Source organism: Sciurus vulgaris (genome assembly GCF_902686455.1).
Source record: "Sciurus vulgaris genome assembly, chromosome: 9".
Lineage (NCBI taxonomy): Eukaryota > Metazoa > Chordata > Mammalia > Rodentia > Sciuridae > Sciurus > Sciurus vulgaris.
Window position 1 is genome coordinate 85,459,772 of NC_136469.1, and position 72,089 is coordinate 85,531,860.

A 72,089-nucleotide genomic window follows, 5' to 3' on the forward strand; every position below is an offset into this window, starting at 1 on the left:
GGGGGGGGGGGGGAAGACATGTTGACTGACATACCTAAAGTATATTATTGAAAAGCACAAAGAAAAAGCAGAAATTCTGTAGGGCATAGAACCCAGGAAGGCTGTACATGTGAAGAGAGGGAAACATCCTGCCTTTACCACCATTCCCCCTAGTCAAGATCAGCTTGGAAACAGGAAGGGCTTCTTGAGGATGAAATGTAAGAGACCCCAGCACCCCTCATCACCTGCAGTCTTTGCTACTGGAGACTCCTTTAGTCTTCCAGGCTCTGAGTCCAGCTGAGGGAACTCCCCAAAGTCCACAAGTGAGCTACTCTCAGAAAAAGGGCCCAGTCTATGCTGCTACTGCCGTGCACCATCTTAGAACCAGAGCCAGTACTAGAGCATGTCCTGCTCTAGGTATGAGCAGTCATGGTATCCCTTCAATTCTGAAGCTCAACAGCCACAGCACCATGCCCTCCATTCCCAAGCAGAGCTATGGTTACACTCTCCTCAGTAAGGCCAAGCTGCCACAGAGTCACTCCATCCCACCAAACCCAGTATAGCTGCACCCTTTCCTTGAGGCCAAGCCCAAGTGATGACTCACCTCCAGGGACTCACAGCCTTGAACTACTGTAGCAGTAAAGCTCCCAGAACCACGAGTGTCCTGCCCCCTGGGAAACCCAGGCCTTCTGTACACCAAGTATTGTGTCCCTCTAGTGCCACTGTACACCAAGTATTGTGTCCCTCTAGTGCCACAACTGAAGCAACATTCTGCCTCTAGGGATCCAGAGACTTTGCTATATTTTCAGTGCGTCAAATGACAAGCAATCAGAGCCTTGACTGAGCTACTCCATTCCATCCTCTAGGCCACATAGCTACAGCACTCTGGATTAGACCTGTGCACTCTGAGCTACTGGGCCACTCCACATTTCTTGGAAGTGGAGTCAGAGCTGTGATGTTCCCTGCCTCCCAAGGCCCAAGTTACAGCAGCATTCTGCCACTCTTGGGTGCCTGCTGCTCTTCAATAAATGGTTTCATGCATACTGGTATTCTGCTGTATCTCACCATCCCAGGGCCCAGAGTCACCACTGCATGGTACCTCATTCCCCAGAGCCAACCTATTGGTGTGTCCTATTGGTTCCAGGTTCTGAATTGTATTGTGCCCTGTTCCCTGATGGCCTGAGACCCCAGAGCACTCCATCTTCCCTGGACCTGTGATAGAACTGTCCCCTGTCACCCAGGGTCAAGACCACAGTTACATTCTACTCCTTTGAGCCTATGGCCCTGAGGCCCTGGCTTAGTTGGAGAACTGCTTCCACTCATTCCTTGTAGACAAACCTGCAATATTATAAGACTTTGAGCTCCACAGTTACTCTGAACACTTCTGCCCTGGAATGTAATGAGGCTGTCTCTGATCCATGTCAGACCCAACACCAAAAGACATCCCTTTAACTAAGGTTCCCTATTAGGAGGAAGACAATAGTGACATTCCTAAAGCCCTTTCCCTAATAACCTATGCAACCACCAACACTGCCACAAACTCTTGCAACCCAGACCATGGGGACATCTGTGGTCATCACTGTCATTGATAACAGCTGAAACTGTATGGATACTATACAACTCTGCTCACGTGGAACCAGAGTCATTGTACATCTTCAGGAGAAAGTCATCCCTACAAAAGTACCTCTGTACAGTTTGGAAGAGGACATTGCATTACCATGAGAAAAAGAAAAATAAAGATGATAAACAGGTCATTTCAAAGAATGTTTATAATAATACACACAATTTACCAGAGCACCTGTGTTTATTTTTATCCTTCTATAATATTTATCACCTTGATAATTCTAAACTATGTGAGAAGTGTGAACATTGAAATTTCTCTTATTGGAAAGAGTAAGAACAATAAATAAAAGATTAATCATATCTATATAAATTCTTCCTTTATTCTTTATTTTCTAAAAACTTGAGAATATTTTCTCTTGTTCTCTTTTTTTCTCTTGTTCTACAGATATAGAAATAGACCCACCTCCCACATATGTATGCCTGATCTTTAAGTATGTAAGAATTTGTGGATGAACAAATAAATATGTGAATTCATGAATGAAAGCATGAACGTGTTTTTAGACCAATGTTTGGATTATAAATTACAGGGAAGTAAAAAAAAAAAAAAAAAAAAAAAAAAAACCAGGAAATTCCCTAAAACAAAACAAAACAGAACAAAATTATTAAAAATACAACATCTTTACTGACTCTCAATCCCCAAACTACTAAACATAGCCCCAGTATCAAGTGTCCTTCTCTGTCAAAACCACTTAGCTCCTTCCCAGTCAACTACAGGTAGTGGCATCTGTATTGGGCCATCCCTGGCATATAGTAGGACCTCATCCACTTGCTTTTGAAATGGAGATTGAAATCTACCATTTTCTATTAAAACAGAGACCAAAATGCAGAGGCAAAGTAAGAAAAATACAGAAATGCAATATTATGGCTCAGTAGCAAAAATATAATTTTATAAAGATTTCATCTATTGTGTTTTAAGCAGAAACACTAAAAGAGCCTTTATTTCATGTTATTCCCTTGCTTCCAGGGGTACCAAACACAATGCTGCAATATTTGAGCATTTACCCAGGTTCACAATCACCAAACAGCTTACATGGCATAGGTAGCCAGAATGTTTGCCACAGCCCCATCACACTGCCAACAGAAAGTCACAGGGATGGAGCAGAAAGCAGAACCATATGAGGGGAAGAAAGTTCCAATTTTTGTACATCTCAGGGGTTTAACCAGAAATCAGCCTGACTGAAAGTAAGTGCCTGCAACTATCTTTCCTTCAGGAATAAAGCATTGCTTTCCAGACCCAGCAATGGAAACACCTTTTTGGTTTGTAATTTTTGACTCATGCAACTTTCCATGAAATGGAAAGTTCAGTCAAACATAGCATCCTATCGGTGATATGTGCCAAAGATTTAAATGGGATTGCTTCAATGTTTCAGCCTTTGGCTTTCAATTTTCAAGTAAGTTGCAGCTGTATTATTAAAATGATTTGATTTGCAAGTAAATAAGCATATGTTAAAAAAAAAAAAGAGTTTATCCACTTGCATGAATACAGAGAGCAGTTAAGCTAGTTAAAAACATGAAAACTGGGGACTTCCTCCAGAAAAGGAAGGTAAGACCTTCTTCACATGGGCACTGGTCTTTATTTTTAACTTCATAGCTCACAAATGTTTGTATTAATTACCACTTTGTATTGTGATTATTTGAATCTCTGCTTCTCCTGCTAGACTTCTCTCCCAAGAGAGAACAATGGTCTAAAAACACGTTCATGCTTTCATTCATTTATTCACATATTTATTTGTTCATCCACAAATTCTTAAATACTTAAAGATCAGGCATACATTTGTGGGAGGTGGGTCTATTTCTATATCTGTAGAACAAGAGAAAAAAAGAGAACAAGAGAAAATATTCTCAAGTTTTTAGAAAATAAAGAATAAAGGAAGAATTTATATAGATATGATTAATCTTTTATTTATTGTTCTTACTCTTTCCAATAAGAGAAATTTCAATGTTCACACTTCTCACATAGATCAGAATTATCAAGATGATAAATATTATAGAAGTATAAAAATAAACACAGGAGCATTATGGTAAATTATGCATTTTTCCATCCCCAGCATTCAGAATTGTGCCCAGAACCTTTAGGAGATTATTGACTTTTCTCCCAAAATTAAGTGAATGAGGGTTGCATCTGCAAATGTATTTCCATTCTCCACATTTTAGTTCTTTATGGATCAGAGGCTTAGTGTCAACCCATGAGATGTAGTTATACATGAGTTCCTGGTACAACAGGTTATAATTGCATGCAAGTATGGGTGGAGGAATAAGAGTGTTTTGTTTTCATTTGATTTTCAGATACCTTTGCAAAATAAAGAAATTATCTCCATTCATTTGAATATTTCTTTCAGTTGCTTTTTAGAGAGTCAGGGAGTTCACATGTCTGTGAAACTCTGCATACAAGGGGATGGAGCTTCCCACATGCTTGCGAAAAATATAGGTGTCTCCAACTAGGGTTAACTTAGAATCTTGCATGTTCAAACTAGAAAGGAATCTAGTCTTCACTCTTTAGGTGCTAAGTGACTCCAAATCAGAGAAAGGTAAACTTATAAATCAGAAATGAGGATGTGTTTACCACATCATTGGGAAAACCTTGCTCAGGTTCCATGTTTTTTAGGCATTCCCTACATTTTCATTTTTGAGTTTTGGTAGATCTTGGGAAGACCTTTAGTTTTTTCTCTTTGCCTGACAACTGAGACTGGAGCATACTCTGCTGTTTATCTCAATCTAGATTTTTATCCATAACACTTTGTCTCTTACTTGTGTTGGTCCACGATTGATTTCAAAGGAGACTTTGGATGAAAAAGAGGTGTAACCTGTTGGGAAAAGAGAGGATAATTGGATGTCTTCTGCTGAAGAAGTTCCTGAAATTTTTCCTAAAAAATAGGAATCACAATGTTTTTATACAAACTCTGGCTTTAAGCTGTTAGATTGTAGAATATTATTTTCTACTCTTAATGAGGAAATAAATTTCCCCAAATCAGGAAATGAACATTCCATTAATTTTAAATAATTTTTTCTCTCTTTGAATTCCCAGTAAGCATACAATGTAAAAAAAAACCAGGATGGGGCTAATCCTTGTATGTCTATAAATTAGTCAATGACTTTTAACATACATTGAATTCAATTATTAATTTGGGGGAAATATGGGAACAGAAAACACAATTCCTTTTTGTTTTCTTGTAGGTGGACAGTGTGGAGTTATCCTAATTCTGTGTTCTCATGTCAGTGATGTTATGCAGATGTTTTTGGTATAAAAGGGAAGTGTATTTTTTTTAATCCAAATAGCTATTCTAGTATTTAACAATCTATGCCACAGAAAGAATCCATTTATTTTTGTCTATAGCTGTATCCTATAGATTACTTACATTACTTTGGGATAATTCTAAGACCTCCACTTCAGTTGAACATGCTTATTTACTTTCAGTTTCTTTGTACATACATGTATGCTCCAGTAGCTCTAACCCAATCTCTAACAGCATAAATAATTTGGTGAACTTGTATTGTGTGCAGAAAAGTACATCATTTTATTTGACCAGATGTCTAGAAATTTCACTTTTTTTTTTTTTTACTATTCTATAATTGTTGCAATGGATGGTTTCTAGGTATGTTGTTCTGAACCATAATTTGGGTATTTCTTATTTACTTGTTAAGTCTCTACACTATTAAGAATGAGATTGCCACATTCCTATGAGACAGGAGATTATACTGTTTGGCAAAGGATCACTTCTATGGTAAACAATACCTTGTTCCCAGCAGGGTGCGTCTCCTTTCTTGGGCGATACCAGACTTCCACAAACCAGTCAAATGCACCCTTGCCTCCTGGGGTTAGGTCTGTCAACACAGTCCCTACTATCTGAGGAAGATTTTAGGAAATGCTGCTCTTTCTCGACCCCACTCTTCAGCTGCCACTTTACAAAATAGAAATTTGCATGTTGGAGGAGTGATGAATGACAATTAAAACCTTAAAATGGGCTAGCTTTCCTTGGCAAAGAGTGCCTGGGAGAATTTGATCTCTCTTTGGAGAGAGGTGATGCTCCTGTCTGAGGCAGTTCTTAGCACTATGGCCTCTACCTGTGCATGTTGATACTGACTGGCTAGTAAAATCACCCCATACCACTAAGGACTTGTATCTGCCTCAGGATGAGGCATGTGTACCCTAGAAAAGTAGGAATGGGGAACACAAGGGGTCACACTAGAGTAACAGCACCTGGAGGAAAGGTAATGTGCAATAGCAGCAATGAGCTCTCCCTTCTCTGGATAAAAATAGTGTAAGAGATTCTTTTCTCCAAGTCCTCTTGCTCTTCATGATTCTTTTCAGTTCCAAGACTTTCTAGATACCTTCTCTGTATAAGTGAAAGTTATGTACTATGACAAACTGGTAACATTTTAAAAGATTGATAATCCCTAGTGTTAACAAGGGGCATATTTTTGTTAGAATTCAAAATGGTACAACCTTGAGGCTTGGGATCAATTCAGCATTATGTGTCAAAATGTAAAATATGTACATCTTAGATATTGTCCTAGGCATGCCCTCAAGCAGCTGGTTTGAAGCAGTTTGAAGTTTTCTGGAACTGATAGTGTGTTTTGACTCATTTCTAGGTATCTAGCAAACTGGCCCACTATCATGAGTGTGTAAAACAGTAGCTAGCATCTAGGGAGCACTATGTGTGCCAGGTTTAAGCATGTTGCTGATATACTTTATCCTTATGACAACATTAGATACTGCTATTATCAACTTCAATTTGCAGATTATAAGACTGAGGTAAGAAGAGTATTTAAAAAAGCAACCTTGCTTAAAGTCACACAGAATAGGCAATGGATGGCCACAGTTTGAACTCAAATTATCTGTCTTCCAAGGAATTGCCACTTACCTATTTTCTCTTCCTATTATAAATACACTGAGAAAAGCTCTTTTTGGCATATGTGTAGTAGGGAGAGAAAATGAAACATTTAAATAGTAAGCTGTCACTTGGAATTTTAAGTAGCCATTAAAATGAAATATACAGATCTGAATGAACTAACTATAAAGATGATACCCATTATGTGTTTTGTTAATTGAAAACACAAACTTTATACTATGTATAATATAATATCCAAATAATGCATTAAAAACACCAATAAAAGCCCAAATCTGTATTTGAATAACAATAAGAATAAACCTGCATGATATAGGCCAATTAGCTACCATGTTAATGATGATTTATTCTGAGGTATATAATTGGAGATTAGAAGGTAAGAAATGTTGCTTTTAATTGGGAGTTTTCTACAGTATTTTATTTTTATTTCCATGAGTATTTACTTTTTTGGAATAAAGACAAAAGATGAAAACATATTCAGACAGGAATAATAGGCAGCATTGTCCACGTTCAGACCTTACTAACACCATATTTGAATCAGTAGGATGTGAGATTTCTGTTTCTCAAACACCTTTTTGGAGTCCATTCCCCAAAATTATCTTCATCTATAATTGCTCACAAGTATTTCCAAGACTGTTGATCTCACAACTCTGCAACTTTATACCCACTCCTCCATATAACTCCATTGTTCTGAATAACTTTAAAGCGCTATAAGAATAGTGATTACCCACACCAGCTGTGACCAGAGCCAGGCAGTTCACATGACCTGAGATAGGTTGCATGTGGATCATTCTGAAGCAAAGCATCCCCAGTACTAGCAGGCCTATGAGTGTCTAGAGGTCATCACAACGGATCTTTCTCAAAATTTCAGCTTTTAGCTAGGTGGTTCACCTAGTTTTGAACCTTGGTCATGATTTTCAACAGCAGTATGCTAGAGCCATCTGGCACAGGCGGTCTTGCCAGAGCTGGCTGTGTTCCTCTCTTCCCAACTCTGAGTCTAATGAACACACATTGGTAAGGATTTATACCAGATAAATCAGTAAATGTTAAAAGTTAAGGGTTCTCTGTTCAGTTGCAAAACACTTACTTGTTCACTAGTGCCTGCAAGACATTCTAGTTCATTAACAGGGAAACGTTGACAGTTGTTTGAAGGCTCCTAGATCACTCTGCCTCCCTAGAGAAATTCAACAAGTCCTTACTCTTCTCTTACAAAGGACTGGTCACAAAAAATAGATGTAACAGGCATTGCTTGTCCAGGGAGACAGGGATTGTTCTGCAGAAAGTTTAGAGCAATACCACGAGAGGAACCTTTGTTCTAATTCTTACTTTCATTCCCCAAATTGTGCCTTAAGAGTCCCCACCCCTAGAATAACAGAAGGAAGGAAAATGCTCATCATCATGATCTGTATGGTAAATGTGGGAGAAGAAATTGTTAAGGAAAAACGCCAGTAAGCTCATCTCTGTATACCTGAGCCCTGGGCACCCTTGAGGCCACTAGACCGCCAAGGCAGAAGTCCCACTCAGAGCATTTCTTCCCCAGTTTGCTGGTCTTCTTTGTTCAACCTTAGCTACAGAGCCCTAATTGACCTCTCCCGGGAGGAAGTCTGTTTATTTCTAGTAGAATAAATAGTGAGGCGGCACCAACAGCAACAACAAACTCTGTCTTTCCTCCTTACTGTCTTTAAAATGAAGTAAACAACTTAAACCAGCAGTGACAGCCGCTATGCCAGCAGCATTTCTCGCCAAACCTGTCTGGGAGCCGGGCCTCAGGGGCTCCAGCCTCAGCACACCTCTCCACCTGGCACGCGGCTCTCACTGCCAACAGCGTGCCATTTCTCACCGACTCCATCCCAGCAGTCTGAGAAACCATTATACTCTACCTGTTCCCACATCACCCAGGCATATAAAGTCAGGATCATAAAGCTTTGGAGTAAAAAGCACCTCTAAATATCTTACCAGATACATTCTTTTACAGACAAATGAACTAACACAAAGATATTAAGTGACTTATCCGAGATCACATAGTAAGGGTACCAGAGTCAATATCAGGATTCAGAACTTGAACTCTTCATCACCTTTTGAAGCTCAACTGGAAAGACTTCACTCTTCATTCCTTGTGCCCTAAATGGGTGTCATCCCTGCTTCTTCTAAATCTCACTATACTTTGCACTTTTTAAAAAAATCACTCTTTACCTTTCATTAAAATCAATAGTCTGATTCTCTATTTCCTTCCTACTGTAATATGTATTACTTAAGCTGGAATCAGGTCCTTTTTTTTCTGTTTCCTCAGTAGAAAATGGCTTAGTGCCTTAGATCAGTAGATGCTTGATCAATATTTACTGAATGCAACCAAAGTTCCCTAAGTTTTTTACTCTAGTGATTCACAAATGCATGCACATAAGAAGCAACTAGAAAGATTTTTGTTTGTTTTTAATATAGATACCTGGAATTCTGATTTAATAGTTATGGAGAAGGTGGTAGAAACCACCTGTATTTTCAACTAACCAGTGATTCTGAAACATGAATCTATTCATGTTCTATTTTCCAGTTTCTCTTGTGACAAAGTGTAGTTATGAGATATTTGACAAGGTAACAGTTGTCACTGAGTTCAGAGAGTACGGCAAAGAATACTGGTCCATACTGGACTGGACCCTTAGTTCATTAACAAAGTCTCGACTTCATTAACAAAAATTTCTCCTTCAAAAGCACTCAAACTAACTGTGGGGAAAGGAATCTAATTCTTCTGTTGAGTGCTATCCCCACCAAAACCACCTCCATCCCAAAGCTGAGATTAAGTTATCTAGGAGCGGAGAAGGAGGGACAAACGGGCTGTCAGCTGAACAGTGGAAAAGTCATACCTCCAAAGAGTAAACAGGCATTTTAAAAAGAAATGAAGAGCTTAACCAGAGACTACACAGACAATCTGCAACATGATATGCTCAATTAGTTAATGTTTGTAAAGTGCTTTGATCTTATAAAGCAGTGAGATAATCCCAGGCCTTGTTTACAGAGTACTTTTCTTCCCAAGGGCTCCTAGTGCTATCCAGGCAATGAGCCCGCTCCTATGCTTGCCAGTTCGGAGAGGCGCTAGGATTAACTGGGGAGTAGTGGTGACTGCCTTGGAGACACACTGGAGGAGGGGGTAGGGGTTATCACATAGTGGTCCAGGGTCGGGGGAGATCACAGACCCTGTCTAGTTCCAGGAGGCACAGCTGGCCCTCTGCTCACCGTGTACCATGCCACCATGGCATTTAGCATGCTGTGGTGTAGGTAAACATTTGTTTACGTCTGCCCCTGCATTAGACAGTGAGGTGAGCTACTTGGGCAGAGAAGCCGAATCTTTCAGTTTTGCATGATCTGGCCGTTCGCCAACTCGCCAATACTAACTCAGACAGCTTTCCCCCTCCCGCACCAACCTCCAGCCAAACTGATCTTTCTGTTTCTCAAGCATATCAAGCTCGTTCTGTCTTTTAGGTCTGTGGACTGAAGGAGCCACCAGGGCTGCCTTCTTTTCAATGTTCAAATTGCAGCTCAGCTGTCACCTCCTCAGGTGACTGGGACCTCTCTTACCTAAATATGTGGCTCCCTAGTCCCTCTCAACCACATTACAGTCTGCCCTCCATATTCCTGGGTTTCATATATGACGATTTGACCAAATGAGGATCGGAAATATGCAAAATAATAATAATTGCATCTGTACTGAACATGTACTGACTTCTTTTCTTGTCATTTTCCCCTAAACAACCATTTACATAGCATTTACATTGCATTGGGTATTTTAAGTAATCTAGAGATGATTTAAAGAGGATGTACGGAGGTAATATGCAAATACTGTGCTTTATTTTAATAAAGGATTTGAGCATCTGCAGCATGTTCTGGAACCAATCCCCTACAGAGCTGAATAACAACTCTCTTTTATTTGATAGCCGTTTTGGTTTTTTTTTACAGCATTTTTTCCAACATGATCATAATGTTTATTTCATATTACTGACTTATTTTTGACTTTATTATTTTGAGTGTATTGGGGAATTTCATGTTTTTTCTTTCTTATTTCTATTTATTTTTTCCTAGTCTGTATGCTTCTTGAGAATAAACACTTTATCTACCTATTCATCAATATAGCCTAGTCCCTAGAAGATTTTAAATGATTAATATAAGATTTTTGATGGAAATGTTGATTGTTTCAGTATCTTGTGCAGAATTTAACACATTTGCTAAATGAATGAATTGAACAAATGCAAGACTTACACCATGTGCTGATGCTTCAGGTTAAATTCCTTAGTCCACTAAATTGTTGTTTGATCTTTTTGTTCACAAAGTGTAGCAGGGTTAGATTAATAAGCTTTGACACTGGCATACCTATATTTATGTACCACTTTATAATTTACAAAAACTTTTGCATACATTATCTAATCAAATCTTTTGGAATAATTATGCATATACATAGGTATTAAAAATTTAAATGCCCTCGTAGAGGCTGATAAATAATACAGAGAAATGAATTGTACCCACGGGGACTCTGCCGAGTTGAAAAAATTAGAATTAACTAAATGGGGCTGGGGCTGATGGCTACTACAGTAAATGAGGACTAATGTCACAAAATCTTTCTGTTTATAACAATTAACCAGAAATTTCTATTTTTAAATAAAATTTCTTAGTTTTTAAATGTTGGCAAGTGATCCTATAACCAACTCCTCAAACAAAATAATTCTGCAGATCAAATTTAGTCAGTCGCCCATGACCTTGCAACCTCTGGAACAAACCAACAATTTTAGATTCTTTGCTTTCAGCTCATGACACCAAGGAGCTCTCAACCTGTTGATTTTTCTTTTGCATTTTTTTTCTTGCATCTTTTTCTTTGAAATGTCCGTTGCTTCTACCTGGTTCATGCTTTTAAGTTTTTGCATTTCTTTGATTTTAATATCGCCTGGACTGAGTGTCTCCAGACAACTTCTTCTGAGTATGTCCTGCTTGGTGTTGGTAGGGCTATCCCACTTTCATCAAATCACCTGTTTAATTATTTATCCTAACATCCTCTGAATTTTCCGTTTACCAGTTGTAAGATCATGGCAAGTTATTTCAAATAATTTCTTCTTCTGTAAAAAATGAATAAAACTGACAGTACCGAATTCATGTCTTGGGTGAAGACTTAAGGAGTTCATTAATGAGCCTAGAGAAATGGACACAATTTCTAGTAAGAAGCAGGGAATCACCAAACGGTTGTTTCTTATTAATAATAATAATGGTTATCCAATGAAGCCAAAGCGCCTTAGCTTACATCCTGAATGCTGGCTAGATACTATGTTTTTATGCTAATTTTTCAGCACCTTGGCCCTACATTTGGCATTTCTTTCCTCCTTTACTAAATCCCACCTGGGATTCAGATCTCCCCACCAAAGCAACAACTATTTATTACTGGAAATTTGATGAGAACAATGTTACTGATGATAGTGATCTTACCAGCTCTTGGTTTTCTTTCCCACCTCTGAAATTTTTCAATTTGTTTTTTGTCCTACATTCCTGTCATTGGAAGTGATTCCTGTCCTATCTGTAACTCTTGTCTTTCATTGGTTTTGAAATTGTAACTTTGCTACTGAGGTGTGAGAGACCTTTGAGTCCCAGCCCAATGTAGCATACCCCTCCTTTCCTTTTTGTGTTAATCCATCCCTGTGTTTGCCAAACGATGACTGGGAAGAAAAACAAACAACCCAGTTCTTACCTTTCTTTATCTCTTCACTCTTCAGTAGCAGGTAGAGTGTTGGCAGAAGGTGTGTGTATCAAGACTGAAATAAGTTGAGTCAGTGTCTTTCAGTGTCTTCACTACTCTGGGAAGAAAGACATGCACATACATATAGGAACTGCAAAGGAAGAATTGTGTAATTTCATTGATTCTGCATGCAAGCTAATTGCTATTTGCATTTGAATCCAGAATTGTACAATATAAAGATTAATGATAAAATAGTTTAAAAGCACACAAGTCTTAGTTTTGTGTATTTTCCACTTAAAAGGACCCTTAAAGGCCAAAACAAAGACTACCTAAGGAATAAAAATGTTTTATATAGTAGTTCTTTTTTTTATGAGAACTTATTTTGCTCTTTGAACAAGTAGCACCTCATTTTCACTTTACCTTGGGCATTACAAATTAAGTAGCTACTCCTGAGAAGAATTAATGATTATGAAACTTTATATGGAACTTAGTATTTTGGTTAAGTATGCATTTTGTATTTTGTCCTGAAATTAGCTTATATGACTATACAAGGATTAGGGGTGAATTTTTAGAGCAAACTTTGTTACATGTTGTTGTTTCCAACTCGAAAAGGATTCGCAATATGGTTCTTGTTTAGTTTTGTTCTGTTTAGGAAAAAAAAGATTTTAATTGCTCCTTTTTATTTTCCTTGCTGTTATGTTATGTTCATAAGTTTATCACATTTATCCCAAGAGTGCTGCAGCAAACCCTTTACCATTCTACCAACAGAGTTCATCAAGCCAGAACAATATGCTTTGCTCAGATTAAATAATAACTGCTGCAGTCAAATGGCTCTTGGTCTAGAGAGACCTTATTTGTATAAATATATACAAATGTGCCTAAATATAGAAATCATAACTCTCAGAACCTCAGGACCCGATTTCCCCCCCGCAACATCCTCTTTTTGCAGTCCCATGGACCTTATTTGGTTGATGGACAGTACACCTCCTACCTACCTGTGCCAGGGTCTGCTTATTGTGCCCATGCACAGCAACATCGGCCCTTTAATGCCTTATATTCTGACTTCAAGACTGAACTTGATGCACTCTCCTAAAGCCACACCTTCCCTTGGCAAAGCCAAGGACTCAGGGCCATAAGCAAAGATTCTAGCTGAGTTCGATTAGATGAGGACAAGGCACATTGCCCTGTTTTAACAACTTGTCAACAACTGAAGGGGAATTGTAGAACATTTTAGTTGGCAAGGTAAAGAGAGCAACCTAATTTGTCAAAGTGCCAGATTTTATGGACTCGATATTGGGTCCATAAAACTGTAAAGATCACACGATCTTTTCTCCCTCCATCTCCCCACCCGCACGCTTCACCTCCCATTCTCCAGCTTTGAGAATGCATTTGCTCTTGCAGCAGCTCATCAATTTCATATCATCACTATAATTACAGGTAAATGTGAAATTCATTTGCTCAGGTGAATGCTCAAGGCTCCAGTGGGAATGTGTCTGCAGAAAAAACTTCTTCAATTCCTTTCATGATTCATTTCCTGACAGTGTGGGAACACTCCAACAGGCTGGGAAATACCATATGACAGCATTTCCTGGGGAGGCATGAGGGTCCACAGAGCATTTTAGGATCTGTTACTAAAATTACAATTCTGGTAAGACACCTCAAAATGTTGCTGGATAGATGGGCTAAAGAAAATTTCTCAAATTGATCTCATATTAGTATTTCAGCATAGTTGTCTTGGTAACTATAGTTTAAAAGAGGAACTTCTAGGTATGCTGAAGTGCTGAGTAAGGAGCAGTGTTTTGATTCCAGGACCCAGATTATCCTAAACATATGGAGGTAACTGAGGATGGGAAACATAGTTTTGATGTAAAAATTTAATGTTCTCCCTGCTATGTAGAAGATGTTATGCATTGGTGGCAAGTGGAGATGAGAGAGAAAGTTAGAGGGTAGGTCTTAGAAATGATACTGGAGTATTCGCCCAGTATTGTATCTATTTCCACGTTAGGTTTCCAGACAGACAATGAGTATGTAAGAATGGATAGTCATTTAATAAACATCAGATAATAATGACATAGGATATTTAAACAGGAAAATGATAATGATCGGTGATTTGTTCCAGAATATAAATCAGGCAGTTCTAGGGAAGATTAATGAGGGAGAGGAGTAATGAACTATTGTGATGCAGGAAATTCACTAGGAGGCGTTGCAACGGGTTAAGCAAGAGATAATTAGGGCTCACCGATAGCAACAGGAATTAAAAAAATAGGAAGCCAACCAAAGAAGAAATTTTATTCAAGTAGATTCAACTTGATTTGATATTCAATAAAGAACGGAGAAGAGAGAGGGAGACATTTATAATAAGAACAGAGATATGAAAAACAGTAGTTTTAGGAATAAAGTTGATGTGTTTTGTTTGGGAAATACTAATTGAGATACCTCACTAATTGAGGTGGGAAAAGAAATTTTCACAAAAGAACATTTGTTTAACGTGTTGACCTGCAAGAGGAGCTTGTGGCCTGGATCTCGGGTAAGCTGGGTAAACTAGGAGGAAGGGCCACCTTGAAGAAAAACCATGTGGAGAAATAGAGAGGGCCCTGGATTAAAAAACATAAATACTGAAAAAAGGTACAATTATGAAAAAAAAAATTAAAGGAACATACACACATCTCAAATGCAAGGAATAATTTCCTTAGAATAGCATTAAAATGAGAACAAGGAAATGAGAAGGGAAAGCTAGATGATGGTCAGTCCTAGGTCAGAAATAATCTGGCTTAGTTTCCAAGTGTAAATGTGAGAAGCCAAGGTGGTATAGGGAGAAGAAAATTTAGACTGCTCAGAAGTGTCCTTTGGGTTGGAAGAACATAAACTCAGAAAATATTCAGTCTTGACTTCCTCTGTTTAACTCCAGCATGGACTCAGTCTTGCCCAAGCTTTAGGACAAAAAGAGCTTGATCCTTTTGTCAGGAAGTGAGGAACAGATGTGTTAGTCCTGTCTTTCATAAAGCCTAGAGATTAATCTGGTTTTCTCTTTGCCACTGATCAGCAACTGGGCTTTTTTCTGTATGTTGTTTTGTGGCTCATCCACTAAAATGGTCCTTTGTCCAGATAACCTGATTTCCCAGCTCTCCATGGGAAGTGGGTGGAACCTTAACCTCTGCTTCTGATGTCTCTACTATCATGTCAAATCAACACCTCTCTGCATAACTGGCCAGAATTTCATCTAATGCTGAGAACAATAAGTGTCCCAAAGTTTCTCAGTCCTACTCATCCTCTTCTGTGGAGACATGGATAGGAATATTGAGACCAGACCTAAAGACAGAAGGCAAGCTTCTCTCAGAACCTACTTCCTACAGTCAATGCTTACCTTGTCCCTTGTAACAACTTTATTTTATGTGATTCTCTTCTCCCTGACTGAATTTCAACTCACTTCAGTCAGCAGGCTCTGATCATGAAGATTTAACATAGCTATGAGTTGAACAACTTGATCTGAGAAACAAAGGTGTTCATCTGTGGCTCAGAGAGGACTCAGTCCCTGCTTTATAAAGGACCTAAGATTCTGAAAGGAAGTACTGAACCTAAGTCTAGCAAGTAGAGTACACTAAGAAAAGTGACCTAAAATACTGACAATTCCTGTGGTGGAAAAAGTCAAAAGTAATACCTGGAAAACACTGTTCAATTCTTTGAACTACTTAGGCCACATGACATTGTGTTGCACATGACTAGCCTGTGCCCTGGGACCCATCAGTGGTGGTAATTTGCAGGTGGCATATCTTCAGAGAGATAGCTTGGGCAACAGGAAGTGGGATCAGACTACTAAGCCATTCCAACATTCTTCCAAGGAGAAATTCTTCCAGTTACTCCATAAATTGCTCAGAAGATGCCAAGCCAATGTTGATAGGGACAAACAATGATGAGAACTTGGTGGTGGAGTCAAGAATGGCCATTTCAACATGTGGACGCAAAGCCTCATTACAAACTGGTAAATACCAAGGAGCTACACCTCTTAGAAAATTAACAGAGAGAGGCAATGTTGTGTGTTTCAACCAAGTCACCAGTCAGAATGGTTTTTTAAACTATTGCTTAGTGCTCTGTATAAATTTTAAGGACATTTTCATGAATTCTCTATCACCACCATGATAGAATCTGGCTTTTTTTCTTTTTTTTTCAGTGCTGAGAATTAAACTCAGGACCCAGTGCTTCACCACTGAGTCACATCCCCAACCTAGAACCTGGTAATTCATTTCCCTTCTCATGGGTGACAATATGTAGTAACTAAAGACACATGTGCTAGAATTAGACTGCCAGGAGCAATGCCCAATGTTGCTATTATTTTTATGGCAGGCATCTTTCTTACATAAGTTCTCCACCACCAAATCCTCTCCATTTTTTTAAGAGAGTAATCAAACCTACTTATGAGATTATAACAAAGATGAACTAGGAAAATACCACTAAGGCACTTAACAAAGCACTTGGAAGATGGTTCATTCTCCACCTGCGTAGCTGATTTTATCATTGTAATCTGTGGGGGAAACAAGAACATTGTCATATCTTATTTAAACTGAATTCTTTAAGAATTGACTCAATTAAGTTCCATAACTATCTATAGGTTATTATTTATATCGATATGCTAAAGACCCACCCACTCAGTACCACCTCAGGTTATAATGGTTTTTTGTGCTGTTTCCCAGAATTTTTAACAAGTTTCAACCAATGTATTGATATGCCTAAACCAGCATGGCAAGATATAGTAGTAAGGTGTATGTTTTGTATACGATAATGCTAAATATTTTTACACGATATATCTTTTTTCTACTTTATGTTCTTTTCAATTTAACTCAAGGCGTAGATTCAAATTTTAGTGCTGAATAATTTTGGTGAAATTTCTAATCCTGTCTGGGCCTCATTTTTTCTCATCTTACTATGTATTTACTTTGTAGAACCAATTTAAGGATTAAATAATCTAATTAGTATAAAAGCTGAGAACGCTATCTGACTAATAGAAGAAACTCAAAAAATATTTACTATTACTGTGCTATTAATTTGGGCTTTAAACTTTCTTGCTAGCAAGCAGTTCAGGTGTAGCTGCCAAAATAAGAATCATTGTTGTCTCTTTGTTGGCAGCTTCCCTCAATCCATTCTCACCACACCCTGTGTCATACATGGAAGAGTAGGAAGCCAATTTTGTTTTATGCCTATGTCTCTAAGTGAACTCCTAAGTGTTAGAATTACACTTTTTGTGTCAATATATATGTCTTTATAGATCACACAAGAATTGGCTGGATTTGGTGAGGGAGTTAGGGACCAGACAGGGCTTGGATTCAAAACCAGTGAGCTCCTTCTCAAGTAACAGCCCAGGTTGTCTTTGTAGACCCCATTATGTTGTTATATAACAGACAAATTCCTACAAACAGAGAGAAAATCCTGCCTTTTAAAATATTTGCATCTATGCATTGGGCCCACCATGTACAGTTATATAATCCTGGACATTAAGGAGGAACACTTGGTACAATTTTTTCTGTGAAAGTCTGAATTATGCAAAAGAGTATGAATAGCAAAAATAAACAATAGACTTGTTATGGAAGACTATGATAGCAGGCATATGCCAATAAATATGTTTTATAATTTCAAAATATGTAAGTAATTGTCATCTTTTCACCAACATGTGGTAGTATACCATTTAGGAAACCTATCAATTCTGAACTTCTAAGTAATATATCTACCTACACCTTGCCAAGTCACCTATCAACCTATATGAATAGATATGTTGATGCATACAACAGTTTTGTATATCTCATGCTGCTGTATGGACTCTGATGTTGCTTCTGACCATTGTCTTATGTAAGATAGCAGTTCCTTCCTGGGAGCTTCCACAGCCCCTGCTCCTACATCTCTTAGCAGAACTTCTCAAGGAAAATGTGAACTGGAGTTCCTCTAGGGATCTTGTTGAAATGCTGGTTCAGTTTCAGGACTGGGGTGGGGCTGTACATTCTATGTTCCTAACAAGCTGTCAGGTGTCACAACCACAGGCTGAGTAACAAGCACTGTATTTAAATCAGAGTTTGTGTTTGGCTGGAGTTGGTCAGATTTTCTCTTAACCCATCCCTCCCTCCTAGTCTCTCCCTTTCCTCCCACTTTTCCTGCTCCTACTGTACGTCCTTCTCTTCATAACTCCTCCCAAGCCCTTCCTCATTGCTAGTTCCATCACTTTGGTCAGATCATCTAGTCTGCTTCATTTTTAGTACCTCCTAAGACTTGGGTGTGCCCTGATGCCACAGGCAATGTCCGTATTTAAATGAGAAATTTTACCCAGAGACTGCAGTTCTACCCTGAAGAGCTTCTGTTGCACGTACAAAGGTAATCAATCTGCCAGGCCCTCTTAGCCCATTTCCTTGAAATGCTTCCTGGATCCTCTTACCTCCCTCCTGCAGCTATTCTTCCCTATGGAAGTGTGTTGATTAGCAAGGATTTCCCAAGAGATCAATTCCATGAATTCTCAAAAGGGGGTCATGACCCCTGGGGCATTATTCTCATGAAAGAGTTATTTATTTATTTGTTTACTTATTCATTTATTTATTTTACAGCTGAGAAGCAGCTTTCAATAAGGATGGTTTTGATTCATTTTTCTGTTAATTGGTACAAGTATTTCTTCCTCTTTCTTTAAAAGAAGTTGAAGTTAAACCCTTCATAAGAAGGGTTACAAACTCAGAAAGAGAAAATATATCTCAAAATCCATGATTCTGCTTCTTCTTTCAAATTATTTTGATGGTACTTATTAATTTTGTCCTTTCTCTTCCCAAATGAAAACAATATATTGGTCAATTACAATAAATATCTGACTGAGATTAAAAACTGGTCAGATTGGCAACCTAATAATGAACAACTTTGACTTAATTATATGAAGTTATTGGTACTTTATTTTTCTATTTCATTCATTTTATGAGATAATCAAATCATAAAAATATATAATGCTATTAGTGATTTTTCATTGTTTTTAAGGTTTGTAAGAGTGTATTCAAATGACGACTTTCTTAGAAGCCAAATGCAACACACAAATGGAAGTTGAGACTCTGTGATTAAAATAACAGGAGAGGATTTTGAAATAAAATTGTAGGAGATCATCATTAGACTGAGTTCCTACACTAGGCCCCAACAAGCCCATTCGAAAAATGAAAATGGAGTCAGTGAGACTGTAGTCCATATCACCAAGCCAGAACTAAGCTGTTACCTGACCTTCCAAGAAATCAGGGAGAAGAGATAACAGCCACATTTCCCAACAGGTCAGTTTCAATTGGCATGATAATGAAGTTCCCTCTTCTTTAAAAAAAAAAAACAATGTAACCTGTAACCTGTTGTTAACCAATCAGTTAGTGTTCAGTCTCTGTCCTCTTCTTTTAAGTAAGCAACTTGGAAACAGCCAGCCACTTTTTGTTTTGCCCGTTTGCTTGTTTGCTTGTTTCTGCTCTCTTTAGATCTTCTCTGTCTTCAAAAACAACCCCTTTTCTTCAGTTTATCAAAACACTTATTCTATTTTATGGAATGAACTATTGCCTGATGTCAGAATCACAGATAAAGCCAATTAAGATCTTTAAACTACATTTGTTATAGTTTTGTCTTTTGCCAGAACATAGAACTTTATTTAATTACTTACACCTCAACCTAGAAGATAACTTGGGTGTACCTCCCACTTTTATATGTGAAAATTCCCTCAATAAAATGTTTAAGAAATGCACAAATAAAATCTGTCATACTAACAAAGGGAACAATAACCTCCAAACTAAATTCTTGGTTGACAAGAAGCTCTGCCACGTAATGACTTGAAATGTGTGTCAATAGTTGCGTAAATATGCAAGGGAGAATGTTTTTAAAAACTAGTTTAAGGATGTCAGTTTATAATATATAAAAATAGAGGTTGAAAATTAAATGCATATAAATTCAGAACTCCTTTATAACATAGGAAATTAGACTCTTCATTGCTTTTGTATAACTTTACTCTCTATTACAGTAGATATATAGCAGGTAGTCAGTATGCATTTGTTAAATTGAGTTGTATGATACTATTTTTATGGCTTTTTCCTAGGAGTGGTATACAACTTATTATACAACTTATGTATACAATCTTTGAAGTATATAAATAAAATGCCTTGAGAGGACTGTCATCCAAAATAAAGAGAACCAGACCCCACTTCCTTTTCCGCCCCATCAGCATTTGTTGCTCTTTTGTATTCTTAACACTTGCCAATAAAGATTGTATACTCAGAAAATTAAAAAAGAAAAATCCAAGTGCTGGGTGTGTAGCCAAAGAAGATGAAACCAGAAGGTCAAAGAAGTATTATCACCCTCATGTCCACGCAGCATTATTCACGATATTCAAAATATGGCATCAATCTAAGAGTCTATCGATGCATTAATGAATAAAAGTGATATAATATATATATGTGTGTGTGTATGTGTATATATATATATATACATATATATATGAATGTATACTATCAAGTCTTCAAAAATAAGGACAGCCCGTAATTTGTGACAATCGATAAAACCACAAGACATTTTGATAAGTGAAATAAGCCAGGCACAGAGACAAATACCACATGATCTCACTTATATGTCTCACTTATAATCTAAAAAAGAAGCAAGGAGTATAATGTTGGCTCTCAGAGGCTGGGATACTGGGAAGTTTGCTTCCAAAGGATCCAAAATTTTAGTTAAATATGAAGAATAAATCCCAGAGATCTGGTGTACAAAATAGTGATTATTGTTGATAACAATTGATTGTATTATTGCAAATCACTGAGAAAGTAGATTTAAGTGTTCTTGCCATCAAAAAATAAGCATTTCAGATAATGTTTGTCATATCTCAATTTAGCTGTTCTGCAATATGTATTTCAGAATATCTAGATGTATATGATACATGTATACAATTTTGTCAATTAAAAAATTAATCAAGAAAAAATAAATTGATAAAGCATAATATTGCTTCTGTTTTTCATTGGAACCTGTTAAAATAATGCTGTTTGGGATGTTTAGTAAATTCTGATTGGCTCCTGGACAAGGGTGGCATTGGGTTGCTGGATATCTAAATTTCATTCTTACTTTTAGCACTATTTTTCTTTTTGGCATGCAGCTAAGTTACTTCTGATCAATTTGAAGCTTTGTGACTTGTTTTTAAAGCTTTGTTTAAGAGTTTAGGGTAATATCCATTCCAGTGATAAAACACAGTTCTTCCGAAGTCTCTACTGAATGTTCCATGTGTTTAGTGAGGTTTCTCCACCATGAATGATATGAATTTGAACATCTTCCTGTCCTGTTGGAGCTCTGGGAATTGTCCTACTCACAGGTATCCAGTTCTTTGCATGGCCTCATAGAATTTCACTCTAATTATGCATAGCTTAAAATTCAATCAAAGGCTTGTAGAGACATTCTTACAGATTTCTGAATTTTTTTTTTTTTTGTATACCTTGCAAAATACTTGTTGTACTCTGCCCCATAAATTGCAGTCATCTCCACTGCCCTGTTCAGATCTGTCTCCTCAACTTAATGAGAGCTCTATGTTCTGTTTAGATTTCTCCCCTTTGTGCTGGGATACAGACCATCTTTCCAGCAGAAATCCAGGAGGCTAGTAAGACCAACTTCATTTGTTTTCCTTCTGTCAAGGATCATAATCCTGTACTGTCAAAGTATTTCTTTTTCTTTTTTATTTCTTTCCAATTTTCTAGTTATCAGCAGCAGGTAGGCAGGTTCAATATCATTTACTAAATCACAGCTATCAGCAAGATTTCCACCAAAAGTCAGGAAAAAAAATAATTAAGTTTTGTGGGGGCAGAGTCTGCTCTTCCAGAACACAAAACATGTGAGATCCAATTAACAATGTTTTGCTGTTATTTTTCCATGATAGTAAAGCTTATTCTAAAGTTATTCCATAAAATCTAATAGTCTTTTAAAGCATGGAATATAAAGGGAAATATTCTGATTTGTGAAGACTTAATTGCCACCTATTTTATTGGCTTCCTACCTTGTTAATGTTTCTTTTTCCCAGATCTTTTTTAAAGTGACAGCGTATCATTCATCTTGAATGCCTACTTTATTCTTTGTATTTAGTTCTTGTTGGTTTGAGTTGTTTGGAAGAATGTAACCCATAGGAAAGCATGAAGATTTGTCATTGTTGAGTATTTTCAAAGAAACATAACACAGTTATAGGGACAATTAAAATAAGTTCAGATATTGATATCATCCCTATATGTTCACATACATTCATTGAATTAAAATATATCTCAATGAAAGTGTGTTTGAAAATAATGGATACATTTGATAGAAAAATGTATTAACTTATTAGTTATAAAGTAGTTTTCTAGCAAAATATTAAATATTATAAGAATTATCTGGGGAAGGAATCCATCCATTCTCACTAATAACCATGTATCTCAAGGAGTTACGGCATTTTATGATACAGAAAAAATCAAAATGTTTTCTCACTCAAAATAACATTTCTGATGCTAGATATGTGCAAGGGTTTCCCTCACAATCCAAACAACTGTCCCGTGGATATAGGCTGGATGTCTTATAATTCAGTTCTGACACTGTCGACCTGGAGATTGTATCACATCACAAAGTTTTAAGACCCATTTCCTGACAAGATCCAAGTATGACGTATGCTTCCAACTCCCTGGCTAGACAATAGGGTTCCCCAAACCCCCTCTTTGACTTCAATTAATATCCTGGATTGACTCATGAAACCAGGAAAACACTTCACTTATAATCACTGATTTATTATAAAGAACACAGGTAAACAGCCAGATGAGAGAGATGCATTGTGGAAGGATGGGAGGATGGCCTGTGCCTTCTCCAGGAACATCAGTCTCCAGGCTTGTCCACGTGGTGGGCAATCTGGGAGCTCTTGGAACCCAGTCATTTGGGTTTGTGGAGACTTTATTACACAGGCATGATTGATATCTCCGGGGCATTGTTGATCAACCCAACTTTCAGTCCCTCTTTCTAGCCCCCAGAGAATGGGGTGGGGCTGAAATCCTCTTATGATGTCTTTCTGGTGGTCAGTCCCCATCCTTAAACTGCCTAGGGCCTTCCATTCACCAGCTATCTGTATTCTATTTAGAATATTTAAAAAACACTCTTATCACTCTAGGAAACTCCAAAGGTTTTTAGGAGCTGTGTGCCCAGAACCAGTGGCAAAATCCAAATGTATATTTCTTATATCATACACATCCAATAACACTACTGTTAGCAAAGCATTTTCAGATGTGATTTGATTCTTATCAGAATCCTGTGGATCAGTGAGATAGGTGTTATTATCAGTCTCAATTTTCAAGTGAGAGAACTGAAATTTAGGAAAGTTGCATATCATGTCAAAGACTATTCAAGCCTCACATCTAAGATCTCTCATAGCAAATCCAATGCTCATTTCATTATATTTCACCATCAGTCTAACAGCAGCAAACTTGTAAGATATTTCACATTCTCAAGAAGTCATCCCTCTATATGGTCTAAGAAACCCTTATTCGCTCATATGTTAAAAACAAATGTATTGGATATGTATTAGAAGAGCCATTGGTGCCACTTAGCTAAAATAATTCTAACTTGGGTGACTTTCAGGAATTATATGTGGCAAGGAGTAGAGGAACTTCCGGGAAAGATTAGCTACATTTTCAAAAATTTTTACAAAGCTTCTGAGTGGGAGTAATCACACTCAACTGTAACCACTTTGGTTTTCGAAGACAGTCGTTTACAGCCATCTATTCTAAGCCTCTCATGTTCATATGAGACTGAGGTTAAGTGATAAAGGACAGCTCAGGAAAGGCAGAGACTGTTTACCAGGCAGAAGTCCCTGGACTACTAACTCTGACTTAGCATTCTTTGGTCTTTCCAGCATTCCTTTCTGCAAAGTTCATAGTATTTTCAAGATAACATTATCTTTTCTCCCTGGAAAGGCCTAATCCCTTATAAACAAGGGGAAATGGCATGCAGAGGGGAGAATACAAAATCACACAAAAAGATCTGGGCCTGATCAGGAAAGAACATAGACTCCTTCAAGCCCCTCCTCACCACACAGGACCTTTTAGTAAGTACACAAGGCAGGGGTGAGCTGAGAGTCAACCAGTCACCTCGGTATTGTGCCTGTGGGTGGTAGTTCATATCTTAGCGAAAGCATACTTCTGACGTCCTTAGGGAACCCGAGTGACTGTACAAGTCAGCTGAGACTGAATTGAATGTTTTGCTCTCTGTGCTTATAATTTATCTCCAATTGAATCTTGGCCAGTTAAGATTTTTCCTGCTTACTTTTAATGTCAATCTACCTGGGCATATCTCTAGCCTTTGTCCCTAGCACTGAGGTAGCTGACTGGCATGAAAAGCCTTCAAGGAGTGAGTCACATGCTTGAAATGATGCTTGGGGGAAGCCCAATAGGCAGGTTGCCAAGTTACCTCCTAAGTGACAGATGACCTTCTTCTAAGAAAAGCATCTGAAAATTAATGGGTCACTGATTTTGGTCCATGCTTAGAATCCCAGAATACCTTAAATTAGTTAATTAATTTTGTAGACATTTAATAGAAAATCGCTGGTGGTATTAAAGATGTGTTTACATGGATGGCTTGGTAAAATCATTAGAGCCAGTGTCCTGGAACAAGGACCTCAGCAATACCTCCTCCTCCTTGATAGGTAAGGATCTCAGAGATACACAATGCCTTGTTCTATAGCATGACAATTAATATGTTTACAAAGAAGTGAGTATATACATTCTCACTAACTAGGATGTGAATGTACATGCTATATACATGTGTGTGCATGAATGCTAAACTCACATAATAGAAAATATATTTTAAGAACTATCACAGCTGAATATGCAACTTGATTGTTCTTAAGTTCACTCTATATGTATGCCCACTTCTTCCCTAACAATGAAGCATAGTTTCCATGTAATCCTCAGCCTGACAAATGAGAATCCTGCAAGGAAAAGGAAACTGTTCAGGAATTTTCCTTACCTGGAAAGAAAACGTTCCATATAAATTGGGAAGGAGAAGCAGTAATGGAGAAAGAACTCATGGATTTTTACAGACTCTCACAGGGCATTTGTTTTAGTCCTTACCAAGTTCTAAGTAGTCCATCCTGATCATTGTGTTGTTTGTCCATTCTTATAATTTTTCACAAGTTACTTTGCACACTTTCAAAAGCATAAAGGAATGGTTTCTTCATGCCTCCAGAGTTCAACACCATTATTGCCAATATTTTTGCATTTATAATTTCTTCTACTTTATTCTATATTTGGTACTCTAATCTGTTGAACTCATTTATTTTTTTCCAATTGCTATCCCCTACCCTTAGATATTTACCTCAACTTTCTTCCATGGGAGGAGAAATTTGCTATTTGTGTGGTTCATCAAGCCTTCCAGTGTTCAGCAGAGGATTAAGGCTATGATTAAAGGATATTTAAATTTATTTACAAACTCCTAAAATTGAAGCCACGTCTTTGAGAACAGTAAACAGTTTTTAAGTTCAATAGATTTAAAAAGAATTAAGGCATGTAAGATTTGCTACAATATTTTAATTCAGGAATTCTTAATCCTGGGTCATGGACCCCTGGGTGGCTAATGAATGGACTTCAAGGAGTCCATGGACCAACTATAGTTACAAATAACAAAAAAAGTACGAATGATCATGATTTTCAAGAAATTTGTAATTCTAAGGTGTCCCGCAGTATAAAATTCAGCAAATCAGAATGAGTAGGAAGTCAGGGGTTCCAATTATTCTATCCTCCTCTCTTCAAGCCCTAATCAACAACTAAGAATAAGGGGGAAAATTACAAATTGAGTTCAAAGATTAATTGGTAGGAATGGTAAACCAGGAATGAACAACAGTGGTGGGATCTGAGCTTTCTCAGGGCTTTATGCTTTTTGCCTTCCAAAGTGAAGAAAGACAGGACTATAGATGGACCTATCTGATGGACCCTCTTAATTACAGGCAGATCAACGGCAGCTCAGCCAGTTGGCTCACAGTTATCAAGAAGAATGTAGAGAATGGAGGTATGACCAGTCCAGGGAGTCTCATCTTTCCTAGTCGGTGCCTCCAATTTCTAGTAATGATGGTCCACTGGATTTTCACCTATTATCAATACCCCAAGTACATAAGTCATCATCTTATTTCAGGAAGAATTAAGTAAGAGGGGTATCTTCCTTAGATTACTATAACAAAGTTCCATGGACTTGATGACTTAAATAGCAGTCATTTATTTTTCACAGTTCTGGAAGATGAAAGTCAAGATCAAGGTACAACAGATTTGTTTCTTGCTGAGATCTCTTTTTCTGGCTTGCAAAGAGACATCATCTCCTTGTATCTTCACCTGGAAGAGAGAGGAAGCTCTGGTGATGATTCTTCCCATAAAGGCAATAATCCCATTGTGAGAACCATACTCTCATCTCATCAATACCTAATTACCCCTAAAGTCCTCACCTGCTAATACTATCACATCAGGGGACAGGGCTTCAACATATGAATTGTAGAAGGACACACACATTCAGTCCACAACAAGGGGTAAGATAGAAATTGGAAATACTCCAATACAAAGGGAGAGTCACCTTGAGTCTGTTCAGATGTGGTATGAAATGTTGAAGCATTCCTTGCTAACAGAAAGCATGATGTATACTGTACATCGCTTACAACCTGCCTTTCATTGAGCCCTATGGGAGTAAATTCAGTAAGCTCAGAAGCATAACCTTTGCACTAACCAGAGGGGAAAGCTGTTAGTTTCTGTTCTTTATCCCTTTCAATCTCATGCCTAAGATAGCATGGTGTGTTGCTTCAAAAGGACGGATTGGAGCCTGATTCCTGCATTCCATTCCCAAATCCACCACTTGTGACCTTCAACAAGTTGTTAAAACCCTGTACCTTAGTACTTTTGTCTGTGACACAGTTGATATTTAATAGTTGTTGTAATACATGGATTTATACACAGAAGTTGCTTAAAGCTCATTTGCCAGATGATAGGTAAGCCCTTGAATCTAGTTACTATTCGCTAAGGCAAACTTTGTTCTCTATTCATATAATTTACGGTAACTGCCATAAATTTTATTTAGAAAGTCTCATCCATACCTTGTTCCCTTTCCCTGCTTTCAAAATTATCTACAAAATGTCCAGGAATTGGCTAAACATTAAGTTATATTAACATTAAGTTACATTATAGAATGATATTTAGATATGGGACTATATTTATAAATTTTTATAACATATATGTCTATAAAGTATTTGGATACTTACTGAAATGCTAAAACCATTATTTTTAATTGGTGGAATTGGGCATGATTTTTATTTATTTCATATTCAATTTAAGCAATGAATATTGCTATGGTTTGGTTAAGTGGGTTCCCAAAGGCCTGTGTATTAAGGACTTGGTTCCTAGCCTGTGGCACTATTGGGAGGTGATGGAACCTTTAAGAGATGGAGCTTAGTGAGAGATCTTAGGCCATTGAGGACATGTCTTCAAATGGGATAATGGGAATCTGGTTCCTTCCTTTCTCTGTCTTTGCTTTCTCACTGCCATGAGGTAAGCAGTTTGCTCTGTCATGCACTACCTGCCATATTGTATTGCCTTATTACAGGCTCCAAAGCAGTAGGGCCAACTAAAAATGGACTGAAATCTCCAAAACTGAATCAAAATCAAACTTTTTTCTTGATAAGTTGATTATATCAGGTATTTTTATGGTAATATAAAACTTATTAATATAAACACGTGCCTCTAGAAAAATAATTGAAGTTACTTTTAAGAAAATAATTCAAGCTCAGGTCCTTCAAGGAAACATTTGAAACCTGATTCCATTCACTCCAACTATAAGCATGCCACCACAGTGACCTTAATGTTTTTATTATCCTAGGTCTTAGCAATAATGCATGCTACATTTTAGTTGGTGATACAGTCTGTTTTTTGCATAAAATGGAAGAGACCATAAAGATCTTTTAGCCTGACTTCTCCATACCACTCAGATGCTTTTCTGCCACCCATTCCTTTCTGTCACAGATTCAGACATATTTTGGGTTAGATGATTTCACTGACTCAGAATCTAGAAACTCAGGGCAGTGAAATCTGTTACACAGGTCTCAGGTAATGTTCATTTACATTAAACCAAAATCAACCCATAAAGGATTGGGACAATAAAAGTTCTTTTCCTTTGGAATAACAGTAATTATACTTTAACTAGAGTTATTTTCCCAAGGCCTCTGCCCAAGCTAAGCATTTCCTATTCTTCCAACAGCTCCGTGTTTCTCCCACTGCCACTGCCACTGTCACCATCCTGGTTCAAGCTGCCTTCTCCTCCACCTTGTCCTTTCAGTGTCTACACAGTAACATAATATGTCAATCAGGTCAAGAGACTTTTCACGTGCAAGCCAATTCATTGTTCCCATTGCCCTCACAAGGAATCTAAACATTTGCAGTATACTGTGGGAGATGTGGCCTTCCCTTCTCTCCCTTGAAACCATTGTATGAAGGGGTTAACACAACTTCCCACATCACTGTCAACCAGCCACTGCTATTCTCATCTTGGCTTCTTATCCCTCAAGTGTCAACTAAATGACACCTCCTCAGTGAAGCCTTCTACCTGGTTTATATCTGGAGGTGAGGGACAGAGGGTGGAATTAACCATCCTCTCTGTGGCATGTTACCAACATCGCTGGGAGACTTCCTATTATTTTCTTTAGTTATCTCCCATTACCTTCTCCACCACTTTTCTGCTCCTATCTCCTTTCCTTCACCATTAGCTAACTTTGACATGTTCTACATGAATTGTATTTTGACTTTGTAAATGTGATTTTAGTAAATACAAGGCTTACAGTAATTGTATGGGTTTTTTTTCTTACCTATTTGATTAAGCACCATCTTTTAAAATTTTAACATTAAAAATAAAATCTACCCTTAATACTATGGATATGCCTCCTTTGTTTCTAATGGGTATATAGTATTTCCCAGTGCACATCCACACATTTGACACTTTCATTACCTGGTGGTGAACATGCAGATTGCATCTAATTCTCCTCTGTCATAGAAGTACCACAATGAGTAACCTCATGAACGTCTGTTTTGGAGCCTATATGTCTCAGGGATATATTCACTATGGGTAAGAGAGTATTTTCACTTTTAATTTGAGTAAGTACTATCAGAATGGCATCTCTGGGCTAATCTCCAACCAGTAATATGCATCCCTATGTTCTACCTATGTTTGGCATTATCCAGGTTCTATTTATTTATTTATTTTTTTATGAATCTGATGGACATAAAGTGATATCCTATTGTTGTTTTGATTTGTGTTTCTGTTCTTTAGAGAAGATTTGAACATCTCCATGTGCAGGGCCATACTATATGGATGTGTGCTGTCTACTCACAAAGATGTCCAGTCAAAACTCTGAGTGGGGACCTCCAGTCCATGTTTTGAAGACTCTGGCATGGAACTCTAGCTATTTAGAGGAAGGGCTGTTTATTTCTAATTTTCACCAAAGCGAATCACATTCTTATTAGTTTTCAAATTCTGAGAACTCCTGACTCATATCCTTTTCTCCCTTAAATTGAAGTTTTTTAATTTTTTTGTTCATCTTTAAGTCATTCATTGAGTATTATAATCCCATTTTGATTTTAGACATTGTACATTTCTTCTCTCATTCTGTCAACTATCCAATTCTCCTATTACGTTCTTTTAACAGAATTTGCTAATTTTGACATAAATAAATATTTTTGTTTTTTTAATTATGGAGTTTTGCATGAATACTTGTACATTCCTAATTCACAAATGCATTTTTACAATATTTTGCATTAACTTTGTAGTTTCACATTTCACATTTAATCCTTGTGGTAGTGTCCTTTGACCATGGTATTTGATATTTATTTGATTTTATTTTTCTTCACATTCTACATTTTATCTACAACATTTGCTAAGCACTCAGTCTTTTCCTTATTAATTTATAGTGCTATCTTTATCTTGTAACAACATACTGTTTCTGAGCTGTCTGCTTAATTTGGTTTATTTGCCCATCACTGCTTTATTTCACTTTGTGTATAGCTGGGTAATAGGGTATATTTATTTTTTTATTTGACTAAGTTCCACTCCACATAGAGCAATAGCTAAAAGTTCCAATAAATCAAGCATCCAATTTTGATTTTTTTAAAATTAAAATGACAGCTTTTCCCCACGATGTACCCCACAATATTTAGAGTATGGTTTTTCAAGTTCCTGAAAACATCCAATTGGAATTTTTATTAATATTTTGTTAAATTTAAAGATTATTTGAGACAATTAACTTATTTATAGTATAAAATCTAAAAGAGAGATAGTATGGAATCTAAAAGGTTGTCCTTTAATAGGTATCTGAAATGTTTTTCAATGAAATCTTATGTATTCATTGTTAACACATATGTATTACAGTTTGTTAACAATTGTGAATGTTATTTTCTTATTTTAATATTGAGCTAAGTTGTCTGTATAGGGAAAACTATTAATTTTTGGAATGTTGTATTTTATCTGACAATTCCACAAAATTCTCTAATAAATTCTTTTATTGGTATATCGATTCCATTGGCTCTTCTAGGTAGATCACTGTATTGTCTGCAGACAAGGGCACATTCATTTCTTTCCCACAAAATGTTGCAACTCTTATTTTTGTTTCTTTCCTAAAAGCTTAGATCAGAATTTTTGTACTATATTAAACTATAGTAGTGACAGTGGTAACTTGCTTCAATCTTAAAGGGAAAACATCTACAGCTTTGTCACTGAGTTTAAAGTCTTCTATAGTTATATAGTTTTTATCAAGTTCATTCATAGTTTAAAAATTATTTTAAAATGTAAATATATTTTATACATAGAAATCCTTTTTCTGCCTTTAATAAGAAAATTCTATTTTTAATCTATTTTATAAAACACTGAGACACTTTTTGATGGTGAACCATGAAAAACAGACTTGGTAGGGATATGGCTAGTAAGGTAACAGCATTTTATTATGACTGAGTAATTTCCTCTTGAATTGCCTTTTATATGTTATAGTGATTAGAATGAAGACTGCTTTATTTATCTTCACATTCTTCTTTTATTTATTTTGCTCAATATTCTTCACGCAGTTAACAAAAGACATTGGTTTAATAAATAAAGGAGGGATAAAAGGAGGACCTAATAATAAAGATAATATTAGATACAGGAAACTTCCCCTGAATGGAACATCCAGTGAGGTTCATGAAAACTGACTGAAAATTGTGTATACTTTTAACACACTCTAAATGAATATTAGAGTTGGTCCATATTGTTGGTCCATAACCCATAAAAGGGGTTTTGCGGCTGAGCAAAGACATGATCAAGTATTTCAAAACCATGTAATTTTTTTCCATGGCAAAAATATTTTCTGTAATGATGACAGTTATGAGAGGAGATGATGCTAGATGACCTTTAATCATTTATTCTTCAATCAACATGTATTTATTGGGCGGAGAAAAAAATTCAATTCCTGCCTTTAAGAGCTTTAAACATCAGAGGGAGAGGAAGACAGTAAGGAGTTACAAAAATAAGCATGCAGTTGAAATATGAATAAGCCCTCTGAGAATATATAACAGGAGAATTTTACCTATTATGTATTTACCTATTGTATATTTTACCTTTATATATTTACCTGGAGAAAGATGTCCAAGAGGAAAAGATTACTGAAAGAAGCTGGGCAGAATTTTGTAATTCTTGAGGTACAAAATAGATTTTCTACATATGGAGTAAGCAACAAAGCTTAGGGTATAACAGAGATGGGGAAATTTTTCAGTTGTTCTGAGATGAACTCCCAGAGGAGTAGCTCTTAGTATCTGGCTGTGATACTTAGTTCTTTTTCCAAGGTGCCACAGTGCTGCGGATACCTAGGGAGAGGACAAATGCTGTTGGAACATGTTCCTTTTTAAACTTCCAGATAGTAATCTGAAATTAAATTTAGCTCTAGACTTAGCTTCTGAGACTACGAAAGGAAGCAATGGATGCATTATTTACAAATCCTAGGTTGGACCTGGATCCAAGAAAGAATGATGATATTCCAACCTAATCCAACCAGCACTTCATAAAATGCCTTTCTCTTGAGCAAAACACATGTATTCAGATGCTATCAAATTAATTGAACAACAGCCTCTTCAGAAATGGGAGTCCCTATTTTGACTAAAGAGCAGCATCCAATTTTAATTGTGTATCTCCAAGATTTATTTGACTGATATGTCCTCAACTCTGTTTATTGTTTATTGTTTGCACATTGTAAATAAGAGATCAGTCTATTTTAAGAGGTGAAGAGCAAGGAGATAGATTGGTAAATTTTGTTAGGTAGATTAAATAAAAAGTTCCATCTTATATTTCAAAATATAACTGAGATACTTAAATATCTTTTAAATTAGTGGCAATTGAAAATGCTAAATTGATAAGCAGATAGAATTCTCCAAACCCAAAACAAACACCTTGACTATAGAAAAAACAGGAAAAGGAGAGGCACAGAGAGAAAGAGACAGAGAGAGAGAGAGAGAGAGAAATTTAAGTGGACCAATTCTAAAACAAAGAAACTAACATTGTCATTTACTAGCTGTGTAACCATGGACAAGTTAATCTCTCTGAGCTCTACTTTACTTATCTATAAAATTTATCTACAGTATAAGGAAATGTATAAGGCACATGAGTCCCTGAGATATCAAAGTATTCAATAAATTTGAGATTTTTTAATTTGTTATTATGAAGGTGATTCTTTCCCATCAACTCCATTATCCTGAATTTGTAATCTTTGTTTCAAGAGTTAGAAAAGTACATGCCATAACAGGCAAGTACTTAGATCCTTCACAGTGGCTATAGCAGTCTCCAAGTGTTTGGGACCATTGGAAAGAGTTTCTTCTCATTATGGCCTCCCGATAGCCTCAGTGCCTTTGTAGCTTCAGTTACCAAATGTATGTTGATAATTCCCACTCTATAATTTTTCTCCTCACTGAACTTCAGACTTGTGTATCTAACTGCTTGTTGGATCCTCCCAATACTTCAAAGTTCCCCTCACCACACATGCAGACCTGATCTTCCTCTCTGTCAGATGTGAGGGTCGGGTTGATTTAGTTGACTAACTGACCAGGCTGGTTCTTATTTTCTCATAAATCTGTTAGAGATTAGAAAAGATCACTTTTCCATAACAGAGAAGAGCTGTTGTTCAGCCAAGGATAAGTGAAAGGCATTGTTCCCTTCTAAAACGTTCAATAAACTATTTCAAGAGATTCTTGACCTTAAATCATGACCATTTTTCACCTAGAGTATTTAGTTGCTTCTAAGCCAAATGTTTTTTTTTTGTTGTTGTTGTTGATTTTTTTTTAATTTTGGTTTGTCTTGGTTTGGTTTGTTTTTTGTTTTTCTTTTTTTTGGTACTGGGGATCGAACTCAAGGGTGCTTAACCACTTAACCATATCCCTAGCCCTTTCTTTCTTTTCTTTTCTATTCTTTTTTTTTTTTTTTTTTTTTTTTTTTTGAGACAAGATCTCACTAAGTTGACTAGGGCCTTGCTAAGTTGCTGAGACTGGCTTTCAACTTGCGATCCACCTGATTATGCCCTCTGCCTCCACTGACTGGCTGGGAATTTTTCCCCCAGATCCTAGAGCGTAGGTTACAGGCCCTGGGTGACTTGCCTTCACCATCCCAGCTTCCTCACAGTTTCTTTTGACTTCACACTTTGTTTCAATAATGCTGAACTATTTTCTGTTATTTTCCTTTCAAGTGTGATGACTGTCATTTTGCTGATGCTTTTAACAATATCCTCTCATAATGCCCACTCATCCTTCAAGGATAATCTCAGGTAGCATCTCTCCGAACGGTCTCCCTGATGCAACAAGCTGGGCTACCTGAGAGCTCCCTGGCCCCCTTGCATCTCTGGCTTGCTTATTGCACTGCATTGACAGGACGCCTCTGCCTCTCCTGCCATCTAGGTGGTGAGTATCTCCAAGTCAGGGCTTTTCTGACTTGCATACCTAGCACTACATTAAAATTTAGTGAAGGAGGCTGAGGAAAATGTGTGCTGAAGATGTTCAAGGAAAGATAGATCAGAGACTCTCAACATTGGGCAGCATAAAGAAAACAACTAAGGATCTTTTGAAAATACAGGTGCCAACAACTCACCCCAGTCCACTGAAGTCGGAAATTTGAAAAGGGAATCTGGGTGTTCAAGCATTTCAAACTCAGGTGCTGATGATATGCAGCTGTGGCTGAGAATCAAATGGTTCCATAATCACTAGAAAATGATTTGGTGAATGGTTTCCAGAGACAGATGAAGTGTTGATGCTTAAGGCACCTTTACTCATGAAGTTCTATGACATGATTGCTGATATTATGTTTATTTTTTTCCAAAATATTCCCCACACACATTATAATGTTTTGTTTTGCACTCAGGTGACATGGTTGATTAGTCAGACACCAGACTGTGGTCACCCTAAAACCTTAATGTTCTTGAAAGAATATCCTCCAAAATGCAGGCGTACATTTGTTTAAAAGATTGTGAGAAAATAGTATCAAGAGGAGGTTTTTACATGCCTCGTACATTCATGTCATGATATCAGAAAAGAAGTCTCAAATGTAAAAACTTCCTAGTTCTCTCAAAATGCCATATTTGTAATATGCAAATCATTATTTTCTCTTTGTAATGATCACAGTGAAAAGCAGTGAGTTTGTTTCCTTTTATAATATCTGGGCCTTCTATAATAAAGGCAGTATCGTATTTTGACACCAGATACTTTCACAATGAACAAGACTTGGTACAAGTTCTACATGGAATAAGAAAGGCTAATTAGAATTATTAATGAAAAAATTATTACTGTTTGTGGCAAGAGTACGTGGCTATAATTTTCCCATTCTGAGTATTTTTTAAGAAAAGGAATGTTTAAAAATAAATATAAAAACAGTACCAAAAAAAGGAGATTATTTTTAAATGGTCAATCAAGTGTCAGGAGCAAAATATCCTGGAGTATTGCAATTTCAAAACTAATATTCAAACTCTGAATCTGTTTGATTAAAAAAGTTTAATGAGCTATAAAATAAATACACTTCCATTAAATATTAAATAAATTATTTACAACTTGAAAAAATATTTTTTATCTCCATGCATCTTTTTATGTACAGAAATTATTTAGCATAAAAAAGTGACAATTGAAAGTTTAAAACCATCAGAACAAAAAGGTTCCATTTTCTTCACTGAAAGGAGGACCAATTCATCATTTACAGTTGTGACTTCGCAGTGACTCTGACCTGAAATCCTGTTGGAAAATAAAGTGTTAGAGAATAAGCTTAATTCCAACATAGTTTTAAGAAAATTTCAATGAAAAATCAGCAATCATAATTTCTGTCAATTTTTTTTCAAAATTGTCTTATGAAAAATCCTAAAAGCTTTTCAGAGACATAGTATCACTTCAGCTTGAATCCCCTTTCATTTCTGGTTGGGTTATATGCCTACTTAGAAAACTACAAATACTCATACCAGTTGCATAAATTTCTGCTTAATAAAAAAGGCAACAATAATGAAAATAAGGTTTCCTAACTAAATCTACACAGTGGACACAATTAAAAACAGAGATTAAGTGGCTCTATATTTATGATATGCAGTTAATTTAGGATAATTAGTACCAAGGGCATAATAATAGTAGCTACCAGTTAATAGGCAGCCACTAAATGCCAACACAGCATATTCCTTTTCCTAAAATCATTCTGGGACCTACACTGAGAAATTTTGATGGTACAAAATAACCAAAAATCTACCCTATTTATATGGTGATCTTAGCTTCATTACCATAAGCCAATACATTAAAATTTTGAAGTAATAGATACTAAGTATTAATATTGCTATGGATAATAATTTATTTCATGAGTTACGGGACTAATTCTGTAAAAGGCTCAGAACATAATATCTGTACCTAACCAATATTAAATATAGTAGGTTTTTCAAAGCATCAGAACTATCTGGAACATTCATTATAGATAAAATTTATGATTCAGTAGATTGAGCATTGGGCATAGGAATACGCGTATTTAACAACCATCTCAAGTAACTCTTAAACCCACTTACAGTAGAAAAACAGCACCTTAAGGAGGTGACATCTTAAATGTCTGAGGAGATGAAATTTTTTCTTCTGACCCACTTTAAGTGCAACCTTGATTTCTTTTCCTCCCTCTTCTGCTGGAAGTTTTCCTCTCATGAACTCCTTACTTTAGTTATTAATGAAATACCCCTCTTCATATTTCTTACCTTCTTCCTATAACATGCTAACTCTCCTTTTTTATATTTTGGTGGAGAGGATCAAACCCAGAGCCTTGCAGCTGCTAAGCATGCATTCTACCACTGAATCACACCCTCCCGTCTATAGCTCTCCCTGTTGACAAAATAAATAAATAAATAAATATAGTACATATATACACACATATATATTTATTTACCAAGTTACTCTCAAATAAATACCCCTCTTTAAAAGGAGTGTTTGATCTACTGTGCCTGCTTCCTCAGCTTTTTAGTGCAGGCACCCCACTCTGGCTCTCCACTGTGTGAGCTCAAACTAGCCTTATAACCTTCTCTCCTCTACACTCATTTGAGCTACAAGTTTCTAAAATGATCTGTTCCATCTCTCCGCATTTATTATCCATCCCCCTTTCCTTTCATAATTGCTTGTACCAATCTCACCAGTCCTTCAAGGTTTACTTTCAATGCCATGCTAAATACACGCCATTTCCTATTCCCAAAATGCCTCCCACTAGATTCTATCTTTTATCGGAAGCTTTTCATATTCCATTGGTTCCTTTCTTGTGACACTTATTTGACTTCCCTTAGTATTCTGATTCTTTGCATTTTCCCCTATCTAAACATTAAGTTCTTTGAGAATTCTCTCATATCTATATACCTTTTAAGACTCAATAAGTTCATAGCTCATTCTCAATACTGAACTCAATCTCATACTTAAAGAATAATACATTAATATGGCCATTAGAGTAATAATTAAGAACATAATTAAGAACATATTCCTCATTTTTCTTGAGATTAATAGTGCTATATTTTTCAAAAGTACAGGATATAATCTAAAGTCAAGTTTACAAGTCTAACCTGTATTATTTTCAGTTATGCTATTGAATGTGCATGTCCATTTTCTTGTTGAAGTTTCTTTTGTTCTTCTGCTTCTTCTTCAAATTCCCTGAAGTATCTTTTTCGAAGCCTTGAAAGAACAAGACATTCTACTGTTACCAAAAAATCCCATCTATCTATTTGTTGACTGAGGTTTTCCTGAGTACAGAAAATTTCTTCTCATGAGCTCTTATAGACAACTGAGCAGTATACTTCATGCTAAACAAAAACTTAAACTCAACTATAAAATCCCACCAGTATTCTCTTTTAAGGGGACATTTATGTTGCCTTTATATAAACATATTTCCAGAAAACAGAGATTTAAATGTGTCTTCCAGATGTAAACATTCAGAAGGCATGGAACATATCCGAATGCCTTTTTTTTCCCTGCAGAACTTAGCACAGTTGCCAAATGCACACTTGGAGAAGATGGTGAAATAGTTTTATAATACCCAGAATTCACGTTTATACACATCAATTTAAATGATTAGAATTTTTAAAACCAGCTTAAAAATAAGTTTTAAAAAAATTCTAAATAGAAACATTTCCTTCTAGTTTCATTTGTTGCTACAAAAACTCAGTAAATCAAAAAAATTTTGGTATTATACAAGCAATTCAATTTCTAGTAGGACTTTTTTGTTGTTCTAATTGATTATACATGATAGTAGAATGCGTTTTGACACACTATACACAAATGGAATATAAATTCTCATTCCTCTGGCTGAATGTGGTACTATCACACCAGTAGTATAATCTTATATGTATATAGGGTAATAATCTCTGTCTCATTCTATTGTCCTTCCCATCCCCATCTAGTAAGTCTTTAATCAATCTACTAAACATTATCATCAAAATCATAAGAACTTTCATTGTGATATTTAAGGAAAAAATTTACTTCTGTTATGGAAAACCTAGTAACTTAGGCTTGATGTTTGTGTTGTGTTTCATATACAACAAGAATATGAGAGAAAAGGAGGGAAAATGTGGCCTAATTTTAAGAGTGCTAACATGATAGTTTTCTGTATTTCTCCAAAGGATTATTAAACATTGCAAGTCAAACAATTAAAAATTTAATTATTTTAAGACACCTTTCATAATTAGCATTTTTTTCCTTCTATCCTCCTATGTTAAATAATAATTATTTATCTGAGGGTATCTTCCTAAACACATTTGTATATCTGACTTGAGGTACTAGAAGATCAGAATAAATTCCAGGGTGTGCAAAACAAATGTAAACTATACATCAAGCTTCTTTATGTGTCATTTTATCACTTTCTTCTCTGCATTTAAGATAATAGTGAACAATAGTAAAAGATAACCGCTTGTTTCCTGAAGGACAGTAGTGGCAGATCATGTACACGATCCAGTGAAGAGTAATTTACCAAGACCTAAAATTAGAATAATGAGTCCACTGCTTTTCCCAAGTTTTCCAGTGGCACATGAATCATCACAGAGCCATTCAAGGCCTCCCCCAACTTCCCTCCTTCAGTAACTTCTGTTTGATAGACAGCCGTTTTATGTACCCATCAGTGCCTTCTACCTAGACCAGGCCAGTTTCAGCTTTCACTGGTCATGAAATGAAGTGTGTGATGTTGTTAGTAACGGAGGGAAGATACTGCTGGAGTGGAGCACTAACAGAATTGTTCTTGCTTCCTACACCAGGTCATCTGGAGGAAATGTTTTGTTTTGTTTTATATTCTCCTATTACTGTTATTCGACAATACCAAAATAGGTATAAACTATGAATAAATCAGCACCATGTTATGAAACTATGAACTCAGAATTTTGCATTGTAAGAAAAGCAGAGACATGTCTCTTCCTGGTTGCCTATTTGAAGTTCTTTGTGATTTTTTAATACCAAGGCAGTGTGTTTGATGCTATGAACCTACTATGAACCAGACCTTAATTATTTCCTGGGAAACATGCTTCATCCTAAAATATTCATAGAACATACCAGCACTTTCTGAGATTCAGAAATAACAGTGAGAAAAGTATGACATGCAATAAAACCATCCATTTTTGAGTTCAAAAAATGGCTAGTTCTGAAAAAAGACTTCATGTGTTGAGTTTTTAGGGTAGGCAAAGTAATATAAATCTGACTATATTCTTCAAAGATCATATGCCACCAAAAAACAACTCATCTAAAATATGATAGTAGGGTGTGATAGGAATACTGAAGAAAATTAACCTTATTAGGAATTTTAAAGCTGGGTGATACGTACTGGACTGTAATGACAACAGCAACAGCTGTGAAGCTTGTAGCAGAGACAAAGGCAGCTATTGCTGCTAATGCAACTTTTGAGAAATCTCTGTCACCCATGCTGTGAGTCTTCATGGACTTTTCTCCACACCGTTCACCAAAATAATCATGATAACATCTGTAAATAATACACATTTAGAAATTATTACTAAAACATATATTTCCAGTTCACTTTCTAAGTCAAGGACAGCTATGTAATTTCCACATTTTAAAAAAAAAAGTTATGCCTTGTATTTTTATTCCAAAATCATAAGACATAGAATGCATTCTTGTTAAATATCCATTAATATGACAGCAAGTCAAGATTAGTTTGGGTGTGTTACTCCAAGAAGACACACCTTGCTATTCTTTGTGCTTCTTTTATGACCAGCTAATGAGTTCAGTGACTTATACAGTTAATACATTTCACTATCTTTTAATATGTTAGCAGATTTGGAGGAGAGGCTAGAAGACAACGTGACTAGAACAACATGAAAAATCAGGTGAACAGTTAATTAAGGATCTTTTTTAAAAAGAAGTTTTAAAAATTGCACACTGTAAAACAAATGGTTTATACCAGGGATCCTCAAAAATAGAGCCTACAAATCAAATCTGGCCATTTGCCAGATTTTTTTACAACCTTTAAGTTAAGAATGAGTTTTTATCCTTTTAATTGGTTATATAAGTACATACATTTTAGCCCATAAAAATATCTTCTACTCGATCCCTTAATAAAAAGTGTGCTGATTATTGGTTTATACACTGGGAAAAAAACCAATGGATTTCTGCAGCTAGGGATTTCAGATATGGTATAGGAAATACATAGTTCTATGTAATTATTTAAAACTTACTTGCATGTTACTGCCTCCAGGTTCTCTATATATTTGCATTCTCCATGAATGCAGAAATTTTGAAATTCTGCATCACATGGATTTTTCTTCTTTTTGTTTCTTCTATTTTTTCCATTTTTCCCTCCCTTTCTCTTTCTTTTGGGTTTATCTGAAGACTTTCCACCTTCTGTTTTATTTTTCTGTGGCTTAACTACCTGTTCAACTGAAAAAAGAAAATAAGATTTCTTTACAACAATCCCTCTCATCTTGAATATTATTTTGGATCCATGAGACAAAGAAATCACAGCAGTGAGAGCTCATGGGGATAACAACCATGTTTATCTCTTTATTTAACACATTACACACAATAAATGGGCAGAAAATATCTATGTTGTACAGCAATTAAAAATCTGAACACATTTTATTTATACAACATATTTTGAATTGATATGCATTATCATCATCATGAGTATTAATAATGTGTCTAAGAAAATCCATTAAACATTTTTAACATTTCTTGAATTTTTAATCCATTCCAAGTTTTTGGCAATGAGTATTAATTTACTTGAATCTAGATCATGACTGAATGCACTGTTATCCACATGACATAATGAGGAAACTGAAATTCAGGGAAGACAAGTAAATTGCCCTAGGATATGCAGTTAGAAAATGACTTTGCTGGGATGACAAGTCTGTTATTTTTTCATAATACTATGCCTTCACTTGGAAAAGGTCAATGCCATTGATTAAAATAGAACTTGGGGTTTTCTTTGCTGATTTTATTTACTCATAATGGCCTTGTGTTCACTATTATAGTTGGGAATTGTGGGTACTACTGGAGGGTGCAAAAACCTGAGAATTACATATTAATTAATTTTTCCAGTTCACAGATTGCAACAAATCATAATTGATACCTTTCAGGGTGCTCACTTCTGTGTTTGATCTATTTGAAAATAGTCCAGGAATATTTGTTAATTGATGCCTTAGACATTTAACTTATCAAATCTACAGAAAGTTTATGTAGGGTGTAACTTTTATGCTAAAGTCATAGAGGGGAAGTTTCCATTTAGGGCTGTACATTTTGTTATACTAATACCTTAATAGGTTTATATGATGAAGCATTTAGCAAACAGAGCCCAATGAAAAGAGAAAATATCATTTGTCTTAAGGGTCACATAGCACCCATTAAATAGAAAACATAAGAACCACAGTGAAGGTTACAAGAGTATCAAAGATAGAACCTCTATGATTAAGAAAATGATAAATAAATATGAATATTTCAGCAGGTTATTATAATAACATTAACAAAACTCAAATTAGGAGAAATGTCTGATAGGTGGTTATATAACTTTTATATTGAAATTTTCCTGATCCAAAAAAAGTACAAGTTAGAGTAAGTCTTCTAAGAGAAACATTTTAAATGAATATTATTCTACTTTATCAGATAGATTACAAATCACAGATAGAGGCAAATAATAGTACCCATGCTAAAGTGTTGCAATAGATATTATACCCATGGACATTTAACTGAACAACTTTCCAACAGAGTTAACCAATGATTTCACACTAATTTATAATGCATTGTAATCTAAACACCAGTCATTAGCCTCACTTATAATGGATTTGACTTTCTGATATCTTAACAATGTAAAATATGATTAAGATACCAGTTGCTAGATACCTGGATGGTCTAATCTCATCCAGTTGTGAGAATTGTAACTGAACCTTTTCCCTAACCCAAGTTCAGAAGCAAGGGAGTGGAGTGGTCACTAAATCTGTGCCCAGCTCACATTTAAACCACTCTCTTTCCCTCTGGTACCACCTGCTCTTTCTTCTCCAGCTTCGTTTGGGAGCCAGGTAGAGGAGAAGTCAGGGAAACTGATCAGAAAAGAAAAGACTTTAAAGAGCTCTGAAACTATCTTGCCCTGCTCCAGATGGATGCTCCTAGTACATTAGATCTGACTTATTGATGGCACCTTCTTCCCTCAAACTCCAAAGTAATATGAGGGTACTGAACAACATTTATCTCTTTCTTTGGTATTCATTTTAAGCAAAGGGTCTTTTTAAAAGATCAGATAACACGAGAAGGAGTCATTTTTTAACTGACAATTGGAATTTGGGGTTAAATCATGATTTTAGCAATATAAAATTTATGCATGCTTGTTCTTTATTATTTCTAAAAGGCATTAATGTCATTACCAGTTTCTCAACATCTAGTATTTAAAGGTTGAAAGTCTAATGCCTTTTGTCCCATTTACTTCTTTCTGTTGCCTTGTGTTAAATGCAGTTTAGGGAAGGTTGAGTTGGGGGAAGGGGATACAAATGCTAAAAAATAAAGCAGCTAGGAATGGTTAAGTTCTACTTCTGTCTTAGCATGGAGGTCATATGGCATAATGTGAAAGAACATAATATCTGGAATAAAACAGAATGGGGTTCTAATTCTGGCTTAACATTGGTACCTGTGCATTTTTGGGCAACATAATTAATCTTTTTCAACATCAGTTATTGCATCTGTACCCTGAGAAAAATGATGCCTACTTAGTAAAGTTGTGAAGTTCAGACTGAAACGTAAAACAGATTAATGCTCTAAACACATAGGATATGACCCTATATAGAACTTTCTGACTCAATTTACCTAGAAGGTAAGCAATTCACACTTTTCTGAAGCAATGTTGCTCATATAAACTCACATCCCTTTGGTTACATTTCCCCTTTATCCTCTACTTACCTCTGACTGAATCATCCACGATATAGCCAGATATTTGGACTTCAGCATCATATTCTAAATAGTCATAGTCAGTTCCTGAGGACAGTTCACTACCAGAAGGCATTTCACTCACAGGGGTAATTTCACTTCCTGATGACATCTCATTTCTTGAAGTAACCTCAAGTCCACTAGCACTGTGATTCCTGGAAAATGGTTCCCCTTTCTCAGAGTAAGTGTCATTGAGATCCAATCCAACAGCATGATGGCCTGCAGGGGAAAGATTAAGGAAAGAAAAGATGAAGCAGGGTGCCTCTCTCACCAGTCAGCTATGTTAAGTAGAAATGTTTATCTTCTGATATCAAAGCAGTTATTGCACATGTGCTATTGTTTGTGATTGAGTCACTTACAAAAGCAACTTCACATTTTGCCAAGAAGCAAACTCAGCTGTTCCAATTACAGAGCCTCTTTTATCCAGGGTTTTCTTTCCACAGATAGTCTACATTAATCTCCACATTAAAAAATAGGCCAGGGTTGGGGATATAGCTCGGTTGGTAGAGTGCATGCCTCGCAAGCACAAGGCCCTGGGTTCAAATCCTCAGCACAGCAAAAAAAAAAAAAAAAAAAAAAAAAAATAGGCCAAATTAATGTAACTTAACAGATGTCAAAATATCCCCATCACTTTGCACTCCAAATACATTTATATATGCTAAAATGCTATTCTGCCCCATATTTACAGGTTCTACATAGGAAGATTAGATTTTCTTAATATATGCTCACATTTTTAAAAAAATTATGCACATATATATAAAATGTAAAAGTCAACATAAAAATGTAAATTTGGTGACTGATGATTATTATTGTCATTTTCATCATTATTTTTACTTGCATAGGAAAGAAACTTGAGGACTATGTAAGATTTAGGGGCCCAGTTTCAAGACTCTACTTTATCTTGCTTTACATTTTAGGTCTCAATAAAACAGCATCAGAGTGGTGATTTTAATCTTCCCCGGGACACTAAAGTGAAAGGTGAAAATACAATCACTAGACAGAGGAGATGGGAGAATTTAGGCAGGAGACAGCAAACACTTCTGGGTCAGGAATTAACTACTCTGTGGAAACCTTTCTGAACCTCGGTTTCTTTATCTGTACAACGAAAGGTTAGGATCAAAGGATCTCTGAATTCTCCATCAGCAGGACTAAAGTAAAAGTACAGATATTCTTCAGCACGCTCCTCCTGGCTTGGATGCTACACACTTGTCTGGGCTTTCTTTCTTTTTCCGAGGGAGTAACCTTAGGGGTGATCGCCTGTAGCGGGACAGATTTCAAGGCACGAAGAGCGTTTGTTGGAGAAGCAGTGGCAAAATTCAAAAGGCGACAGATTGTGCCTGCCGTGGGAGGAACCAGGCAGTTCACAGCCGATCCTCACCTGAGCCGAGGATCAAGAGCAGCAGCACCACCGGCGCCTGCGGCAGCAGCGGAGTTCTCATTGGTCCCTCGGGACGGCGGCGTCTCGGTCTCTGGAGCAACTCAGACGGCAGCTACTGGCAGAAGGACAAAGTGGTGAAAAAAGAGGGCAGGAGAGCGAGTGTGCGCGGGTGTTCCAAGGCCGGGCCAGGCTCCGGGTGATGGAAGCCGCCGGCGCCCTGGGCTGACTGCGGGATCTCCGGTGGCTACCGGCTGGCAGGCAGCAAGGTGTGCGAACTTTCAGCAGGCGCCCGCGCACCTGCCGCTTTATAGGGCCGGGCGGGGAGGGAGCCACCGCCTGTGACGTCACGGCCGCGGACGTGGGTGGAGGCAGGAGGCCGCCTCAGAAGTTACTACCCCAAAACCACACACGGATGGCGGGGGCCCCACCTCCCTCGTGCGTAGACAGCCGCAGGGAGGAAATAGAAAGTCAACCTCTGGGTGCAAGGAGAAAAAGATACCCGTCATCTAGAGTGCGAGTGGAGTTTGGGAGGTAGTACTTGATGGTCAAAAGTTCTAGTTTCAAACTATCTGAAAAAACCTCAACAACAGAAAAGGATTAAATAGAAAAGCTCCAGGTTAGGATGTTAAAGTTCTTGAAGACCAAGAGTGACTAAGCAATGATAGCCTGTCTGTAGTGAGGATAAATGAAGTTCATTAAATGAGGAGAGAGTCTCCCAAAGGGAAGCTGCTTCAGGTATGACGGGTTTTATCAATCAAGAGCCCTTTGCCACCCACTCTGAAATGGCCAGAATTTCAAACCATCTCCCTCTCCAGTTTTTTAGGTGGTCCAGGGCTCTGGCCCAAATTACTGTTTGTTGTCCTTTTAGTATGCACTTAAAATTTACCTACACCATCTCACTCAGTAACCTTCTTGGTAAAGTATCATCTCCCCAGTTTACAGGAAGATAAAGGGCAGATTTTAAAAAGCAAAGAAGAAATTGACACAGCTTATTAATGGCAAGTGTCAGGTAGATTTGATTCAAATTCATTTGGCCCTGAAGTTGGCCTCTTGCCACTCTGATAAAGAAATTTAGGACTAAACGGATCCCTGAAAAGAGGATTTCTGGGCAGAACAATGCTTAGGAACGATCTCTGCTGGTAACATTGGCATTTGGGCAAAGGGTAGTGCCAGAGGCTCTGCCTCTCAAATCCCAAGATAAAAGAATCAACTTCGACCACCCTTCTAGAACCCAGGAAGGCATTTAATCATAAGTAGATAAAATGTAGAGAAGGAAGGGAGCTGCTGAATTTAACTTTGATGTAGTGGCAGCTCCAGAACTGGATTTTTCTTGATTTAAGGAAGAGAAACAAGTTGCATTGTTCTCCCTCTTTAACTGTCTCCTTGACCTGGAGATACACATCTCTTCCCTGATTGTGCCAGTAAAACAGCCTCTTTAGGAATGTGGGTCACAGTGCCTCTTGTCCTAATTCTGAGAAACTTTTTAAAAGCTTACTAACCTTTCAATGGTATATCACAGTGAGCAGGCTAAATAATGCAATAATTCAGCAGGATGAAATAAGAGTTATGAATCATGTTTTCTAGTCGACATTTGTTGAAAGTGAATTTGTGTAAACCACCTGTTATATTTTTATGGGAGGGGGATATAAAGAGGGAGATTAAATAATAACCAGATGCCTTTCAGGAGTTCAGTGGTGTGGCCCAGATAGTGCCTGTGGTTGTCCTGGGAAGTTTAGGGAAAGAGGAGCAGCCCCTGAAAGTCCTTCCCAGCAGAAAGTTCAGATGGAAAGAAGACCAAGTGTTGGGGTGTGACCAGGTGTGGGCACTTAGGCTGTTAAGGTGGCACTGCCCATTCCAGGGTGAAGCAGGAGCCTGCAGTGTCATCTTTTTCTGGTGGATGAGGCGATTGTGATTCAGAGATTCAAAAACTTGCCCAGAATTTCAAAAGGTGGTGATGGAGATTTTGTTTGGAACTCAGGCAGGTGACCTATAATGTACTTTATGTTTTCCTAGGTGTCATTTGAATTTTGTTTTGTTTTGTTGTGTCACTGTTGTTCCAATTTTCCTTTTTTAAAATATATTTATTTTATTTTTTAATTAGCAAGTAACATTGGTTTATAGTTATGGTGCACAGCTTAATGTTTTGATATAGAGTAATATATATATATATCAAGCTACATAAAGCTATTTCACATATGCCTTACCTCCCATTTTCTTACTCTTTCTTCTATCATCAGAAATGGTTTGCTTTCTATCTGAAGTGAAAGTGGGCTCAATGTTAGAAATTGCTCAGTCTTTCTCCAATTGGAAATTCAGAGAATGATAATTTACATTTCTGTGGCACACAACTTAGATCATGGAAGCAGAATAGCTTAGAGCTTAATATGAACGTTAGAGTTGAATCAATCTAGGTTTTTATATCCAAATTCTACCATATGCCAAATTATTCAGTATTTGAAAGACTCAAATTCCTTATGTGAAAATATGAATAAACACCTACCTGCTATTAAGCTGATCAAATGAGATAAGATACACAAATAAGTAGCACAGCCCCTAGCATATGCTAAGTACTCAGTAGGTAACTACTATTACTAACCTTGACATGAAATTACACTATTGGAAGTGCATCGAAGAATCAAGTGATTTTATAAATGGAGGTGCTCACAGAGCAAGTGAAGTAATCCCCTTCACTGTTTTCAAGCCATAAACCTTGTACATACTTCACATTGATACTAATCATTTTGAGCGGTTTATGATGCATCCAAAGGGTAGCATCATCATAGTCGCATCACAGTGGGACACCACCTGATGTGTCATGGCATTCTGGAATATGTGCCTGAGTAGGAAACCAGCCTCATGTAAATGTAGGACTATTTATGCTCTGTATGCTAGTCTGAGAGAAAAAAGGAAAAATTTCAAAAAATTCAAGTAGGAACTCTATCCTGATAAATTGATGGTTTCCTAACCTATGAGGCTAAGGGCATCCCTAAGGCAAATGTCTCTAACTTGCAACTCCTGTTTGTGCCTACTCTCTACCCTAATATTTGAAATGCTCAGTTAAAGAAAAAAATCTCACTTTAATGCTGCTAAAATATATGCTGTAACCAAAACTATGGTAATGTACTTATTCAGATAACCCTGAGTATTTTACAGTCCATGCCAAAATCTGAGTATTACAATATGATCATTTTTACAAGTCAATCCATGAATCCTCAGACACAATTAATTAAGAAATACTCCGATCTATAGATAGTATTTCCTATATTATTAACAAACACATTAATTCTGTTTAGATGCTTTTAACGTTCTACTTTTCATCTTGGAATTTATCCATCCTAAAGAATATATGATTTCTCATTTCTTCAAGAAAAAGAGCCTTGCAGGGTATAATGGCACACAGCTGTAATCCCAGTGGCTTGGGAAGCTAAGGCAAGAGGATCACAAGTTTCAAGTCAGCCTCAGCAACTTAGCAAGACCTTAAGTAACTTAGTGGGACACTGCGCTAAAATAGGAAAATAAAAAGGGCTATGGATGTAGCTCAGTGGGTAAGTGCCTCTGGGTTCAATACCCAGTACACCACCCTCAACCACCAAAAAAGCCTTAAATGAACTTGGTAGTTGAATGCCTCAACACAGAAAGTCAAAATTTTTGCCCTTTACTACCTCTTAACATAATTCTTACAGCACAAAGACTGGTAGATTTGACTAAGGGCAGCAGGTGATTTGATACAACAGAAACTAGGTGAACCTGATATACAAATAATTGCATTTATGCAAAAGAAAAAAATCATTGTTCTAGGTAGTTCATTTTTTATCAAATATATTTTGAGAACTAGGCATTCATTCCTCTCGGCACTGAGAAGAGAACTTTGAATAAGTCACAATGTCTTTGTTTTTAAGGACCTTACAGTCTATTAAGGGAAAACATAAGATACAGGGAAACAACACATAAAATAAATTTAGATAGTGAAAAAGTGCTAGAAAGGAAATAAAATACATGAAATAGAGGATTTAAAATGGTGTAGGGAGATGTTGCCAAGTAAAACACAGTCCCTACTTAGTAGTTCACATTTTCTCTTTAGAGGATAACAATGGCAGTATAAAATGGAGAGCGGTATCTGACTGAATAATAAGTGTAGATGATCAGAAGTACAGAGACACACGTGGGCAGGAAGAGTGAGGGTTGCCAAACAGATATAAATCTTGAATTGGGCCTCAGAAATGTGGAGGAGCAGGGCATTTAATTTAGGAATTCATGTCATTTCTTCTGTACCCCTCGCTTAAGTACTGCTAGGTGAAAGCTTTCTTTAACTCTTCAAGGAGTGGACTAAGGAGGATCACCTCAGAACGACCTCAAAATGTACTTTCCATTTTCCTCTCTTAATTCCATAGGTTTGGGGGCAGGTCCAGACCTGTGTGTTTTTTTTAAGAACTCTCAAGAAAATTCTCACATGTAACCTGATGAAGAATCACTCCACTGGGGAATAACAGGTGGAAAAAAAAAAATCAAGATTTCTACATTCAAGGAGATTATAAGTTGGCAGGGCTGTGCATTCCCATACATGGAAGTTTTGTTGGAAATGCGAAGAATGGAGAAATGAATTTCACAGGAAACCCTCACTGGCTGAGGCAGCACACGAGCTAAGTGAGAGGAAGACTTTTATCTCTAAAACATTCATGTTACAAAATGATTCAAATACCATGTTTTTGAAAATAGGGATTAACTCTACTGTGCCAAAATATGGTTGAATGTATTTTTTAAAATCCACTTTAGATATATTTGTTCAGGAACCAATTTGGCACACAAAAGCAATATATGTACACTAAATTATTAAAATCCTCAATAATTTGATTCTGAGTATAAAACCACAAAACAGGGTATCCACAACCATCACACACTGAAATGGGAAACATTGAAATTGTAGTAACTCATTAATTTATCATTAATTTATAATTTAGGGTAAGATTTGGCATTTTACTATTTCAAAAAAATAATAAAGGCAGATGATTGAGGTGATCAGAGTCTGATGAAAATTTTTATGGGCTGACTTACAATAATAATTAAATAAATATATTCTTGATTTTTAAAATTATTTTCCCCAATCCTTCCCATGTACTTAAACTTTCTTTAATGCCTTTTTACACTTTCCTTGTTTTCTTACACTTCATTTTACATTTTATCACTCCATTTATCACACAACCAAGAATTGCATGATGACCAGTTTTTCAGTTGCTAAACTCTTATTGGCTCTCTGATTATTTTAAAATGGACAACAGATACATACCTCTAAGAATTATATACTACTATTATTAATGACCAATATTTTATGCGTTTAAATAATCTCTTTAAGCAACCATGCATTTTTAGCAAATTTGAGCTATATGTTATATCAATTTCCCTTCATTTTTTTCCTTTTCCTTTTATTTATTTATTTATTTTTGGTATCATCATCCCCAGCTCTTTTTGTTTTTTATTTTGAGACAGGGTCTGGCTAAGTTACTGAGACTGGCTTTGAACTTGCAATCCTAATGCCTCAACCTCTCAAATCACTGGGATTTTAGGCATGTGCCACCACACCCAACAACATTCCACTGAATTTTCTCATGAACACAACAAGCTTTTGTTTCAGAGTTCAATGAGAATGGTGGTTTTACAACATCCTAAATGAAGACATTACTAATTTGTTGTATAGACCAACAAATTCTTATTCTTCTCCTTCTCTTCCTCCTCCTCCTCCTCCTCCTCCTCCTTCTCCTTCTTTGCAGTCCATTCTAGGCAGAGACATGTTAAACCAGAGAGAATGGGGCCTTGTGTCTCAGACTACGCAGAGCTTTCTGAAGACTTGCATGAAATTTACACATCCAGAAGAAGAACAAGTATTTGCTAATATGAAAAAATACAAACGTGTTAAACTAGTAGAAAAGGAGGAATTCAAGTTACAAGTGTTATAAACATCCAGTGTGTCCTTCAGTATTCTTCCTGAAATCAGTAGTTCTATCTTGAACCTGTATTTATGTTGACTCAAAAAATTTTACCATTTGTAGTAAATATAATTTCAATCCTAGATTTCTTTTCTTTCAAATGAATTTTTAAAAATCATTCCTTTTGGTCACCTCTCAAGATATCAAGCCTTCTAGCAATGCATTTTTTAAAAAATCAAGTTGCTGAAAATTCTGGGAATCTTGTGCTCTACCATTTGTGAATTTAAGGAAATATTTGACTTCTCAACAGTATCATTAGCCTGCACTAATCCTGACATGGTGATAGGGAGAGCGACAAAAATGGCAGGCAACAATTTTAAAGGGCTTTTTTAAAGAACTATAAATTTGACAAAATCTTTCCATTTCAGAATAGTATTCAATAGAATTCTTATGTTCATTGAAATAGAAAAAATAGAAACTTTAGAGACATATTTTGCTTAAAATTACATCTTTGGAAGAATTTATACAGTTTGCACTTTAAAAGTTATTTCAACTACCATACAGCTTAAAGACATAATAACTTGCAAAAATTTCATGTCAAATTATCTGTTTCTAAATTTTCCCAGTTTGGGGGTCTTTGAAGATATTTCTGTACAGTGCTAAACTATAAAATACATTTCATTTTTACTTCCTTAAAACAATAATGCTCTCTGCACAAAATTATTCATTTCAATGGAAAGTTTATCATTATTTCTGCATTCATAGATTTTGGGACATCACACAAATGGAATGAAAAATAAAAGCACATATAAAAGGAAGTCTACATTTTTAAAATACCCATTAATTTTTAGAGTAAAACAAGCAAATAAAGGAAGTTGTATGGACACATGTTTATTGTCCTTAAAAAATTATGATACTTGTTACATAAAAAATTTAAAACCACATATGTAATATGAAAACTATAATATATTTTCAAATAGTTATGTTCATGTTATATATAAATACATATGGAAATATACATACATAGAAAAATCCTGAAAGATATATAAACATATTCATAAGATCTTTTGATTGAGGAATTGTTTCTCTTTATGTCCTAACTTCTGTGATAACAAAAATCATGCATCACTTCTATTTTATGGTTGAAATCCCAAACTGTACAAGAAAATAATCTAATTTCATAATGAATGCAACAGGTTTACCAATAAGAATATCAGATTTGAGAGAAAATGGTTTCCTGATTCACTTGCTTTCCCCCACCCTTTCTTACACTAGTACATTCACTCTGACATCTGTGCTGTCTTTCACACATTGAGAGTCAAGGCTGTAGGAGCTGAGTTTGAGACTACTGAATTTTAGTATAGCTCTCTTCCTCTTATCAACCAAGGTAAGTTACTTAAGAGCTTTGGTTTTCTCATCTCTAAAAAAAGAGATGATGATGATAACACTACCAAAATCATAGAACTCTTGTGACATGTGAATGTGATATGGCATGCAAAACATTGAGAAGAGTATCTGACATTTCATTATGACTCCAAATATAACAAGTATTTTTATTACCATTAATATTGAGATCAGTGAAGTAAGCGCTGTGGATTCCAGTGAAAATTTTTCTAACGCATATTTGTAGAATAAGTAAGTAAATACCATCACACCTGACTTTATAACTTGAGAACCTTTGTTTATTGTGACAGATATGCCTATAAGTATTCAAAACTTCCATAGAATGATGAAGGCATCAAGAGTGAGTTCTGTTATTAAGGTCTTACTTCAAATATCTCACATCGCTGGCATTTCCTGAGCATTTTGTTTTAAACACCTAAACTGTACAGAAAGATGTCTTTCTCACCTTTCCTTTTTTAGTTCTGTAAGATGTTTCTACTGTGGGATATCATCATACCGTTACTTCTATAAAATCAGGTAATTTCTGCTATGAATAATTGCTTGGTAACAAAATTTCTTTTTTAACCATAAACTAACCCAGTTGACACTCAAGTAGATGGGAGAGCTAGTTTTTTCATACCCATACTATACTGATTATCAATTATCATGTCAATAATTAGGACATAAACTTTACTTGGTATCCATTTTAAACTTTGCCCTTAGTAACAAAACCCTGATTTTATGCAGACTGACAATATGTCTAGCTAATATTAACATTTCCCAGAGTTCTTTGGAGATAATGGGGACTATGTGACTAAATAACTGCTACTTAGGTCCGGTAAGCTGAAAGCAGAAGGGATGTGTAGAATTTCCTGAAAGGCTTCTTGACAGGAGTTGGAGAAGGTGAGAAACACAGTTCTATCATCCAGCTTCCTGAAATATGGACACTTGGCTGAATCACCAAGCATCATATTAGACCATGAACTGACCCCAACCTGGAAGGTATGGGTGTGAATGGTGGAAAAGTGAAGAGCCTGACTCCCTGGTGACAAGGTAGCACTCCACTTCTGAACTTTTCACCTTCAGACTTCTTTTACATAAGAGAGAAAAATGCCTATCTTGTTTAAGCCACCGTTATTTTCAGTTTTTCTAAGATACACAGTTGATCCCAATACTAGATGATGTGGTCATCAGTAAACTCTGTTGTATTTGTTGTGATACTCCCTTCTATTCCATGTCCTCCAGCTAACGACCACCAGAATACAACTGAACGAGTTTCAGCAAGGGAGAATATACACCATGGGACCCACGGTGTCTCTTAAAGAGTATGCTACAGAAGGTGTACAGGATTTGAGTTTTTGTTAGGTGACTTGAGAGAGAATTTAAGGAAGTTTTGCTCTCAAGAGAATGCTGTCAGGAAGATGGCATAATTCTGTGATTGGGTAGCTTAAAAATCTTCTATAGAAGGAGAAAGGCTAAAGCTGTAAATTAATTATTAAGGAATGAACAGTCACCTATATTTTCAGGACAGTGGGCTGTTTGGCCAGGGTTGGATCTTGGACAACTTTCAAATTTTATCTGTGTTCAGACATGATTATGGGTGGTCTTATTTTTGCCTTTGTCCATCATGGTGGTATTTAATGTTACTACTCTGTGAAATTGTTTTATGTTCAACAGAAGGACAAAAAGGGCCTAGGTGATAGTACCAGCCAAGCTCCTGGATTCAGGAGGTGGCTTTTTTTTCTCTTCACCTGTCACAGTATCAGTGTAGGGTAAGAGCTCATTTGGTGTGGAATGAATTGAATAAATTCACAAGTGTTTAATAAACAAACCAAGAACATTGAGTTATTGTCTTTATTTTAGTTATCAGGGTCACATTTGAGTGAATTTACTTAATTTTTTAACAAAATATATTTTTATTTAAGAAAATATGTAGTCATGAAGTTAATGGGAATGTCAACACCAGAGTGAAAAAGCTATTTGGAAAGAGACTGAGAATGACAATTAACTTGAGCTAACCTGGGTAAGAAAAGAAGCAGTGATTTGTTCATCACCCTTACGTCCTAGCCCAGTTTTAAATATATTGAATGTTTTCAGTAAATAGTATGATTTATCATAGTATACAGGTCCTGGGATGGGAACAGAAATCCATTAAGCATTTCCTGTACTAAAAAATAATATTGATGTTCAGACTACTAGTGTGAGTTTACACTTTCTTTACAGTAAGAGCTGCCTATGACTGAAAATATATTTAATATTTAAATTGGAAATATTATTATATAATTTAGTTGACATTTATTGAGAGTTTGTGCTCTAAACATTTTGTAGATTTTATCTCTTATGATTCTTATGAAACCCTTTAAGTAATTATTTCCATCCCCATATAATACAAGAGGAAATTGAGGATGCAAATAATTTGCTGGAAGTCACACCTTCTCTCCAGAGAGGTAGGATCCCAACTTAGTATTTGTTGACCCAAAGCCATACATTTAATTATATATGTGTGTGTGTGTATAATATATATATATATATATATATATATATGTACCAGATACACAGTAGGTAGTCAAAAGTGTTTTTTAAATGGAAATAAACAGCCTGATAAGCTGAAATACTGTTGATACTGTAAGACAAAAGAAAACGAAATACACTGACCATTGACCTTTGAGTTTAGGACTAATAGAACAAACACATGAAATAACACTAAAAAGTCAAAATTGCTCTTAGGCCTATACAACACTGACGTTTTAATAAAACTTCAAGACGATGCAATGATCAGTGGGAAGATTTAGGAAGGCTAAGGCTAACTCTGAACACATTATAAGAAGGGTCTTCTGTGATCCAAGGCAGTTGGTAGCTGACACATCACTATCAAAGAGGTAAGTATATCCATCCCACCCAGTCTGTGCCATTGCAATTTTTGGGTTAAAACTTTGTCTTCTCTATTTGTCCACAGATAGTGCAGGCTAGACAGATTCTTGGATTCAGGCATATTCACAGTCATAATTCTCACTATAGATTACTAAATTAGGCTTCTGGATTTCTGCCTCACTCTGTGCAAGTTTGATTCAGCTGCTTCTGCCTCTGTGAATGGCCTTGATGGCATTCTGATCCTAAAATTCATTCATCATTCACTCATGAAGTATTTATTCAGTACCGGGTAGATCCCAGGTACTGCAGTAGACTATGGGGGAGCAAAAGTGAACAAGACGATTCCTTTAAACATTTTACAGTGAAGAAATACACACAAACAAGAAGGGTGATTGGCAGTCATTTGACAGTTAAGTGATCCGTGTTAAGTTTAGTGGACCTGGCAGAAGGGAGGATGCCAGCCTTCCAGGCAAAGGGAACAGAACTTGTGAATGTCCACATCTAGTTAGAAGCCAGGGACTCAGAGCTGACAGCTCTATCAGTTAGCTGGCAGGGCCTGTTAGCTTTCTTACAAAATTATAATGAAACAAGTCTATTCTGCAGACAGATCTGATGTCTCACCCTTATAACCGCAAACACTCTACTATTTCACGACCTCTTTTCTTTATCGCAGGCCACGTGAACAGATAGCAAACCAAAGTCCATGCAGTCAGTGGTGCTCCTCTGGGCTTGAAGTTCTATGACATCATCTTACATTGTTTCCTCATGTTTTGAGGAAGACAAGTTGCCTACCAAGAACTATTGCCCTTTTAGTCCTATTTGACTTGAGTCATTTCGGAGCTCTTCACATCTAGCACCCTTCATGCATTCAAGAGTTCTCAATATGTGTGCTCTAAAAATGACACACAATTTGGGGATTTGGACTCTGCTGATGGAAGTATCGGATATTAGTCTGTAGAATTCCATTCTATGAATCAAAGAATGATTTCCCCAGTGCAGGCTGAAGAGAACATTCTTAAGGATTTCAATATGAAAATAGCTGAAGCATGAAAGATGAAAATTGTAGTATAGGGAAAAAAAAAATTGGGATCTTGGAAGTAAGGACAGCATATCTTGTCCATGAAAGCTTAGATGAGTCATCTAATATGGACCCACTTTTAATTAATACGGGGGAACAGGCTAACCGGAGTGGGATTGAGAGGGAAGATGGTGACATCTCCTCTGTCACTGACATGTTGCCTTCAGTGGGGTGTTTTTATGACATTTTCCCCTTAATTTCTTATATATTTAGCATTTTGCACTTGTTAAAGGCTGAAATGTTAGTAAATATAAAATGAAAAAACTTTCATAGAAGTGAGCCTCATTAAATTCATTTAAGATGCCACTGAAAAGTACCAAATTTTATTTCCATTTTGTTGTTAAATTTCCAAAGTAATTACTGGGTATGATTAAATCAAAAGAAATTAAAAGTAAAAATTGTATTCAACAAGTTGTAAAAGTCTCCTGCCGGTACCACCCCTCTGTGTAATCACTGTTATCCACTTATTTTTGGTTCTTCTATTGGTTATTATTTCAACTTTAGATCACCCTGTGGCACCTTTTTTTCCCCTGATTTTATCAATTTTACATACTATCTTATTCTTCTGTGAAGAAAAAAAAATCATTTAATACCTAACGCTATCTCTCAACCCATTTAATTCCCATTTTTTTGTGAGTTACATTATAAATTTTATTTCTCTTTATTCAGTTGTCTTTATGACTTTAAACAACATATAGCCAACACTGCTTTGGATTTATTGATTTTACTGAGAGAATATCATGTCCTCCCAAATAAAAAATAGAGATGAATGCATTTTACTCTTTATTTTTCATTATTACCCTTTACTTCCTAAAGTCCTTCCAATAGTTATTTTAATACCTTAATATTAGCCTATTTTATGACTTGGACATTCTTTTGTTATAATTAGCCTCATTTGTGCTTTTCATATAGGTGACTTGAAAATTAATAGTATTTACAGCATTGTAGAATGAAAGAAGCCAAATACTGCAGTTGTAGAGAGAGAAATGTCACTTAAATGTTGCTGCTCAAAGAATCTTCCTACCATCTTCTGTGTGTCAATGTATCTCCAGGTATTTTCTGTCTAGTCTGCTTTACTTCTTGTGGATCATATTCAGCTGCTACTGTTTCTTGTTCCAGGTGTCATTCTTAAGTTTTCTCCCTTTTAGTATCCTAGAGTATCTCCTCTAAACTTTTAACATGGGGCATGCCAGCTCTCATTTGAGTTGGAGTCCATCCTAAATTGTCTTTGCTTTCTTTTGCATTGTATTGCAAGTTTGACTGTTTATCTAAATCCAGCTTCAGAACAGTTTCACTCAGAACCTTGCCTTCTAATGTTCAGTCTTGTTGCTGAGAAGTTTACCACCTTCAATCTGTCCTGCACTCTTTGAGGATGCCTTCTACTTACCGTTTTGAATGCTTTTAGGATTTTTCTTGTAAAACATGATTATGGATTTTAGATATTTTCGAAATCTAGAATATCTTTACTCTTTTCTAATGTGAATTATTATCACCTTCAGGTGCAAGTAAGCTTAACTTTTTCAGTTTGAAATAATTTTAAGTGAAATTTTAGAGCAATGAATAAAAAAGCTAAATATGGTAGTGAAATGTGGTGGTGCAGAACTAAAAGGCTTGATGTTTTCTTAAATGAATTTTTTCCTTTTCTATTATCCAATATTCTACACAAAAAAACCATATTTATATAAAGTAATCATAAAAAGGATTTTTTTTAAAAAAAGATCACTTAGGTATTGAGTCTCCAGTCTCAATAAATTGGTTGTTAACCAGTATGATGTTAAGAAGTCATTTGAGATGGATTCTTAATAAGAAGCAATTTTCCCCCAAATAGTTGTTATTTAAACGAGTACCTGTCACACTTACTGTTTTCTCTTATGTGTTTATTAGTGCATTTTCATCACAGAGCTTTAATTGACTTCAAAAGGAACTCAGCATGAGGAGGAACTATGTGGGATACAAAGAAGGAGCCAGACTCCGGCTTTCTATAAACATACCTTGTCCACTGTCTGAGTCATAGCCATTTTGTTGACTGTTTACTTTTTCTGTTGTCAGCACTATAGAGCTAACACCAACGACTTGGAAGTGAGCTGTGAGCTATTCTTAGTTTATTACAACCAGCTCTTGATAACTTGGGGACTCATTATGTACTCTGTGGACTGGTTTCTTGTACTTACCATGGCCTGGGATGTGGCCTTGTGCTGGAGCATTAAACCCTTTAAAACCAGAACTTTTATCTCAGTGTCAAAGCTTGGGTAAGGGGAATGAGAAAAGACATTATTCAGATGACAAGTGGAAAATTTACTTAACTCGGGTTAAAAGATTTCACCGGTCTTTAGGTGGGCATAGAATTCTGTGACTCTATGGTGTCTTCTAACTATTGAGAGTCTTTGATGTTATCAGAGAGGAAGCTGAAACTTTGGGCTATCCTATTGAGAAAGATGGTTATTACCATATTATTATGATTTCTTGATTCTTGATGAAAAGAATCTATATTAGAAAGATTATGCTCATTTTTTCTTTAATACATTTATCTAAAATAACAGAGGAAAATGAAATGCTTGTTGAATAATGAAGCACTTATTGAAATACTCAGTAATGCTAAGTAGTATGAGCATTATCAAGTAGCAGGTAAGAGCCTAACTTCTGGAATGAGAGAGACTGGATTAGATCTTGCCTTTCTGCTTATTCTGGAGATGTCTTTAAGTTAATCTAAAAGAACAGAGGAAAATGAAATACTTGATTACTTCACTTTTCTTGTCTGCATATGGATGGTAATAACCATTCATTTGATGGAGATCGTAAAAAATAACCCATGTAAAAGCACTGTGCTTGGCTGATTTTAAGCATTCATATTCAAATTTTTTTTCTTGGATGTTTTTCTTCCTCTTTTTGCCCAGGGCATCTTTTTGGAGAAAAAATAAACATATCTAACATATAACCCAGCAATTCTACTCCCAGGTATTTATTTACAAAGAGCATGTACAAGGTTGTTCATGGTAATCTTATTCAAAATTGCTTCAAACTGTAAACAAATCAAATGTCTATCAACAGAAGAATGGATAAATTGTGGTAAATTTACATATTGGAACAATAAAGAAAAATAATATGTGCAGGGTTGGGTGGGTAGTGCAGTGGTTGAGCACTTGCCTAGCATGCTCAAGGCCCTGGGTTCAATCCTCAGTGCCACACACAAAAAATAATATATGCAATGACATGGCTAAATCTCAAGAGCATTTTATTAAGCTAAAGCAACCAGACAAAAAAAGGTAAAATGCTATATTTTTTTTCAATACCCAAGGTCCAATAATAGATCCAATGAATCTGCAGGAGAAGAAATAAGAAAAATGACTGTTCTGGGGGCAAAGGAAAGGAGTAACTGATTTGAAAGGGGACTAAGCAACTTTCTGAGGGAATAAAATTATTTTATATGTGATTTGGGGTAGTGGTTATTTAGGTGATTGTCTATGTCAAAAATTTTCAAATTGAGGTTGTGGATCCCATGGTAAGAATCCAGAAGAGGGATACAGGAAAGACAAAACTTCAGGGTCTCAACAGGATGAACAGGATCCATGCCTACTTACTGCATGGGTTTATAGCACCATAATCAGGGAGGGCTGGGAGGGCTAGAGGAGGCAGTAGTCAGAAGGACCAGCAGCACACATGGCTTGATGGTGAACCTCCATATGAATGACTGATGACCCTTTAAATTTCTTCAGCCACACTAGAGACACAAACTGGAACTGGAGTTGGATGGTTATGGAAAGTGGAGGTGTGAGTCAAGAGCCAGTGAGTTACACTGAACCTGGAATATGTATCCTACATCCAAATGAGGCCATTACACTAGAGGGCCCTACCCAATTTAAGCACAAGGCAATCCTGCTCACTCTCTTCTGCTCTTGAAAGCTGAGCTAGGTGAGTGGGATCCCTCATCTACTCTAGTCTAGTTTTCTATTTAAAACTAAGTTTTGCTACCTTTTTGTCTTTCCCTGTATCATATCCTCCACACTCACCCCACCTTCTCTCTTGCTTTACTTAATGATGTATTTCCTCTAAAAGTTATAGCCAAAAAAATTGTCATAGTGAAAGGTCATTCAACCAAGACCAGTGGGAGCAAACTGGAGGCCATTAACTGTGGGAAAGGAGAGAGATGTCTGAAGTAAGAGAAAAATCCCAGCTCTAAAGTGATGGTGAGCCAGATATTTTGATATAAAATGTAAACAGAGGAAAGGTGGTTCTCTGCTTAGCTTCACCACTTTCTACAATAGAAGATGTAGATAGCTATAAAAATTAGGTCCTCAAAGATGAACACACACACACACACACACACGAAAATCCTGGTGCCCAAAGCCTAATGTACTTATTTTCTTTCGTCTTTTGTTTTCTTCCTTCCTTCCATGTTTTCGTCTCTACATCTCTTTCTTCTCCTTCTTCCCTTATCTTTTTTTCTTCCTTCCTTCCTCCCTTCCTTCTCCTGACTCTTCCTCCTCTACCCCCCTCCCTCCCTTCCTCTTCTTCTCCTCCTCTTTCTTCTTTACAGTGATGTTGGCAGCATAAGACAAGATCACAGTGGAGGCAGCCACCATGGTGCACACCTGTAATCCCTGTGGCTCACAAGGCAGAGGCAGGAGGATTTCGAGTTCAAAACCAGCCTCAGCAACAACAAAGCACTAAGCAACTCAGTGAGACCCTGTTTCTAAATAAAATACAAAATAGGTCTGGGGATGTGGCTCAGTGGTTGAGTGCCCCTGAGTTCCATTCCTGGTACCCTCCCTCCCCCCAGAAAATGATCACAGTGGAAATGACATCCAAGGGAGAGAAGCTTGTTAACGAGGAGACAGAAGAAAATGATTCACATTTGCCTCCATATTTCAAGCAATTCCTCTATTGCCACAAACCAGCATGTTTAAATGCTGGGTGGAATGTGTGTAAGGGTGGGGAGGGGCCAGTAGCATTGGCTGTCTTCTCACACAGCAGAAACCATTAGCTTTGGAATCACAACCAGTTTGAATTTTAAGTTATGTGTTCTTGAACAAGCTGCTCATTTATTCTCAGTGCCCTTGTCTGATAAATGATCTGATAACAGGAGTGTTTATAGGGGTTTTATAGCAGTGTTTTGAGAGCAGTGATTGCACGTGATCCCCAGTAGATACCCAGTGAAGAGTGGCTGCTTTCATGGGCTGCACCTTGGACAGCATATGTCTATTAGTTCTCCCCAACATAAAGATTGTTTTTCTCATCTTAAACAAAGAAATATGGTGAATTAAGATGGCTCTTGGTGATACAAATAAAAACATTCTATTTTTATAAAATACCACACAATGAACAAAATGTTTTCATGTGCATAAAGTAAGAGCAGCTAGAAGAAATGAGTAAGCAAATAAAAGAGAACCCCCCGCCCCCATTCAGTACCACCAATTTATCTTCTGAGTTTCAGCTCATGGAAGGACCAATATGCAAATTATACTCATCCCAAATTTCCTACTTTCTTTGCCTAACCTTTCATTTTGGTCAGCTATTTCGCTGCTAAATGACTGGACTAGCATAACTGTAAAGGAAGAAAGGTTTATTTGAGGGCTCACGGTTTCAGTGGTCTTAGTCCATAGAAGGTCGGCTTCATTCCTCAGGGCTTGATCAAGGTGAGGCTGAAGAGAAAGGAGAGGGTGGTGGAGGGAAGCAACCTACATCACGGTGATCAGGAAGCAGAAAGAAACTCCACTCGGCAGACACAAATATATACCCAAAGCCCCACCCCAATTCCCACCTCCTCCTGTCACACCCTACCACTTCGGTTATCACTCAGTTAGTCCCTATCAGAGGATTAAATCACTGATTAAGACTTTCACAACCCAATCATTTCTCCTCTGAACCTTCTTGTACTGTCTCACGGGTGAGCTTTTGGGGGACACCTCACATTCAAACCATAACACCTTCCAAGTGACAGCTTAGATAGTTGCAACAAATGAGCTTTATTTATTACTTCCAATAAAATTTTTAATGAATATTTTCAATAAAATTATTTTTACAAAACCAGAATTTACATCATTTTTGCCTCATTTATTCATTAATGTGATATTTATTGAACACCTACTACATGCCAGGAACTTATATAGATGAGAATGAACTGTGAAATAGACATGGTCAATGTTCTCATTACAATGAAGGCACACAGGCAATAAAAAAGTAAATAGAGACAATAAGCTTAAATGGTGATGACTATGAGAAATAAATCAGATGAGATAAAGAGGGCTGACGTAATGATGGTTACATATATTGAGAAGGAAAGGGAAGTTCTCTTTGAGCAGACATTTGAGCTGAGCAAACGATGAAGAGACAACCATGCAAAGATTTAGGGGGCAATGTTCAAGGCAGAGAGAACAGTCAGTGCAAAGCCCATGATGGCTGGAATTAGTTCAGGTACATTATACTCCCTAAACCCCTTAAGAGCATGCCTGTGAGAGGATTTTAACCACATGGAATTATGTGACCTGTGGAAAAGGTAGAGTTACAAACATGTCTGACCACTCTGTCCTAAACGAGAATGGACTATAATTCTTCCAGTGTCCAAGTTAAGACTTAATGGTCACCTTATATCTACAAAGAGAGCCAGGTTCCTAGGTCCTCAGAAGACACTTGGTGAACCAGTTAATATAGTGAGTTCTATTAAATTTTGCTCTTTGTTCCTGCCACCTGTGGAAGTCTCCAGAAGAGTGCAGGGATAGAGGGGTTTGTTCCCATACCTTCTGCTTTCATGCCACCTCCACTTCCTTTCTCACTCTCTACTGAGGCCACTGTGACATCCTGTGTGGATGAGGAAATGATGTTCCTCTTCTACACCCACTTGGACATACTGGGATGCCATTGGCCCCAGTTGTTTTCCTCTCATCCCTGCCCCCATCTCTAGCCCTGCCCACCCAGTATGAGAACATGGAAACTCATCCTGGAAAATGTTACCTAAGCAGTCCCCAAAAGTAACTTTGCTTTTCCTGGGATGATCATATTATGGGTGATTTTTTTTCCTGCACTGTATCTAGCTGACTTCAATTTTTTGGCAACCAATATAAAATTTATAGTTTTCTTATGTTTAAAAGACCTGTTTTCTCAGAGAAAAGATAATGCCAGGAAATGGTCATTATGTTTCCCAGTGACCACATCAGGCCTTGTATCGCCTGCTGAAAGAAGGACACTTATTACTGGGATGGCTCAGAAGACTTATCTATACAGGTGTCCCCATTTTGGCAAATATCAAAGGTAAACATATTTTACTTGTCCATGAGGATGAGCATGTAGGAATAACTCCTTCACTTAAAAGCATTCTTCAGAGAACTCTTCTCAGCAAAAAGATGCCACAGTACATTCAAAATAAATTTGATTCGGTTACAAATGTTAAGGACATCACACAAAGGGAATTAAACTTGCTGGGTGCATCATGGACTAGGGATAAAATAAACAGTTTCAAAAGGATGTGATATCACTCATCTCTTTAGGAAAGCATTTCTCTGTCTTAGAGTTAGACCTCCAGGCAGAGGAAATGGGAAGGCGGAGAAAACCTGGACTGGTTCCAGAGGAGACGATGGGTCATGGAGAATGAATGAGTCAACTGGCATCAGAGGGCGTGTAGTGAGGGGCCAGGGAAGAAAGGAAGCCATGGAGCTTTGAACCCCCTCACTCCCACACTCATGCATGTCCACCAGGCTCTTGGGGGACAGAAACAGTGCTTAGTGTTCTGAGAGAGTGAGTGTGTACCCCAAGCACCAAATCACTGCCAGAAACTGACTTGGCTCTGGAGGAGAGTCTGACACACCAAAGTTAGGGAGGTGATGAAAGTAGAAGAATCACTGTTATAGAAGAGCATTGTGCATTGTCAGTGTTTAGGTCTTCTATTTAGAAAGGATGAGAGGGCAGCAAGAAGTCTCTTTCTAAAGAGAAGAAATGCAAAGGAAGTTGGTAGAATGTAATTGAAAGCCAAAAAAATAAAATAAAATAAATAAGTGGTTCGACAAAATTCTAAAGCACAATCTTAATTAGCAGCTCTAAGGTCTTATATCATCTGTGTGAGGCATTTTAATTTCCCAGTGAACACAAATGGGAGAAGGAGCCCTGTTTCTGTGACTACCCACTTCTGCATCTCGAGTCTCTAGCATACACTCCTAAGGTGCACCTGTCTTTTATCATCCTTGTTCATGGGACTTACACCCCCAACACTAAAACTTCTTTGAATTTACATGACATTTGTTATTCCAACCACCTTAAGATACTCTAAGGGAATTTTTTTCAAATTAAACAAACAAAAAGATTATGTGAGTTTATATGTTGCAATAGTAATGAAATATTGGGTAAATGAACAAGACAAAAATATGATTTAAGTATTCCTCAAATAAGTATCTGTTTTTTGACACTGCTTCTTCTGAAGTAAAACAGAAGTGTTTGGAAATAAAATGAAAATACTTTGATTTTCTCACCACACACCCACATCCCCCAGAGTAATTTATTACACCATAAACAGGGTTATGTTGCTATACTACCAGGAGTCTTTTCTGTAGGAGGAAACAACTTCATTATTGTCAAAGCTCCTGCGTGGTTTGGCCTCTGCTTACCTGTCCACATTAGGGCAGTCACCATGGTTTACGCCCTCAAAAGTATTGTGTGAATATTCACTTAAGTGGTCCATGTGACTCCAGCCTCACTTTTTTGCCCCTTTCTTCTTTCACTCCACCTTAGCCACACTGGCTGCCTCTAAGTTTCAGGAAGCAGTTAAACTCTCTCATGTCTTTGGGTCCCTGCCAAAGACATCCCTCCTGCCTGAAGTAAGTTTCCTCCGCTGTTCATCCAGTTAACCTGTAGGCACCCTTCAGATCTTCAGAAACTCTCCTCTGCATATCCAGCATAAATCAGTGAGCCTCTTTTATTATTCTTCATTGCATATATGATAATTTGCAATCCTCTTGCTTTGACTTGGATGTGATTTGTCTCCCAAAGGTTCATGGTGTTGTAGACTGGTCCTGAGTGTGGTTGTGTAGAGATGGTGTCATCTTTAAGATGGACCTTAGTCTGAGGCCAATGGGGGCACTGCCCTCAGAAGGAATTAATGTTGGTCTTTCAGAGTGAGTTCATTCTTGCAAGAGGGGACTATTAAGTGAGGCCACCTCATGAACTTGGCCCTTTCTGTGTGTAGCTGTTTTCTTTCCTTCTTCTCCACCATGTTGTGATACAGTCAATGGGGTGCTCATCAGAGGCCCAACAGGTGGGGTTGCTCAATCTTGGACTTTCCACCCCTCGAACTATGATTTAAATAAAATCCCTTTCTTTATAAAGTACCCAAAATACCCCAGGTATTTTGTTATAACAATAGAAAATAAACTAAAATACCTATATTTGTATATGTATTTATTTCTTTAATATTTCTCTTTTCCACAAGACTTTGAGGCAGGTACAAAATTGGAATTCAGCTGGTTCTCACTACTATGGTCTATAGGTTCCTATATATTTGTTCTGTGCACCACAGACAACCAGTGCCTGCCTACTACTTGCCCCGGAACAGAGAAGGCATTCATTACATTTATTCCATGAATGAGAACATGACCAACCAAGTCATGCAAAATCCTCATGGAATCAGTTTCCCTGAATTCAATTAATCCAGCCTCTGTTCAGCCCTATTCTGTGTAGGGCGTCAATATAATGGCTCAAAACCCAGCACCATCAGCATCAGCTAGAGCTGGATTAAACATTGAATCTCAGATCCAAATGTACTGATTCATAATCTGTTTAACAAGATACACAGGAAGTTCCAATTACACTTCTAATTAAAGTCTAATTGCTCTTAGTGCACATTTATCTAATAAGCCTGTAAAGAAAAAAAAAACAAAGAAACTAAATGATTACTCGCATTCTTTTCACTTTCAAGCAAGATTCATGGCTGATCAAATAGGCTGATTGCTATTTATAATGGAAATAAAAAATGTTGGGAATTTATCAAATATTCTCAACTTCTTAAATGTGATCCCTAGTCTTTCTTGTAGATATAGCAAAACAGATAATTCTGTTAACCATAGCATTTCTTATTTCCCATCTTGGCATATTTTTCTAATCCAAGTAAGAATAGTCAGATTTGGAGCCTAATCTGAAATAAACATAAAGACATACAGAGTATTGAAATTGTATAATGGTTTTTAAATAATTATAAATTTTCCCACTTAAAAGATTCATGATTAAAGGTAAAATCATAGTGATACATAATAAACTCACTCATGTTGGTGACTCACCCATCATTAACGCATGTCTTCAAAAATCCAGTGGACTTTCACACAAAAAGAATTTTTGCCTTTCACTTACTTCAACAATCAGTTTCCTGTTAATCAAGATTTTAAAACGTCACCTGAGGTTTACTTTAGAATAAACGAGGACAACTTAGGAGAACCCAGGCCAATATCCGGAATGCCGGAGTCAACCAAGTGAACTTTGATTCAAAGCAAATAATGTTACAAATTCCCTAGCTGATCTGGCATTCTCATTGACTTGGGAGCTGTCTTTATGAGCCTGAAGGCTAGAAGGAGGGCAGAGAGAGCAAGTTCAGCGTACATGCCAAGGCATGCCTAAGCTCAGCATCCAACAGGCCAAGGAGCTGCCAAATAAAAACCTGGCACATTCGGCAAATCTGCATATATAAGGTCATCTCCATACTCATTAAAACTTTGGACCCATAGTATTGAGAAAATAAGAAAGGCACTAATTTGACTTATAATGTTCAAACCCAAGACCTAAAGGCCACCTATGGTTTACAAAATTGAGTATTCAGTTTCAGTATCTAGTAATGAAATAGGATGACCTGGTCTATTTCTATTAGATTTTAAAATGGTCCATGGACAGTAAATAAAAACTATGTTTCAATAAATATGTATTCAGGGAATCCCGAAGTAGGCTTCAGGAAGGAAATGGAGAATTAAGGGGGCTGTGGAATTGCACAGTGTTGAGGTTAAGGCTTTGGAGTCAACAGAACTAGATGCAAATTCTTGCTCCCATAATTAGCAGTGTGCCTCATGCATAAATAAAAAATAATAACTTTCTCAGAAGGGTTTTAAACTATTACATAAAATACTTGGATAAGCATGAAAGCTACTATCAATAATAAAATTAGGACAACTGAATTAATGAAACTATTTTAAAAATGCTAAGCTTTCTGGGGACTTCAAAAGCACTCACAGTGGTATATGGCAGCTATCATAACACCCTCTTACCAGGAGTTAACTTTGGACAGTTATCTCACTCAGTCAATGTATCTTCACTGAGAATTCATATTATATTGCACTAATTACTATGGATATAAAAAGAATAGAAAGACCTGTGGAGTGAAACTTAGAGTTTAGTGGAGATAAAGTGTTTAAAAATAATAATTATACCATCAAAACTGTATGAATGGTTATAAATATTATGGAAGAAAATTCTAGAATTCTCAGCAGTCATTTCAAGGAAGGTCAGGAAGTGCTTCTAAGAAAAGGGGGTATTTCAGTTTGCCAGGGCAGGAGTGGGGAGCAGTCCAGGTAGAGGTTGGCATAGATGTAGCCTTGAGTCTGACAGTGGACATGACTGGAGGAGCTGATTCGGCAAAGATCAAAGAGAGGAGTTCAGGTGAAGCTGAACCACATTGTGCTCTGGACATCTTCTATACTGGATGCCAACGGGCTGCTTTTGACAAGCTTTAAGGGATGGATGATGTGATCTCATCACCTGGCTCAGTGTGGAGGAGGAATTAAAATGCACCCATAGTGGAAGCAAGAAGTCTACTTTTCAGGGGGGTGTCTTGAAATACAGGAACACAAGTTTACCTTTAGCGTATTCTTTCTGTAGATAACATGACTGGAACGTGAGGCAAGAAGGGTTTTTTACAAAGTCACATTTCAGGTCCCTTTTGTATCATTTCAAAAGATGTGCTTGCTGAGGGATTAATTAACAACCATGTATGTTGGCTCATTCATTTCGAACAAATATTTATTAAAATTTTTCATGTGCCTATTAGCATCCTCTCAGCACTGGGAATACAGCAATGAACAAAACACACACAGACATTGCTCTTATTGATTGTACATTCTAGTGGGGGATAAAATTGTTAAATAAGTAAGTAAATATATAAGATATAAGACACCTATGAAGAAAAATAAATGCAAACAAGATGGTAGGGTAGTCAAGGAAGAGCTCTCAGTTAATATGATTTTTGAGCAGAAATAAATGTTTCTTTTAAAATCTGGAGAATATTTTCAATCGAAGGAACAAAAGTAAGTGCAAAGGTCCTGGGATCAGTGTTGTACTTAATATTTTCAAGAAACAGTCTGAAATTATGGTCAGAATTTATGTGATTCCATTATCATCACAATCATCTCCATCTTCCTTGTCATCATCCTCACTACCACCATCACCACCACCATCATTATCATCATCATTATTACCACCACCGCTATCATTACCATCATCATTGTCAACATTACCACCATTGTGTAATTTTGGAAAAGTATCTTAGAGGTTCCGTAGGATATGCCATGATATAGCTCCATGAAATAGTCATTTGCTAGGTAGAAGTCTTTTCTTTCTTTCTAAGTCTTTTCTTTCTTTCTTTCTTTCTTTCTTTCTTTCTTTCTTTCTTTCTTTCTTTCTTTTTCTTTCTTGTTTTCTTCTTTCTTTCTCTTCCTTCCTTGCTTCCTTCCTTCCTTCTTTTTCTCCCTCTCTTTCTTTCTTTTTCTTGTTTTCTTCTTTCTTTTTCTTCCTTTTCTTTCTTTCTTTCTTTCTTTTTCTTTCTTGTTTTCTTCTTTCTTTTCCTTCCTTCCTTCCTTCCTTCCTTCCTTCCTTCCTTCCTTCCTTCCTTCCTTCCTTCTCTCTCTCAGTCTCTCTCTCTCTTTCTTTCTATCCTTCTTTCTTTCCCACTGAGATGTTTAAACATCCCCAGTTCAGTTTTATTTTTTTGAGACAGGGTCTTACTAATTTGCTTAAGGCCTTGCTAACTTGCTGAGGCTGGCTTTGAATTTGTGATCCTCCTGACTCAGCATCCCCAGCCAGGGAATTACAAGTATACTTCTTTAGAATAAGTAAGAATCAACTGAGACACTAGTAAAAATTCCCATTCCTCCATTAAGAGTTTGACTCATTGGATCTAGAGTGGGGCTCAAGAATTCTCTTATGTAACAAACACCACACGTGATTTATTGTTGATACAAGTGGTCCACTATACTTTGAAAAACACCATTTTAATGACTTTAGGGATTGAGATCCCACAACTCCTGCAGATTTGATCACTTCCACGTTGCACATCTGTTCTGTAACTCAGTAACAGGGATCTAAAATATTATTCTCCAAATGGCAAAAGTTATTATCAAGGAAAGAGACCAGACCTTAGAAAGAAAATGTCTGATACCTGAAAATTGATGCAGTTGTGAAACCAATGAGTTGAAATTCACCACTACATGAAGTATAAAACTGATGATGCAATCATTTTTCTCCAATTAAACTTATTTTTTAATTGGCCTCCATGAAAAATCTTTTTCTACTAATAAATATTTTTTTTGTTTTCCTTTTAGGTACTGGGAATTGAACCCAAGGATGCTCTACCTTTGAGCTACATCCAAAACCCTTTATTTTGAGACAGGTCCTTGATAAGTTTCTGAGGCCAGCTTTGAATTTGCAATCCTCCCACCTCAGTTTTCCAAGACCAGGATTACAGGTGTGTGCCACTGTGCCCAGTCCTCTACTAATACAACTTCAGGGGGAATTCCTCAAACAGATATCCTTTATAAGAAGTCAGTATTTGGCATTCCAAGAGAACAATGTTATGATTAATTAAAAACATGCCAAATATGACTTATATAAATATTGTTTTCAAGTATTAGAGCATATAAATATGCTTAGACTTTAAATAATTCTCTAAAATATTTTAATATGATAGCATTGCAATTACTAATAATAACTACCCTTGTATTAGAAGTTTTCAGAAGTGCCAAATAGCATAGAATTCTGGTTAATAAAATGCTGAGTAATATCAAACTGAAATAACCGCATTCTTTCCTTCAAATCCTAATATTTGCAACAAAGAAATACTGTTCTTTCAGTAAAATTTTCTTTACCCTCATATCAAATAGCAATTGACAGTTTTATCTTAATAACTTGCTGGTAATTAAAGCCCCCTCTTTCTACTAGCCAAGCTGATTGTATCCTGTTAGTCGGTTTCCAATCTTTAAAAGTAGCTACTGGATCATCATCCTGTTCTAACTCAGAAAAAGAAAGTGATACCTAATATGGGTCAGCTGTTTGAATAAATGTTTTTTTTTTTTCTTCCTTAGTAATTAGCTCTTATTACCTCATTCAAAGGGGTAATAAGGCACCGGACAATGTCTACTGTTTTTGAGAAACATAAACCTAAGATTAGCATTCGTAGAAACATAGCAAAGGATATTAACAAACAAAACATTAATTTTAGATTAGACTCTGAGATTCTGGCCTTAGTAATTTGGCTAGATGATTTGCCATGCTGAATTCTTGTCAAGGTGCTTTTTAAAATAATTATGGTTATTATGATAAATAACTTTAGTTAGAAGTTGAACTTGAAAGTAGACTAATATTTTTCCATCCATGTAAATCGCTTTTATATTTGGATTCCAAACTCAAAATAACTCTCCCTCTCATCTCCACCCTGGGCCCCAGCATAATGTTAATTCTTTAATCAGTTGTTTGCTCTGAATATTATCTTGGTTCTATGCTAAGTAAAAAGAGCTTTTGAACAGAATCTCTGCCATTGTCCTAAGTTCTGCCAGTATTCCTAAAAGATATTTGATCATAAAATCCGATGAAATTGGATTCTAAAATTGAAAGTAGATTGTCAATGGCTATGAGCAAACTTATTTTTTGCCAAACCTCACCTAGTCTGCACCACAGTTTAGGCACCAGTGACTTGGGAGGTGACTCTAAGTAAAGCAGGGGAATTCGTGATTTTTCTTCTGCTCCTTTCCGAGGCAGTCTTGGAATCAAAAGGGCCAGTGAAACTGATTCTCAAGTCTCCAATCCTCACATTATGGTATAATCTCCATCAACCTCTCTGAAGATGTCTCATTTTCCTTGAAATGGGAAGGCAGAACTCATTTGGTCTTTGTTTAAAAGGATAATATAAGGTCAGACACCAGAGCAGGTTGGAGGAGAGTTTGAATAGGCAGCAGAACTTTGAAGGCTGGCCTTAACCACTTCTTCAGTTTTCCATAACCTAAGGGGAAGCAAGCCCTCTTCTTCTTAGAGTTGCCAAAGAGCCATCATTACATGCCAAAGGACTGTATTATACATGCACCCATATAATTTTATTTTAATTGGTTTTTAAATTCCTTGTCATGTTGCTGACACATCCTAGTATATCTCCACTTAAATATTCCAAGTGTAAATCAACAATACAAATAAAAGACTCTAGTCCTTCCAATGTGGAAATTAAACGTAGATTAGAAGGTAACCTGAGACATTTGCAACATCTGCTAAGATTTCAGCTTTCTGTCCTAAGCATTGCTAAAACATTCCTTTGATTGTGGCATTTAAGTCTCTTAGGTGAGGAAGCTCAAAGTAATCGGAAGTCATTCATTTAAAATGAGAGAAGGATTGCAACAATTCCAGGCAGGCTGATTCTTGATTGCATGTTACCAGGGGGGAGGCACAGGCATCTTGTATTTTTTGGCTTATGCCAGCCCAGGAGCCCTGCTAAGGCATGTCAGTACTGATGTGAAGCGCAGAGTCATACTGGATATGGAGATCTCAGTATGTCACTCATTTCCTGGAATATAAACTCCTTGAAAACAAGGACTATGAGCATCAAGTTCACTGTTATCTAGAGAGCTGAGGGCAGAAGTGGCATAGAAGAGGTGCTCCACAGCATTCATTGAAGCAAACTGAATTATTCCAGAAGAATCAATAGGACATTTTTTTAGGTGAAAACATATATCGAAAGCTTCTGCAGAATACAAAGACAAATAAGATCCAGAAATAAATATTCAGGAACTTGTAGTTTATTAGAGGAATTCCATAATTGTTAGAATCACCCATAGATACAAAGTGAAGGTTGTAGATGACATTACTGAGGTATCAGGATTTCTTTTTTTCATTTTTTCATATATTCATACCAATTATTCTTGATATCATGCATTGGAAAATGCTGAAATATACTAAGTAAATGTGAGGGATATTTGGAGTTATAGAAAGCTCTTTAGAGTTCTCTCTCTTCTTTTTTTTCCCCTCAAGAGACCCCGTGTTGGAGTCATTGCTTCTGGGAGTTTCCTCTTCCTAGATTCCTAAGGAACAGAAGATGCAGGAAGACCACGAAGTCACCATTGTGGCCTGGGTGCACATTAGAA

The 72,089-nt window shown here is 36.7% G+C and overlaps 1 protein-coding gene and 1 long non-coding RNA gene across 2 annotated transcripts; one reads left to right on the top strand and one right to left on the bottom strand.

Annotated features, from left to right (window-relative positions):
* Positions 1-35,173: 35,173 nt before the first annotated feature.
* AREG (amphiregulin) lies at positions 35,174-44,618 on the bottom strand. The gene is made up of 6 exons (XM_079153131.1): positions 44,479-44,618; positions 43,074-43,319; positions 40,367-40,568; positions 39,499-39,654; positions 37,259-37,367; positions 35,174-35,426 (listed from the first exon to the last, which is right to left on the bottom strand). Exons 1-5 carry the CDS (start codon positions 44,537-44,539, stop codon positions 37,274-37,276), a joined length of 759 nt encoding a protein of 252 aa, XP_079009257.1. The 5' UTR covers positions 44,540-44,618; the 3' UTR covers positions 35,174-35,426; positions 37,259-37,273.
* LOC306669853 lies at positions 44,615-50,433 on the top strand. Its single transcript, XR_013766225.1, has 3 exons — positions 44,615-44,744; positions 48,870-49,122; positions 50,244-50,433. It is a non-coding gene; the product is annotated as an uncharacterized lncRNA (long non-coding RNA).
* Positions 50,434-72,089: the final 21,656 nt, after the last annotated feature.

Coding starts and splice junctions, on each gene's coding strand:
- AREG (XM_079153131.1), bottom strand. CDS start 44,539: ATGAGAACTCCGCTGCTGCCGCAGGCGCCGGTGGTGCTGCTGCTCTTG. Junction 43,320..44,478: donor GCTCTTGATCCTCGGCTCAG/GTGAGGATCGGC, acceptor TTTCCCCTGCAG/GCCATCATGCTGTTGGATTG. Junction 39,655..40,366: donor CTGGAGGCAGTAACATGCAA/GTAAGTTTTAAA, acceptor TATTATTTACAG/ATGTTATCATGATTATTTTG.